The sequence below is a fragment of the Gobio gobio genome (genome assembly GCF_949357685.1).
Source record: "Gobio gobio genome assembly, chromosome: 24".
NCBI classification, from domain to species: Eukaryota; Metazoa; Chordata; class Actinopteri; order Cypriniformes; family Gobionidae; genus Gobio; species Gobio gobio.
This window is the reverse complement of record NC_137120.1, coordinates 32,934,441-33,006,529: the sequence shown is the minus strand read 5'-3', so window position 1 is coordinate 33,006,529 and position 72,089 is coordinate 32,934,441. Positions and strand designations below refer to the sequence as shown.

General features: G+C 39.5%; 2 protein-coding genes across 4 annotated transcripts in view; both read left to right on the top strand.

The window, feature by feature from the left end:
• The window catches only part of bsg (basigin), a 21,837-nt gene extending 4,759 nt beyond the window's left edge, over nucleotides 1–17,078 (top strand). Inside the window, exons 2-9 of one of the 3 annotated variants that reach the window (XM_079806992.1) lie at nucleotides 6,186–6,536; nucleotides 7,344–7,512; nucleotides 7,939–8,027; nucleotides 8,109–8,248; nucleotides 10,255–10,540; nucleotides 12,885–12,909; nucleotides 13,081–13,155; nucleotides 16,055–17,078. In XM_079806992.1, coding sequence (XP_079663118.1) covers nucleotides 6,186–6,536; nucleotides 7,344–7,512; nucleotides 7,939–8,027; nucleotides 8,109–8,248; nucleotides 10,255–10,540; nucleotides 12,885–12,909; nucleotides 13,081–13,141 — 1,121 coding nt within the window. In that variant the 3' untranslated portion in view covers nucleotides 13,142–13,155; nucleotides 16,055–17,078. Of the gene's footprint in view, nucleotides 1–6,185; nucleotides 6,537–7,343; nucleotides 7,513–7,938; nucleotides 8,028–8,108; nucleotides 8,249–10,254; nucleotides 10,541–12,884; nucleotides 12,910–13,080; nucleotides 13,156–16,054 lie in introns of those variants that run through there. The other 2 variants (XM_079806990.1, XM_079806991.1) reach the window with 2 other exon arrangements.
• Nucleotides 17,079–18,210: 1,132 nt separating this feature from the next.
• On the top strand, nucleotides 18,211–69,499 carry hcn2b (hyperpolarization activated cyclic nucleotide-gated potassium channel 2b). The gene is made up of 8 exons (XM_079806989.1): nucleotides 18,211–19,082; nucleotides 23,056–23,479; nucleotides 35,374–35,535; nucleotides 41,098–41,316; nucleotides 54,698–54,844; nucleotides 54,920–55,160; nucleotides 63,732–63,896; nucleotides 65,719–69,499. The coding sequence occupies exons 1-8, from the start codon at nucleotides 18,403–18,405 to the stop codon at nucleotides 66,597–66,599; spliced, it is 2,919 nt and encodes a 972-aa protein (XP_079663115.1). The 5' UTR covers nucleotides 18,211–18,402; the 3' UTR covers nucleotides 66,600–69,499.
• Nucleotides 69,500–72,089: the final 2,590 nt, after the last annotated feature.

Here is a 72,089-nt window from a genome sequence, read left to right as displayed (position 1 = left end):
GGTGATGACGGTGAAAACGACTGGTCATATTCAAACATACGGCAGCACTCGCATGCATTGAACAAAGTTTACAAAGAGAGAATTATTTGAAAAATATGAGGGGAAAAAGGACGTTTACACGGCAACCCTGCTCTCGTCAGTTTTTGTTTCTTTATTAGATTGTCATAGGTCACTCTGTTTAATTTTCAAGTGGTTAAACAAATTCGTGATGTTCCCTTGCGTTGCAGCCACTACCATGTAGCAAATCTTGCACGTAGCATGTTTCTGCTCGTCATCTGATTCCTCGAAGCCAAACTGTTCCCAGACAACGGAGTTGGTTTTGCCTTTTTTGCTCACCAAACGCTGCAGTAACTGCCCTCCTTCTGCCATCTTTACTCGCGCAGAGTTTTTAAATTCCAGCGGATGATATGCACACGAGACTCCCGATCTGAGAAAGTTTGTGGCTTCGGGAGGGGCGGATGAGCGCATGCGCGTTTCATTCAGAACGCAAGGCAAAATAATCGTTTTTTCTCGATTGTACTATTTTGGTGATCGTTGGGAGGCAAAATCGAAATCGAAATCGAAATTCGATTAATTGCACAGCCCTATTAAATAGCTTTATTTTATCCCTTGCTTGTAAACGAGGTAGACAGAAGTTGCTGCTTTTTCTCCAACAGAGGGTGAAATGTTTCATCATCTATGAGTGTTAAGTGACGTAATATCCCTTTGGACACGTGAAAGTGATGAGAGACTGAATGCACTGAGAAGACCTCGGGTTACTTTGTATTCTGTGAGAGATAAGACAGTAGAGGGACGTGTCTTATAAGACATGATTAATCTGTAAAATTTTGGGATCTCAATTCAAACACCCACACAATCTTATTCCAATTCGTCTGTCTATTAAACCTTTGACAATTCTATCGCAACATTCAAGTCTGTGTTGGTGCTGCTGCTGATCCAGAGAGTTATGTATGAACCGGCTTCACAAACAGGCTTTTCAACCTCATAGTATCATTATTTGCGTGGTACAATTATCATAGAAGTACTGGGATAACAGTTTATAGTTCAAGTATAAACACTGATGTCTACGGTAGCGATAAAAATAGTTATCACCTTTTGAAAACTATTACATCGTTTCCGACTGTTACAATATATTTGTTATTGAATCGCTTATTCAATAGAACGTAGTAATGTATGATGCTTCTGAAATAAAACTCAGAAAGATGTGATGAATTGTTTTTGTAAATATGACTCATCTTATACCTCATGTACAGTCTGTATAAGTGTATGATTGAACTTTTCCCCATGGTCTAGTGTTAAAACATGAAGAAAAACTCATAAATGCATTGCAATATCGAATCGCAATTCTTAAAAAATTGCAATACATAACGTATCGGCACCCAAGTATCGTGATGGTATCAAATCTGAAGATGGGTGTATCGTCCCAGCCTCAATATATTTAATTAGACCTACATAGAATAAGTAAGAAGCAATAAGATCCTGGTTGATGAGAGATGATCTTCCAGTGTTTTAGCTGTGTGCTCCTATTCTATGGCTCACTGTAAATCAAGAGCTGTCAATCTGAGCGATCGATCCAATCCTAGCACTCTCAAGCTGTAAAAGTGTCTGACTGGTCTCTACACATCATTCCTACCCACCATACCTGAGATACGTTTTCCATTGGTTGAACTTTTAAATGAAGTTGGAAAACACTGCGCCATGATCGTGATCGAGCATGTCATATCACTCTGGACATCGATTTATTGTCCTGTTGATTTTTCCCCACTCCTTCTCTAAATATATTTTTGCAATTGTTTATTAGTGTTGCGCATGGTTACAAAGCAGAACGTGCCGCAATAGCCTCAACCAGTTTATGCTTCTTGGTAATGCATGTTTTAGTTCAATTGTGTGTTCTCATGGTAATATAGGAGCAACATCTATTATGTTCGCTTCTATGATGAGCTTTTAGAGACCATCAGAATGAGTTGAGTCGATGGCAAATGGTGCATTTTACGCTATTTTTATTGAGCTTAATGTCCCTTGTACATTTTAGCAATTTTAAAAGCCTTGTTATTAAACAGTTATGACATGCTATGTAGTTTACTACCTTTTATAGGCAAGGATATCCCGCATTTATCAGCTTTCAATCATAGGCTTGAGCCAAGAAACTATGATGATGAAACAAGTAGGTCCTACGTTAGGTCAGCATTTCTTCTGCCAATTAATCCACATGTCGGCTTATGACAAGGTGTACATATTGACTTGTTTACTAGACCAGGTTAAGTTAATTATCTAGTAGTGGCAGACTTTGTACCAAGTGGTACTTTTGTACTTTACTGTTCTCCCTGTTTGGCGTTGTTTACAATTTAGCCTTGAAATATTTGGTCGCTATGTCGGTCTTAAATCTAAGCACTTATACAAATATATGCTTAAATCCCTTTTAGAGCTTGTTTATATGGGTAGTTATGAATTTTTGGCCACTCTGGTCCACTTAGTTAATGTTGGAGGTGACCTTTCATGATGGTCAAATGAATGAAGCCTATTCACCTTTCAAAGGGCACATGTTATTTCAGGCCCAAGGCATGTGTGGAGTCCCACTGCTCTGAATGTAATGTGGATTGTGGACATCTACCCTTTTTACCCCTCCCTGGCTAACTCACCAAAACATTCCTCCCTCAGCAATGGACAAAAAGGACCAGTAACTTACTCTTGTTTCAAAACCAAATACACTGAAAGCATGTGCTACACCGCAGGAAGCAACAACAGGTCTGAGGCTGATCTCGGTGTTCTTTTCATTGATGTGGAGGGTTGTTGTTCAAGCTTATACGCACGTACTTCCATGTCGTTCAGGGTGTGTATTGTTCCAAGGTGATCAGAAGAATTCCAGTTGAAATTCTCCATGGGGGATTAGCACAGGACAACCTTGTTTTTCTCTGGAGTGGTTCAGGGTTCAAAAGAAAAAAAGTTGTTTTTAGGGTTCATTCACACCGTTCATGTCAATTGTATTTATTCATAATCATATGTAATGGTCAACTACTAATAATAGAGAAGCAAGTGTTAGATTATTTACTTTCTTTGTTTAATAGTAATGAAGAGGGAGAATGTGAGCTCTGGCACTCTACGTGCTGTCACATTAAACGACCGACTTCTGATACATTGGCCAACAAGAAAAAATATCAGCTGTAGCAATATATCAGTCGACCACTAATCATATGACAAGTCTTAAAAGGTTAGTTCACCCAAAAATGAAAATGCCATTAATTACTCTCTTACCCTCATGACGTTCCTAACTCGCAAGACCTTTCGTTCGTCTTCGGAACATAAATGAATGAAATCCGAGAGGTTTCTGAACCATCCATATGCAGCAACGTAATTGCCGTAGAACCGGAAGCACTTTACTGTAATGTCAACAGCGTAGGAGACTGACACAGACAAGAAGAAATAGTTGAATACCGGTAGTTGTTATTTTTGTTTTGTTTTTGCGCCCAAAAAGTATTCTCGTTGCTTCCTAACATTTAAGGTTGAACCACTGGAGTCACATGGACTATTTTAACGATGTCTTTACTACCTTTTTGGGCCTTGAAACTTGCAATGACGTTGCTGCCAATGGATGGTACAGAAACCTCTCGGATTTAATAAAAAATATCTTAATTCGTGTCCTGAAGGTCTTATGGGTTTGGAACGACATGAGGGTGAGTAAATGACAGTTTTCATTTTGGATAAACTAACCCTTTTAAATAGCCTGGCGTGGCCATACTCAATTCTAGTCAGAATATGAGTCTGGTACCGCTCCATTGAGTTTTGATTATGGGGCGTGTTTCAACCGAGCCAGGAAAGACCTCAATTGGATAGACCCACAACCAATCAGAGCAACGGAGCGACGCGTAACGTTAGTTGTCAAATGTCAACAGAACTCAACTGCACTGTGTTGCCAAGTCTGTGTTTTTCTCCATGTCCGCGGGTTGAAGCGACCCCAATTATGTGATTATATAAACCCAGGAATGCGAATTTTAGCAGGCAACCTTGCCAAAATAACATATTTTGCCAACCAAACGCCATTTTTTTCCGGAGAACACCCCGGAAAGTTATTGTTTTGGGCTATAGTTTTGAGTAGCAATTGTGCGCGACATTGCAAAAACACTTGGAAACCCTGTCTGCACGCACGCTGGATTAAGTAACGTTACAAGAAAAAGATGCGTGTAAACGATCTTTGCCAGTAATAAAATTATTTAAGGATACACAGAGTACTTACCAACACGATCATCGTTTCTGAGAGAAATAGTGAAGGTGAATGCATATACGAACAAGTTCTCCGTTTAGGATAAGAGCAAATTCAACCCAAGAGCCTTCGATGACGTGGATGATTACGTTACTGTTGATCATCTGTCCATCATCGTCTAAAGCCCGCCCTGACAATTTCATTGGTCCGAACAGTTTCTGTTCGGGCATAATTACTCCTCTATGGAGCGAGTCCAGACCGAATTGCCCGAGCAAAAAAAATTGTGGGCGGGGCTAAATTCGGCTGGCATCCAGGCTACCTTTTAAAGGAATACTTGGCTCAAATTAAAATCGCCCTCATGTCATTCTAAACCTGTATGACTTGAAGATATTAGAGTTTTTTTTTTCTCCCATACATTAAAATTCAGATTGGTCCAATGTTGTTTGCAATGTCAAAAATCATTGCAACTTTGGTCATACAGGTTTGGAATGGCATAATGTTTAGGGTTGGGTATCGTTTGTATTTCTTACGCTACCGGTGCCAAACCGATACTTTTAAAGCGGTACCGGAACCTAAATGGTGCCTGAACCGATACTTAAAATAAAAAAAGAGCCACAAAACAAGGTGGATGACATTAAAGAGTGGCTTTTTATAGATTTTTTTATTTTAAATTGAACAATTTATTAAAAGTTTAAAGTATACTTAAATGTATAAATAAATACAAAACACAATTTACTTAACAAATTCACAGTAACACCTAAGCCACCTCACCCACCTACAATAGGCCTAATTTAATACTAAATAACAGTTACAGTACTACTAATAACAGCAAAGTAGTTGGTATTTTTTGTATGCTACAAACCAGCTTCAAGGTTCAGCTTTATTTTGCAGAAATATGACCATATTCTCTGGCTAAATATTTTAGAACGCATCACCTTATTGTTTCCATGGCATGCTTCTCACATGACACACAGCAGCTGCAATAGTGCTGTATGACAGCTCGGCTGTATCGGGTTAATTTAGTTTTTTTTTCTTTTTTATTCAAAATATTCACAAACTTGTTAACTATGTCACAAACTATCTGATATTCTGCTTTTCAAATATGTGAGTGAATGTGTTAGTTGATCTATAATGCGCAATCTGATCTGTCGGATTTACATCACATAAATTCATCCTCGTCTCATGAAAGTGAGCGCTGAACTGGGAGAAGAATAGAGTAAACTATATAGTTACTATATAATGTGTATCTGATATGAATAAAACATGTAACGTTAGTCAAATTATAACTGTCTGAAAGGATTGTTATTGCTGCTTCCATAGACATCAGTGTGTGTTTTTTTTTTCTTCTAGTACTTATGGGCATTAAAATGTCTGAAACCTAAAATAAACATGATGTGGTTGAAAACACTGAATAGTTGTGATGTGTGACGAGAGCTGAGCGTGTCTGTCTCTGGCTCGGCGCCAGCCAAAGCGCAAAAGCACGTTTGAATTTAAGTGGCACCAAAATCTGCATTCTGATTCGGTCCGGTTATATTGCTGGTTTCGGTACTCAACCCTAATAATGGTGGGTAAATGGTGACAGAATTTTCATTGTTGATCATCTGTCCCCCCCCCCCATCAGTCATAACCATTACTTCATACATTTATTTAATTTTTCTCATTTTGATTTTCACTGCATTTCTTGATATGCTAAGCTATGGATTTAATGCATGCTTCAACTCATTGTCCTTTGGTTTTTCTTTTTAAATGCTTCTAATGTTCTTCAGTTGGGTTTTGCTATCATGAAGTCTTGCATCATGATGCTCAATCCAATTTGTTTCTTATGTATGCCTTCTTATCTATGTCTTCCATTCTAACATTTTCTCTCTTTTCTCTTCTGCTGTTTCTTTTCTTTTTTTGCCTGCCTGTCTGCTAATCATTATTCATATCATCTCGATGAACTGTCCGCTCTAAACCCAAATCACTCATTCACACGTCAAATGTCCAGCGGGCTTCATAAAATCGCCCATGTCTCAGATGAAGCTCATAGAAGACAGTGCCGAGCTGGATTGCGAGGTCATAGGGAGCCCCATCCCTGAAGTTCAGTGGTGGTTCATTGAGGGCGAGGAGCCAGATGAAACCGTCACTCAGCTGTTTGACGGCGCAAGAGAGGATCGCGTACGCATGAACGCCACCTATATTCACCATGCCACCAGCACGCTCCTCCTCACCAACCTAATGCTCAATGACACGGGCGTTTACGAGTGCCGCGCCTCAAACGACCCTGACCGCAACGACCTCAGGACCCCGCCCAAAGTCAAGTGGATTCGCTCACAAGCGAACGTTATAGTATTTGAACGTGAGTTATGTTGTGGAAGCGAGGCGTCTCCACTAGTGTAGAGGAGGAAGTCCCGTAGAGTCAGACTCTCCCTTACCTTACCCTCCCTTGCCGCCCTCCCATACCATGTCACATGGCTTCTACTCTAGCACGTCTGTTTTTTTATTTTGTTTTATAGTAATATAATGCCTTCTGAGCATATCACTGCCTAGAGCTTGTGAGATGAAGTTGAACCTTTTAAAGAAATGCCATTGATCGGTTAACTTCAATACCGGTCTGAAGGTGTAAAACGCACTGATTGGCGCACATTTCTGAAAAAGGGCTCTGATTATGTCTCATTAATGTGGCTTGCTTTCAGTAAACTTCTAAAAGGCTCTTTAGATGTGTGGCTTAACCCTTAAGGTGGTTTTAGAGCACTTTAGCACACTGCATTGCATGCTTAGTGCCTTTCCTCAACAGGTTTTCATAAGCTCATGGTCTCCAAACCAGTTGCTGGTTGGTTGATTTGTTCCCTCTTCCCATCCGTTTGCAAACCGCTTACTCAATGTTTCCTAGTAGCTCACAGCTCAAATGTACCCTCACTTCTCCTTTGGTAGAGTCCAATGTGCCTTCCGGTGCACATTGTGGTGAACATCTTGAACGCAATGTTCCGATTTGTTGCGTCATGTCTAAAAATGTAATTTTTACATTGCCACAGTGAATCCAGAGGTTGGTATACTCGTTTTAAAGGATACTCAGCAGTGCATACTTTGTTTCCTGGCGGAAACAAAGTATGAAAGCTGGCGGAAAGTATACTTTTGTGTAACTTTTGCGTTTATGCTTCGACAGATCCAACCATCATGACCGATCCAACAGTGGTGAGCAACCTGACATCTGCAACTCTCAGCTGCAACCTTACCAACCCTTCTTCTCCCATCAAAGGCCACTATTGGACCAGGAATGGCAAGACCATTGATAAATCAGAATCAACCAGTAACAGCGCTTACACTGAATACCGGTATGTTCCTCATAATTGTGACTAAAGAAGAGCAAAATGTTGCCCTTTTGGTAGTAATCAGCTTTGCACATTTAGTGTTTAAATATCCATCCAAGTCCATTAAATATAGTGCAGCTTCTCTGTTTGCCTCGGTCTTCTCTGCTCAGTTAAGAGCCTCCAGCACTCCATACTCGCTGACCTTAATTCCCATTAGAGCTGCTGGGTTGGAAAAATATCCATGGGGATGCCTGAGCGGTGTACTGGAAGAGCTGTTTACTTTATAGTTTATATTTGCTTTATTGTACCGTCCTCCCCTCCACCTTTATTGCTATGGTGCTGTTGTTATATTGAGGGCTCCCCGTTGGCGTATAAAAAAGTGTGGGGGTGGTTACTTAATCTCTTGTTTTGATCTGTGTCTCTCATTGCTGGTTTTTCTCTCTTTTATAGCATTGAAAAGATTGATTACCACTATGCTGGAATATATGAATGTGTCTTCCGGTCAGAGCCTCAAGTTAATGCGACCATTGAAGTTAAAGGTAAGTGCATGTGACATTGCTGCAGCTGTATTTATTGTATTAATGTTTGTTCATCACCCATAATTATGCTCTTCCTGTTAGCTCCCCCACATGTAGTGGCCTACAAACACTCTGAAAATGCTAACGAGAAGGACAAGGCTGTCCTGATATGTGTGAGCCATGGATACCCCCTGCCTACTGACTGGACTTGGAACAAGCTCTCTGAAGATGACAGTGTGAAGGTAAAGGAAGGCTTTACTAAACCGTTGTGATAACATGAGATTGGTACCTGGCCATGCGGTTTGAAGGTTAGTTGAGGTTGCACAGTTGTTACTTGGCATTACGAACATGCAATTGATTAACCTAGCTGTAATATCTATCTTTTTATTGCATAACTAAAAGATCAACTTGAAGTTTGTACGCTTTTCCACAGATATTATGGCATTTACTATTGTTATTGTGATGCCAAATTTAAAAAAGCAGAGCAAGTACAGCAGCAGAGCAAGTACAGCAGCAGAGCAAGTACAGCAGCAGAGCAAGTACAGCAGCAGAGCAAGTACAGCAGCAGAGCAAGTACAGCAGCAGAGCAAGTACAGCAGCAGAGCAAGTACAGCAGCAGAGCAAGTACAGCAGCAGAGCAAGTACAGCAGCAGAGCAAGTACAGCAGCAGAGCAAGTACAGCAGCAGAGCAAGTACAGCAGCAGAGCAAGTACAGCAGCACAGTGAACAACATTGGTAGCATCTGCCCTTATTTTAAGATTTGGTCATTTTCTCATGTTCCGTTTATAGCAGCAGCAACAGCAGTGCAGAGCCAGAAGAAAAGAAACAGAACAGATTGAAATGACAACGTTACACACAATTTTATAAAGTTGCCCAACACTGTACTCGAACCCACAATCTCTGGGTCTAGCGCCTACAGTTTATCTTGTGCCACTGGGCAGACAAGCAACCCAACAGCTGCCAATGTTCCATAGTTAAAGTAAGAATGAACTCAAAATTAAGAATTTTTAAATAAATGCACAACAGAATATATCAGGCTACTGTTGTACAGTAGATTTAGCTACGTCTCTAAGTAGTAATACGTCTCTACTAATAATAATGCCTAGATGGTTGCTTATTTTTCACTTGTTTTGTTGTAAAGAGATTATTTTAATATTACTGTCAAATGCATGTCAGATGAACAAATACATACAGTGAACTACTGTATTTATTACAGTATTTTTATTGTTTTATTAAGGGATAAGTCTGAAGCACACCATAAAATAATTCTAGCAATTCATACAGAGATAGTAGTACAGCTGTATATACAGATACACACCCAGGTATCGGCTTAGTACTCGGTATCGGCCGATACCCTGAGCCCAGGTATTGGGAAGGGAAAAAGGGTATCGGAACATCTCTAAATCTATTGAATCCTTTTTTTTTTTACAACTTTTTTACCTCTTACCTGTTAGAATTAGTTTTCAGGCAGATGAAAAGATAATTAATAGTGTCTATAAATGAGCATGAAAAGTGTATATATATATATATATATATATATATATGCATACGTGTCCTCCACGCAATGTTCTGACATGGATTGTTTTAAAATACGGCGAATAAGCTCAATTTGCCAGATTTAACTAGCTTGTAGTCTCAATAGGGTGAATTCAGGGTGATTGGGACACTTTTTCCAAGTCATCTCAATGGCAAAAAGCGTCCCAATCACCCTTCATCAAATCATCAAATTGAGTAAAGAGCGTTTTGTACAGTTTAACAGATAGTCTGTTTCTATAAAGAACGAAGATGTATCGTACAGCTCCGGGTATCCACGTATGATTTTGTCCTCATTGTCACTACTAGAGCAAGCTCCTGATTGGTTAACATTGCGCATATCCGCCAGAGTTCAGATTGTTCTACTTGCCGGAATCACGCGCCACGGTCAATTCGTGCCGTGTCATTCACACGAATTGCATTTGCGCCACCTCATTCGCATGAATCGCGCCGCAGAATGTCTATTCGCGTCTTTGCATTGACTTAACATGTAAATCACTTGCGCAGAACACTTCATTCGCATCCAGTGTGAACGCACCCTTAGAGAGCCATATTTGGCCTGATCCTTGTCAGTGAAAACAGTGAGAACCCTGAAATTACTAGTATGTTGTGTTGCTCTTCAAATCACCGCATTTATCAAGAAAATAAAAACATGATTTTTGAACCAAATCCTGCAGCCTTAATAACGTGACCGTTTTGTGTCTTCAACACCCAGGGTGCCGGTCCCATTGTCAATGGCACTGATGAAAAGTATGAGATCAAGAACACCCCCAACAAGACCACGCTGTACATAAAAGATCTGAACATCGAAAATGACATGGGCACGTATGAGTGCCGCGGCACCAATGAAATGGGAACAGCCCAGGATGTGATTCAGCTGCGTGTGCGCAGCCAGCTGGCCGCCCTGTGGCCATTCCTCGGCATTGTCGCTGAGGTCATCATCCTTGTCACCATCATCTTCATCTACGAGAAGAAGAGAAAGCCCGACGAGATCACTGACGGTATGTGACAGAAACGTTTACGTCATCGTCATTTCACTTTCCATTTTTGTGAATGTACAAATGATCAGTGGATGTAATTTTACTTTTGTTCATGAATTCGTAATGGTGCAAGATCCTGTTTCAGTTTGATTTTTGTATGTTTATTGTATTTGGCTGTAGTGTGTGTGGCTGTGCCTTAGCTGAGTCTATTTTTATGATTTACGTTGTTTATTTCTCTGTTCGCTGCTGCTTTTACGTTGTGGTAAGTGCTCAACTGCATGTCAGACTGAAGTGGATTTGCTTAAACGAGTGGTTTTGGGAGGTTGAATGCTCTCCCTGATAGCCTGAAAAGTGCAACTCTTTCACTGGCATTTTGTCTTAAATTAAGATTCCTCAGACATAGTTTAAAGAAAAGCAACTTTATTGGTTCTCCCATAGCCAGTGAAAGCGTTTAGCGGAGTCTGACATGTTGCAGTTCAGAATGGGTTTTAAATGTCAAGGTATTATGCATAACTAAGATGACATTTCAGACGGATCATGTTATTTTGCCTTGCATGCTCTCTGCATCATCTTCTCATTGCATGATATTCTTCAGCCCTACGTTCTAGCAGCGACTTAAAGTCTCAATCGTTTCTGAGGCAGCACCCATATGGGATCAAGGGTGGCAAAATGGATAATCCCAACTTTATTACTTTGACAGTTTGTCGTTCTGAGTGTTTTCTGCATGAAAACCTGGTTAAATACCTCCTTTTTACACTGGTTCAGCGTTTTAAAAGAATGTTTGTTGGGTGTCAACTCGCATCTTATGTAAAGTTGCTTTCTGATTGTGTCTAATTGTCTGAAGCACAACCTTGCCAGTAGCTGTAATATTAGTTATATTTTTTTAATTTTTTTCAAAATGGTCACGTAGTGACTTAACTTTTTTTTGGGACCTTGGACCACAAAACCAGTCTAAAGTTGCACGGGTATATTTGTGGCAATAGTATGCCAAAAATCATTAGGATATTAAGTAAAGATCATGTTCCATGAAGATATTTTGTAAATGTCCTACTGTAACTATCAAAATTTATTAGTAATATGCCTTGCTAAGGACTAAATTTGGACAACTTTAAAGGCGATTTTCTCAATATTTAGATTATTTGCACCCTCAGATTCCAGATTTTTAAATGGTTGTATCTCGGACAAATATTGTCCTATCCTAACAAACCTTACATCAATGGAAAACATATTTCTTCATCTTTCATGATGTATGCATCTCAATTAAAAAAAATGGACCCTTATGACTGGGTCCAGTCACATTTAATATACATTATTTTATTAATAGATTATCTTTTAAAACGAGGTTTAATAGTGTCTTTAAATACCCACAAATTGCATAGTGTATATTATTAATATGTAAAATATAAAATCTATACTTTGTTGTATTTTGTTTTTATACAGTATTTTAGTGACTTTAAACCCCTTTAAATGTTTATTAAAATATACTATTTACTATATAAATTTTATCTTTCTAAAACATTCATAGTGATTTAATACATATAGTTAAATGGCCGTTAGAAGTTACAAATGTCTGTTTAAAAAAGAGAAAATGTAGTAATAAAGTAAATAATAGTTTTATATATCCATTTATAATATGAAGAGGGAAAATATTTATTTATTAGTGCTGTCAAATCGATTAATCGCATCCAAAAATAAGTTGTTTACTGTGTATAATTGTGTATATATAAATACAGACATGCATGTATATATTTAAGAAAAATTAGTTATTTATATACAAAATATTTATATATAATATAAAGTATATACATGCACATATTTAGGATAGTTTTATTTACTGTAGGACTGTCCAGTTGCATTTGTTAAAATTAATACTTTTGCGGTATATAGTGTCTGTTATCTGTTAAGTATCGCACATCCATACAGCCGTTGTTTTTCTCAACATCATGTGTAGGTGAGGTTGTGCTACAAACAAATGATACTTGATGGGAAATGTTTGTTCTTGGGTTGAAAACCACTAAACGGATCTCTTCAATCCAACATCAGACTGCATGGTCAATGTAAATGCATTATTCTGCATGAATCTTTATTAGTAGTGCTGTAAAAGATCCATAGCTGTGTTTCTTTGACATGTACAGATTTAGCAGTAGAAATGACCAAATTAAGAATATAAACAAGGTCTTCCAGTCCCTGAAATACATTACTCATTAGGCGCTCCGCTTTTAAAATGAAGGTTCGCACCGTTTTGACCCTGTCAAACTAGAGCTTAGACAAGCTACTGTAAGTGTACAAGTAGACTCTAGTCTTTTACATGCATCATCAGTTTTTGACTCTTCTTTTTCTTTCCATATCTTCCTGCTTCCTGTAGATGACGACTCAGGAGCTGCACCACTGTAAGTGTTTTGCAATATTTGTGATATTGAAGTGCAGATATCTGTGCAGTTTTTCTCGAAGGAACTTCAAGGCCATGTTGAAGTCTAGACAATAGCCGCTCGATGTGCTTCTAGCTCAGGACATTCATATGCACCTCAAAGAGGGATCTGACGTGCCGCCATGTTTTACAGGAAGAGCAACGCCGCTACCAACCACAAGGACAAAAACGTCCGGCAAAGAAACTCTAACTGAAAGGAGAAGAAAAGGTATTGTTTCTTTATAAATTCAATGAATGTAAACTATATAATAAAAATATTATTTATGACCAGGCCCACATGGAATCGGCACATGTAGTGCCCGTCATTTGAGAAGCATACTCAATCGAGTGATAATTTAAAATGTCTAAAATAAAATTGACCATGGAGGAGGAGTTAAGGAAACGTTACTTGTCTGCAAAAATGACTTATAGCTACCGTATTTTCCGGAGTATAAGTCACACTTTTTTTTCATAGTTTGGCTGGTCCTGCGACTTATAGTCAGGTGCGACGTGTATATCAAAATGAATTCATACTGACTGACAAGAGAACATTTACGTCTACAGCCACGAGAGGGCGCTCTATGCTGCTCCTGTAGCCTACCCCTGTAAAAATGAACTGAAAACTGTTAACTGAAATATTAACTTATAGACAACTGAGAGAGACTGAACACAAACAACATGCCCCCAAAAAGAAAATCCTATTCTGCAGATTACAAACTGCAGGTAGTAAAATATGCAGCCAAAAAAGGTAATCGAGCAGCAGAACGAAAGTTTGGAGTGAGTGAGAAACTTGTGAGGGACTGGCGAAAAGCAGAGGTTACTTTAACTGTAATGAAGAAAACATAGAAAGCTAATTGCGGACTGAAAGCAAGATGGCCAGAGCTGGAGGAACGAGTCCACAGATGGGTGCTTGAACAACACTCTGCAGGGAGAGGCTTGTTAACGGTGCAGTTACGTCTCCACACCCTGGTAGTTGCCATGGAGATAAATATAAATGACTTTGCAAGCGGGCCTTCTTGGTGTTACCGTTTCATGCAACGCAACCGCCTCTCTATGCGACTTGTAGTCCAGTGCGACTTATGTTTTTTTGATCTTCATGACGCATTTTTTGACTGATGCGGCTTATATTCCAGAGCGACTTAGGGTGCTTTCACATCTCTAGTTCTATTCATTTGGTCCGAACCAAGGGCAAACAATTATACATTGTAGCATTTTTCAGCTTTTTTGGTTCATTTTCACACCACACTGATTGCTTTGGTCCGAACCAGTTGAAATGAACCAAAATGCAGTCCCATGACAACATCCACATCACTCATTGGCCATGGCGTGTTTCCTTTTGGTTTTTTGGGGGGTTTTTTTAGGAGTGCAAAACTTACAACAGGGCAAACACAGAAAAAAAACAATAAAACAGCAGTAATAACAGCAATGAAAAATAAGCAGAAATGACAGACAATAATAGTAATAGTGGAAGTATTTCAATAGTAATGAAACGCTAATTTTTTGTCAATCTCATGTCAATCTTGAGTACCTATAGAGTAGTATCGCATCTTTCAAATCTCCGAAAAGTCTTTAGTTTTATATATTTATAAAAGAAAGATATGCTTTACCGAGTCTTTCCGAGAAAAGCCGAGCGGCTGGGGTCTATCGTTCAGGCGGAGCTAAAGAATGACGAGCGTGCAGCTATTGCGTTGAGCTATGCATGTTTACATAGAAAAACAATGGAATCGATGGCTAACAACACATAGACATTTGAAGCCGTTTTACTCACCGCCTCCATCTTTCAGCATTAGACGAGCTACAAATCCGGAGTTAAACTGTACCTTGTTTATAAACCATCGTCGCTGAAATTCAGGGAACAAACAAACACTTGCACAACTCCTGCTTCAGAAAAACAAACTCCATCCACTGTCCCATTAACGCTGGGTTCTGTGGGAAGCTGTGCAGGGTTGTCTTGCTTTGGTGACATTGTTGATTCCGTGAAGTCCTGTGACTGCAGCGCTGCCGGCCTGCTCTCTCGCTCTAGTCGCGCGCGCGCCCTTCCGGGAGAAGAGCCCGTACGGCCCGTACAAGGACATTCCGCCCCATCTGACGCCACACATACCCATACTTGAAAAAAACTTTCCAAAACTTATGAGAAACCAGAAGGAGTATTTTTGGCACAGAAATACTCCATCAAACGTCAACCTTTTTTTTTTTTTTTTTTTTTTTTTTTTTTTTACTTTACTTTGTTAAAGACTTGGATTCCCATCCTAAACATGGACAGTGTAAAAAGCTCAGTATGAAAGAAACAGCATTTCACCCCCCCTTTAATGATATGAAATTTGTTATTTAATGATTTGTGTACAATACAATTGATAAAGCAATATTTTCTATCTTTTAGTGGATTTACTATAAGAGATCTAGCTTTGTTTAAAAAAACAAGTTGGAATTTTATTGAAAAACCTTAAATAAAAGATTATTTATTTGTAATGTTTTCAGTTACAATATTCTTAGATCTTTTTAATCTTTTTAAAACCGTTCCACATAATTCAGCGCAGAAATCACAAAAAAAATCCACAGATTCCATGTGGCCCTGTTTATGACTTATTTTTTGTTTTTTTTATTTATTTACTGTTATAGTCTTGGTTCGAGAATTCAATGTATAATATAAATTGTATGTATTCTCTTATTTTCTGTATTCTCTTATTTTATGCATTTAATATAGAAAATTAAATAAAATATTATTTGTATTAATTATATTTAAGTATTAGTGGATATGCATTTAAAAATCAAAACAATAAAAATTTGTTCATTATATTAAAATTATTTTTTTTAATGTTTATCTATTATTGACTATTCATAAATGTAATAAACTAACATATTTTTTCATTTATTAATTATATTTTCTGTATTGTAAACATTTTGATTTATAGAAATGTAGAAAATATAGAGAATTTTAGTCTACATATTTAAAATAAATAAATAACGGTAATTTAGTTTATTACATTTATGAAAATACATCTGTAATGGAATATAAAAGATGCACATTATATATTGTAATTTAACATGCATTACTTTTTTTGTATACATGTTAGTTTCTGTAATATAAACTATAATTTTGTTGCTGAGTTGTCTCTTGTGTGTTTCAGGTGTCTTGATGACTACTGCTGAAGACATGCGGAGTATTGAGTTTGAGTAGCACATTATAGTGCACCCTGCGAGTTCTTAACCTTCTGCTTGAGTGTAAATGTCTTGAGATGATAATTGGTCTCCTTTTACTTTTATTTGTATCTGTAATGTACTGCCAGCAGATGTTTTTAAAGTGGTTTTGGGGGGAAATTGCATGATCGTGTTCTTGCTGTAGAAGTGTGTGTTAGTGAAAATCTCAATGTGGGAATAAACTTTATTTTCTTTTTTTCCCCCCCATCCTCCTGGTTTTCACTGTTCTTCACGAGTGTACGCACCGCAACTTTCTGAAACCTCTACTAAGTGTGTGATCAAATCACTGTTCAGCAGCATGATAGTTTATGTTCAGTGTGTACAGATTGCTGCAACTAATCTTTGGCAGCAGTCAAAGGACTCAATTTCCTTCCTGTAAGCCTTAATGTTCAACCACTTTATTGTACATGCTGTTTCTAATCATTGAAATAATATAAATTAACAACTTTAGTGTGCAGGACTCTTGTTGTTGCGTATTCCACGTGGATGGTCAAATGCCACTTTTTGTCTGGCTAACAATTTTCCCTTTTTTTTCAAGTTTTTTTTTTAGATGGTTTGCAATTTTGAATTTTAGGATTCTCCTGCCATTTTAACCTTTAAGGACCAAGTGCTAGTGCAGTGTGTCATATGCTCCTCGGATAATCCGTTATTAAATTGTTTCGCAAATTCTAACATGAAGGACAATGACATGGTTATATATATTTAGGTGGAGTTGGGATTTTAGTCAAGGCTTGTGGTGTTGCTTAAATTAAACTTTCCAATAGACCGCCATACTTGCATTGTAATACATTGTGAAGTATAGTGTCTGGATGTGTGCCATTTCCAAGTTGAGATGCGTAAAATGTAAGCCCTTGATGGAAGTGTGTAAATTATTTTGCCTTAGCTTCGTAGGAAATCTAATACACTGTCAATTGTACTGACTTGCACAATCTGAATAAAATGATTTGATTTTAACGTTGTCTGTCGAATATTGCTTTGTGTTTGTAAAGTGAATTACTTTAAACCCTTATTTTGTATTGAAGAAACACGGGCTGAATCCGAAATCGCCCCCTATACCCTCAAATAGGGCATTATTTGAAGGGACAGCCATTTGTGGTGGTGTCCAAAACCGTGGTGGACGTTGAGTGCACTCATTCAATCCCACATTGCACCGCGATAACGAGCTACACACGACGACTGTCCGAATTCACTCACTCGATTTCATTCACTTCAAGTGAACTATATTAGTAGACTAACGTAGGGAATAGTGAATGAGGGTTTAGGGGGCGATGTCGGATTCAGCCGTAATCTCCAATATCGGCGTGTTCGTTGAGCCACCAGAAGAGGGCGTCGTTTACTCATTTATTCGGTTCAGATGTAGGGAGCGGCTCTACGTGACAAAGCTCACAGCATTGTTATACTGAAAACAAGAAGCCACTACAGACTATAAATACAACAGTTTAAACCTTTAATGTGGTTTAACAATAGTCACCCATACTATTTATAATTAAGTCCATGTGAATATTCGCAAACTATCGCGAGAGCAATGTATTTTGGTCGTCCAGATATAAGAATTTGAATACATTTCTATGTAGAACAAATGTCAAATTCTGAATTAAAGGTGTCTTTGTGTGTGTGTGTGAGTGTGGCTTAGTGCCAAATGTCTAGGTGGTATAACTATAACGAAAAAGGCTCCATCATTAACTGTATCCTTGTTTAAAAGGCATGTTTTTTGGGGGTTGGGGGAATTTGAAATACTGGGGGGTAAGACGTTAGACCCTTATGAATGTATATACGGGCATTACATTAAAAAAGGACAACAAAAATTACACTTTTTTTTTTTTTTTGTTCAGGTCAAAGGGAATAACCTGTAAGAACACCTGATATTAATTATTCAAAATAATTTATTTGGTCACAAACCTGACATTTTAATCAAGGCATCCTTAAATATCATTTAAATCCATCCTTTAATATGCAGATGAATTATGCATAATCAAACATACTACTATGCTACTAACATTTGTATAGCTATTTAACACCGAGAACCGCGCAATTACGCGCATCTCGGTCCATTTCCCACTCATTTCTCCTTGACAGTTTAATTCATGACTCCATTCATTGTGTGAGACGGGGAACACACAGCTTGCGATGCGTTACCAGGTAAGGGAGTGAACGAGTCCAGCCATAGCAACGCTTCTCGTGTAGTTGTTTCTGGTAACATTGGGACGCGGAGTAAAGCTGTAGTAAAACTGCTTTCGCAATCTGCCTGCGTCAGGATTCATCTCAAAGCAACGCCGTCATGGACGAAGGGGAGGACGGCGATGAAGACCTCAAGGAAATCCTCGACTCTTCCTCCAAGATGAAGAACGTAACACCAGGAGGGGGAGCAACGAGCAGGCTCTCCAACAACAAGGACTTCGCGTCGGTCTCGTGTGGACGCAGCACGGAATCCGCCGCGCTCCTCAGTCACGGAGATGTTTCCAGGAGCGGGTTTGACGGCGAGGATGGCACTGGAATGAGATGCGTTATCAACGGAGACTGCCGAAGAGACGAGAGCTTGTCCTCAATCCTCTCCAAGCAGGAGAAGCAGACAGGTGGAGGCTTCCCAGCATCTGCATGTCACTCCAGCACCTCCAGCATGGACGGCTCGGTCACTCCTGCCCCGACCGCCGCTGCTCCCGCTGACAAGAAGGACTCCAGAGTTTCCTTCTCCAACGCGACCCCGGCGCACGGAGCGACCCCGAACCAGCCGGCCAATTCTGTGGGCTTTCCCAAGTCTGAGGATGGACAGATCACGGCAGAAGATGTGGAAACCAGGGACAATCAAACTTACATGCAGAGGCAGTTTAGCGCCATGCTACAGCCCGGGGTCAACAAATTCTCGCTGCGTATGTTTGGGAGCCAAAAGGCAGTGGAGAAGGAGCAGGAACGAGTCAAATCCGCTGGCAACTGGATTATTCATCCATACAGTGATTTCAGGTAGGGATGATGGAGTAACACCAATGGAGATGCAATACCTGGTTGCAAATGCACACGAATTCTATTAAAGGGCTGACTTTTCAGGTATAAAAAGGTGCGCTTCTGTAAAATATTGAATTTTGTTAGACAAAAAAGGTAAACATGTAAATCAGGGAATTTTTAAATATCCCACATTCAGTAAACCGCACAAAATCATGGTAACAGGGTTGACTATTTAAGGTTTATGTAACACTTAGTATACCGTTTCCCCCCTGAAAGTACACACACAAGTGCCACCTTGTCTAATAACGTCATCTTAAATAAAATGTTACATTTGTTAGAGGACGACCTTAAATAGTCAACCGTGTTACTGGGACTTTGTACAGTTCTGAATACTAAAAATATGTGAATGAATGATTAAAACCAGCATTAAATTCTCCTTCGAATACCTTGTAGTGTTATGACCCAGACCCCAATGGCTAAATGTCAACTCTGTTACTTTTTCTTAAAGTGACAGAGTTGACGTTTTAACGTTTCGTTTAGCCATTGTGCTCTAGGTCATAACACCACAAGGTGTGTTGATATTTATTAATTCACGGATATTTAGTGTTTGGTATCACAACACATGTTCACTGAACAAAGTCACAGTAACAGGGTTGACTATCAGACTATACACTCTAAAACAAAATGGTGCTATATGGCACTACAAGTGGTTCTTGGCTTGTAATCATAGGGGAACCACTTTGAGTGCTGTATAGCACCAATCTTGGAGTTTCAGTGGTTCTTCGGCTGAGATGCTATATATAGCACCGCTGCCATGTACAGAACATGTTAAGATATGGTGCCATATAGCACCAAATGTGGTTCCCCTATGATTAGGACCTTGAACCACTTTTATTGCCATATAGCACCATTTTCATCCACATCTTAAGATGACGTTATCAACAAACAAGGTGGAAAGTTATATGTCATTGTGACAGTTTTCTAAAAATGCACTTTAATATTTTATTAAACTAATTTAATTCTATGTCAACTCTGTTACCATCATTGCCCCTGTATCAGGCACCCTTTTCATGGAACAACCCACAGGCTTTAATATCAAACATGCCCAATTATAATTAGTAATAAGGATCAGGAACTCACATTCCCTTGATTTTTAGTCAACTGAGATGATTCATTGATTGCCCACTTGCACTAAAGCTGTCATGTTTCATGTCATCAGGTGTGTATAATTTACCAGAACATTTATGGAAATCCTGTTGCGTAAAAGCCGGATAAACTGCAAAAGGAAATGTAGTCAGGACACTTCCTTCCCCTCAGCCTCTCAGGATCAAGTTTGTAATGAAATACACTGGGAATACAACTTTCTTGTAGAGCCTTACCATTGATTTTTAGCTTAAAAAGCAGAGTGCAATTTATGCCACACCAAATGCAAACTTTAGCATCTGTATTTAAAAATGAATGCAAAATATGATAATTGCTCAAAACTGACCCTGGAGCAGATCAGAACTGTTCTTGTTTATTACTATAGCTCAACGTGTAATTTGTTTGTTGTTCTCCCAGGAAGCACTTTGAATGATTTAGTCTCCTCTGTGTCTTCGCTTAATTGTCTCCCAGGACACGGAGGCTCAAATACAGTGACAAACAGGTTGATTTGATATCAAGCGACCTCCAATAAGGGCTGTTATAAAGGATCGCTTCCTCAGTTTAGGCACTAGATAATGAAACTTAGATTGAGACCCATAATCAGTCTGGCCAATATTTTTCGTATCGTCATTAGCTGGGTCTCCAAAGAGAAACGCTCAATAACCGCTTAGTACACCACTGTGCATTCAACAGGAAATTCAACATTCATTTTGTGTTAGCAATAACATTTGACGTTATAGGCATTTATTATGAGGTGAGAAACACAGCACAAATAAAACAAGCACTAATAAAAAAATAGGCAGAAATAATTGGTTATCAGACTCGTAGTCATAAAAACAATAATATAAAAACAATAAAATAATAATAAATACATTGTCTAATTTTAAATATCCATTTCAATATTATATATATATATATATATATATATATATATATATATATATATATATATATATATATATATATATATATATATATATATATATATATATATATATAATACAATAATAATAATATATACATAATATAAAATAATAATATTATATATAATTATCTCATTTTAAATATCCATTTCAATATATATATAATATCCATTTCAATATTTAATATTTTTATATATAATAAAATAATAATATATACATAATATAATAATAATATTGTATATAATTATCAAATTTTTAAATATTTTAAATTTTATATATATATATATATATATATATATATATATATATATATATATATATATATATATATATATATATATATATATATATATATATATATATATATATATATATCCTTCATAAAAGTATCAGTCATAAAAGTAATTAAAGAATCATCAGAACAAAATACAAAATAATAATAACAAATAATAACTAATACTATTAATAAGATAAATCTATTTTCAGATACCCCGTCCAATGTATTAATGCAACATATATACATATATAATTAAAAAAATATCAGTCATAAAAAATAAAATATCAGTCATAAAAAATAAAAAAAATTATAAAAACAATAAAATAATAATAAAACACTGAAACTAATTTTCACTTTTCAGATACCCAGTTCAATGTTTTAATGGAATATTTAGATATAAAATAATAACATTAAATATTTATAAAAATACAAATAAAATCATATATATATATATATATATATATATATATATATATATATATATATATATATATATATATATATATATATATATATAATGTTTTATTTTTATTTATTTATTTATAAATAATTAATAGATTAAATCATCATAATTTTTTTTCATATATCCAGCCAGTACAATATTTTTATGGACTATTTTAGATAAATGATAAAGGCTAAGAAGTACTCTCTCATTTAGAAAAAGAAAACTGTTTTCCCCCAACCTCAGCATCATTACGCATTCTTTTACGCTTTCTGGTCATTGTGCCAATGACCGTTCATGCACATTTTTTTCTTTCTGTGCATGCATGGGAAAAACAAGAAAATATATAATGGATTTGTTCAAGCTAGTCTTCGTATTTATTCATAATCACACGTTGCAGTGCAGGCCAGTGATCTATTATTATTTGCACAGAGAAGACAAAACGGAGCACTGCATTTAAATGAGCTTTATGTGATGGAGCACATATTATTAGAACACAGCAGCTACAGCTGCAGAGTTTGCGTGAGAAAGCTCAGTTGCGATCGCTTCCGAAGTTTTGCTTTCAGTACCACAGACAGCCCTGCAGTCATATCGCCATAAATAATCAATAAATCATTGATACACCTTAAGAGAAGCTACTTAGATCTTAATTTCCCACTTAAATCTCAAAAAATCTGTAAGCCGTTTTGTCCCGTCTGTATCTCTTTCTCAACGTCCTTGTGATGACCTTGCATAGGTTGACTATTATTTATTGGTACAATATCTCACAATATTGATTTCATCCAACAGGCACTATATCACACGAAAGCTGTTTTATTACGCCTACATCGCCTCTCTCCTCTCGTGTGCGTGCAAGGCTGGGGTTATTTATAGGGTGTATCCCTGTCTCACCCGAAAACATGAGGACTGAATTTCATTTCTTTATTATAAGGGTGTGCCTCTTATACCAAATACATGAAAAATGTGACATATGGCAACACAATCTTTTAAATATATCCCCATATCCTCCGGTGCCCAAGCGAAATAATGAATTCATGCACACAACTATACCTTGAGGACCAATTTACAAATGCTCTCAGACGTTTTGTTGCAGACCTATTTTTATCGCCATTCATGCGTAACCTATAAATAAAACCAAGTGCATGCATTTAAGAATGTGCCCTGTAAATCACTAAAGGTAATTTAATTCCTTCATTCTCCACGTAGGTTCTACTGGGATTTCACAATGCTAATGTTCATGGTGGGCAATTTGATTATCATTCCTGTGGGGATCACCTTCTTCAAGGAGGAGACCACCACCCCTTGGATTATCTTCAACGTAGTGTCCGACACGTTCTTCCTCATGGACCTGGTGCTGAACTTCCGTACAGGCATTGTCTACGAAGAAAACACGGAGATAATCCTGGACCCTGAAAAGATCAAGATGAAGTACCTGAAGACGTGGTTTGTCGTGGACTTTGTTTCATCCATCCCGGTGGATTATATCTTTCTCATCGTAGAGAAAGGCATCGACTCTGAGGTTTACAAGACGGCCAGGGCATTGCGGATTGTGCGTTTCACCAAGATTCTCAGTTTACTGCGGCTACTCAGACTGTCCAGACTGATTCGTTACATCCATCAATGGGAAGAGGTAAGATGGGCTTCATTGGTCGACTCTATGTTGCTGTCTGGGATGGAAACATTCACCTTGATGAGCATCAAGAAATTGGTTTTATTCCACGTTGAACAGGTCACCTCATGGTTTCTTCCATTTGAGATCAAAAAATAAATGAATCAAGGCTAACTGTGAATAACGTTGGTAACTCAAAAAGCGCACACTCTCTTCTTTTGAATAAGAAATTACCTCACGATTATTAAAAAAATATATAGTGTGTATGCAGTCTGGAAGTACTACATTCGTCATTGTCATGTGACCTTCCATCATCAGTTGCGCCTCATGGGATAGCGTAGTGTCCATTAGATGCACACTTCTGAATCTCGCTAGTAATAGGTCCTTCGAGTACTTCAGGCCTACTGTTTTATGAATACCGTGAATTCAGACATAGGCCTACTACTCTTTTCACATACGTTTTTTTCGTCTACTATATAGCAGGGAAGTTCGCATATTTGGAAGCAGCCTCTGGCATTAGGTTAACATGCTAATAATGCTAATAATTAAGCTACAGGCCAGTTATGTTGCTAAAACACAAAGAAACTAGAAACACATATAAAGCTAAATGTTTAGTTGATCATTTTATATTAACCAATTTGTACAAAAAAACTATAAAGGATTAAGCTATCAGGCTAACCGTTAGCTTGCTAAATGAATGCTAACTACTGTAAAAACACCAATCATGATTGTTTATGGTTTGTATATCTGCAGTCCTAGTTTTGGCTTCCTTTTTGAATGACAAATATAGACTACACTTCTGAATCTCGCTAGTAATAGGTCATCCGGGTACTTTAGGCCTACTGTTTTATGAATACCGTGAATTCAGACATACTACTCTTTACACACACGTTTTTCGTCTATTATATAGTAGAGAAGTATGCATATTTGGAAGCAGCCTCTGGCATTAGGTTAGCATGCTAATAATGCTAATAACTAAGCTATCAGGCCAGTTGTAATGTTGCTAAAAAAAACACAAAGAAACTAAAAACACATATACGTAAAGCTAAATGTTTAGTTCATAATTTTATATTAAACAATGTGTTAAAAAAAACCTATAAATGATTAAGCTATCAGGCTAACCGTTAGCTTGCTAAATGCAGGATAACTACTGTAAAAACACCAATCCTGATTGATATTCAAAATGGTAAGCAAGCGTTGCTTTGTTAAATGTTTGTATATCTGCAGTCCTAGTTTCGGCTTCCCTTTTTGAATGATAAATATAGACTACACTTCTGAATCTCACTAGTAATAGCTCATCCGTGTACTTTAGGCCTGCTGTTTTATGAATACTGTGAATTCAGACATAGGCCTACTACTCTTTTCACATAGGCCTAAGTTTTTTCGTCTATTATATAGTTGGGAAGTAGGCTACGGATATTTGGAAGCAGCCTCCTGCATTAGGTTAGCATGCTAATAATGATAATAACTAAGCTATCACACCAGTTGTAATGTTGCTATAAACACAAAAACACATTTAAGCTAAATGTTTAGTTGAACAATTTATATTCACCATTTATATTTTGTTTAAAAAACAATAAATGACTAAGCTATCAGGCTAATCGTTAGCTTGCTAAATGCAGGCTAACTACTGTAAAAACACCAATCAGGATTGATATTCAAAATGGTAAGCAAGCGTTGTTTTGTTTATGGTTTGTATATCTGCAGTCCAAGTTTTGGCTTCCCTTTTTTGAACGACGAATATAGACTACACTTCTGAATCTCGCTAGTAATAGTAGACATGGGCGTCGGAAGCAAAATAAATGTGTTTGGGTCCTCCCCAGAGTAAATGCCATTTACATTAAGTGCGAATCTCCCGCCTTGTTTACTAAACGTCTGGTTGGGCCAGACAAAATTAAAGAAGACCAAATTATTTACAGTGGCAATAGTGTAGGGGTTTGGCTAATGCACTCGAGATTCGAATCCGCATTTGCCGAACTCATCACATATCAAATCGGAAAGGCATTTATTTTCAATAAAAATTACGAAAATATTTGAAAAGTAGAAATAAAGCGTCTAACTTGTGTTTAATGAAAAAGTGTTTATCGGTTAGGGGTGTGTGAACAGACATGCGCTGAATTAGAGACGGTAAAAGTGAGTGGGTCCAATATCATTGGTCTTAAAAAGTGGGTGGGTCCACCCATATACAGTGGTTCGGACGCCCATGATAGTAGGTCATCTGGGTACTTTTGGCCTACTGTGAATTCAGACATACTATTGTTTTCACATATGTTTTTTCACCTACTATAGTAGGGAAGTATGCATATTTGGATGCAGGAACTTTCGGTAATGGGACTTGGGCACTGAACATGCTGATTGGTTGAGTTCACGCTGCATTTTGATTGGTAGACTCCATGCAGCATTTTATTAAAACCACCATTTTTAAAAGTCTGTTGCGGTGCATGCAGTAAGAGTAGCCTGGCTCCGCCCTCCTACGTACTTCCGCTCAATTTTCATTTTCCTTCAGTACTCCGTCTGGGACTGCGGCATATTCTTAGGTTTTTTCCGAACAAATTTTTACCGGTCCAATCAGCGAACAGAGGGAGTGGCTGAGAACGATGACGTTGATGTCGTGAGCTAGTTTGAGTTGTAGTTCAGTAATGGCGACGGAGAAAGATGCGAGCGAAGCCATTCATTCCGTTGTGGCACCGCTGCCGAATATCCAGAAGTTAAAGCCGGAGCAAGAACAAAAAAGAGTTTTGTTTGTGGCCATGATGATGTGGCCCTTCTCCCCACAGGGTTCAGGAAAAGTTTGATTTTCCAGCTCGCTCCGTTAGTGGTGAAGGAGTTGGCTGAAGCCCTATTCGGACGGTAATTGTTTCTCTTGGGGTCGGAAGGTATTGTCATCATTTACAGGGGCTAGTCAGTGATTTTATTGCCGTCCACCCACCACCCACGTAAAAATCCCAGGCCGAATTACCTACTGTTTTAGACAAACACTAAGGTCGTGAGGTAATTTAATTGCTGTCCGAATCCACATCTCTGAGTTTTCAAGAATATATCACTTCAAAATTCACTGTTTATATCCATTTTGACCACTGCAGACCACCGTACGGTTGCGCTTCGCTGTAATTTGGATGCATTTCTAGACTTGCATTTCTTTAAATGCTGGCAAGTATTTACAAGAGCAATATATTTCATCACCACTCAAAAAATAAAAAGAAGAAAAGCACGTAAACATTTGAATTGTGCCGTTATTTACGGCAGCATTTATTCTTATCATACCAAGCATATGATATTTTATTTACAGTACACGGACCACGTGAGCAGCGCGTTCCCGATCACAAAACTCTCCCCTCCACTGTGAATAAATCACAATCTGAATGCACAAGTTTTAGGTTTTATCACTGAGGTGGCTGCACAATCTGCAGTTAGTTTTACGGACTTCCATGTGAGAAACAGAGGCGAACGGCGCATAACATACGTCACGACCAAGCGTTAGCGATTGGTTATGGCAGATCCAGAGTGGCTCTGGGCAGATCCAATAGTTTTAAACTTCAACAGAGTTCCCGCCTTCAAGGAAGTAAACGCTTGTCAATGGAGAGTGGCCAGACTCTCTGTACAAATGAAATGTACGAGAGTCTGGTAAGACCAGGCTACAGTAAGAGTTGTTTGCTATTCGAATCAACAATGAAGTTTAAAAAATACGACCGATGGACTGACTTCAGCTTATATGCGGAGGACGAAATCCAGTGGGAAATGGAAAGTCGTGCACAGTCTTATGTCACCAGACTTACCAGTACTTTAAACCGCGATGGAAACGCAGACAAAAAAAGGTCCTTGGACAAATTTTTCTGGGTAATTTTGGTGGAGACGGGGCTTGATATACTACTGATTTTCGGCAAATGTTGTTGCGCATCCAACTATTCTGTTAAAACAGAAATTGTGCACACGTTATATTAAGATTAGCTTGTTGGTATGCTATTCCAAAATTAGCCAAATGTTTGTTTACCTGGTGACGTCAATTCTCTTGTTTGTAATTGTGAGAGGCAGAATGTAATCAATGGAGCTTTTCCCTGATTTCCAATGCTGCCTTCTAGGTGTTTGTCGTGGGTGATCAATTAGACGCACAGGCTAATTCATGTAGCCTGGAGTAATTAACCATCATAAATGCTAATAATGGCAATCGACTGACCACAAAAGTAAAAACAGTTCAGTGCATAAACATTAAAACAATGGACGACATTTCAAAACACCACCCTTTGCGAACATTTCGTATGATTACATGGAGAGCCAGCTGTTCAGACTGACAGCAATGTGACGATTTGCCTGGGGTTGAGCTGACTGATGATTCAGTTATATGTGTTCTTTTCACCACCAAATGGGACAATTATGCTCCTGATTACATAGTGGTAATGTGAGCCAGACATGGCCCTCAATTACTGAATCAACCTTGCACAGCAGTGCCACATCCACTCCACACTGTTTAGCCCCCTTATAACTCTTGATTACTCAGGCATGAGTTAGACATCCTAAAAGATATGACCAAACCCATTTGTCTTACACCACTTTTCCTTAACCTGGATTACGTGTAGGTAATGCAAATGCCTTAAAACTATGTTCTTTTATCAGGGGAAGGTCATAAACCGCTAGCAAAACCCCCAACTGCACACTTGTTGCCCATTACTCTGATTTTGCACTGCATGTAAACACCTGCCACCCTTGGACTGCCGTTTGTAGCTAAAGCCTGATCAAAAAGCCTGTTGTGTTTTTGGCCATAACAATAAAAACGAACAAGAAAAGCATTTTAGCCAGGCTTTTCCAGGCAGCCTTCTGCTAACAAGAGTATAGGTAAAGCAAGTGTTGAACATTATGTTAAGTTTTTTAATCAAGGACAGTTGTTATCTTGCTAAAAAACACAAAGCAAAGGTTTTCCCTTGCGAACTGCAGGATAATTCAAAACAAAGAAAGCTAAAGCTGCGTCCGAAATCGCGTATATGTGAGTAGGTACTACATTTGAATTTAAACTTACTTTGCGACCGTTAAAAAGTATATTCTATACAGTATGAATGAGTGTAGTATGATTGTAATCCGGATGTGCTATAACCGCCATGTTGTCTAAAGCTACCAGGCTAATAGTTAGCTTGCGAACTGCAGGGTAATTAAAAACAAAGAAAGCTTAAGCTGCGTCCGAAATCGCATAATATGTGAGTAGGTACTACATTTGAATTTAAACTTTCTCTGCAACCGTTAAAAAAGTATGATCTATACAGTATGAATGAGTGTAGTATGATTGTAATCCGGACGTGCTACAACTGCCATGTTGTCGTTATCATGTGACCTACCAGCGTCAGTTGCGAATGTAGGTGAAGGGATGCAGTACGTCCGGATTACATTCATACTACACTCATTCAAACTATATAGAACATACTTTTTTAATGGTCTCCTGTGGCCTCATGGGATTGTAAAGTGTCCATCGTATGCGCACTTCAGAATCTCGCCGGAAGTAGTAGGTCATCCGGGTACATTTTGGCTACTGTTTTTCAAATACTATGTAATCGGACGTACTACTCTGTTGGCGGACTGTTTTTTAGGGAAGTATTCAGTTTCGGACGCAGCTTAATGTTTAGTTTACAAGATTACGTTGTGTATGGTGGGTTAGCATGCTAATAATGAACTCTATGCTAAGCTAACAGGGTAGTTGTAATGTTGCTAAAAATACAATTCAACCTAAATGTTTAGTTGATTTCGTTTATATTAACCATTTATAATTTTGTAATTGTAAATTTCATTGAGAATGGGCCGGCCCAATTTTTGCGGTGTGGGTTATTTTGGCCAATTGAGCATATTGAATCGGCACCCATCGGCGTCGCTGGTGATTGGCTGTTCAGCTTATACCCCTTTTCCACCAAGGCAGTGCTAGAGCTAATTCAGAGCCAGAGCTAGTCCCAGTTCATAGTTGGTTCGACTGAGGAGCCTTCTAAGAACCGTCATGCTGAGAGCCACAACAGAGCCATGTCTTACGTCACTGTATATGTCTCATCTTTCTCAGCAACGCTAGCGAGGCAGCGGCAGTGTTGCCAGGTCTGTGGTTTTGCCGTGGGCTGTTTTTTCATGTCCGCGGGATGAAGCGACCCCAATTATGTGATATTTAGCCCCGGGAATGCGAGTAGGCAACCTTTTAGTAGGCAACCATGCCAAAAAACACATATTTTACCCCCAAATATGATTTTTACTGGGGAATCCCCCCCCCTGGAACGCGATTGGGCTTGTTTTGAGAAGCAATTGGGCGGGTTTTGTTGTGAAAACCTGGCAACCCTGGGCAGCGGGAAACACACACACACCAGGCTTGTTCGAGACGCATCGGCGCTGCGCAGACCGTTCCACGTATGATATATATAAAAAAAACGCATGAGTGAATCAAAAGCATAAGGAGTCATATGCTCTCGCTGGACTCGTTATCATACGGCGATCGGTCTCTGCACAGCACCGCTGCGAACAAGCCTTCCATCAACAAAGCAAACGTTGCGTTACTATTGATTCACATGGCTTTACGATCCTACATCGGCATCAAAACACAACGAAAACACAGCGAATCCAACGCATTCATGCAGTTCGCCGTAATTTGTATAGACGGAGATTACAAATGAGCAGCAGCTGTTAGCTCCATTAGCTGCTATTTCAAAAATGGCGGATCTCAAGTTTGTGTTGGCCTTGTTGACCCCGCCCCCGGTGCCTGACGTAATCGGTTCTTACTTCTAGCCCTGTTCTAGCCCAGCAATGTTTTGGTGCTACTTAAGAACCACTTTTCCTGGCTCGGAGCTGGGGCTTTGGGTGTGGAAACACAAAGAACCGATTTGAAACTAGGCTCTGGCTCCGATCTAGCTCTAGCTCTGCTTTGGTGGAAAAGGGGTATTAGTGAATGAGTCTGCACGAGAATAAAGGCGAACGTGATAAAAGGCAGCAAAGATAGCACAGACAGAAGGCTGTTATAATTTTACGTCATCTTATGCCGAGTTCACACTGCCCGATTTTAGCCCCGATTTTGACTCGCCGACAGGTTTTGCGAATTCGCCGACAAATGCCCGAAATCATAGGCAAATTGGTGGTAGTGCACGTGACTGACAGTCACATGTGTGAATGATCAAAGACGCGATCAGAGAAACTCGCAGACGCCCGTGATATATTGGCATGCTAAATATCTGGACATGTTGGCGATTCAAACTTTCTAGATTCAAACTGTACTGCTGTGTAAAACGTGTTCTGACTGAAAAATACATCGGCGATGACCGACAGCCAATGGGAAAGCAAGATACAGGGCAGCGGGAGGTTCGGGGAGGAGTTATGGACCAGAAAATCAGTATTTTAATAGATATATTTACAATTCTATCAAACAGAAACAAAGCACAAACATTTGATGGACCAGCCGCACGAACAGCAGCACGGTGCAAAATGATTTATTTACCTCCAACTCTCTTTGCAGAACACAATCATTGCTCCTGTGTCTTCAACCATTTTCCCCTGCAATAATCTTTTTCTTCTTTTCGCTGCAAATCAGCGCATAGACAATTTGGATTGCAAGCTTTCTGCAGTCTATATTTTTAATAACAATTCCAGTCTTCCCTTGTCCCTTCTCGCATGTGTTTGGTTGTGAAACGTAGTTTGCAGAAGGGACAGAGCTGTCGCCGATTCTTCCTCTTGTACAGTCATGCAATGTGAAACCCCCTGTCGTCAAATTCCATAAACTGCATTTCATCGACTGGGCACTAGGGACAGGCTCCAGAAGGGAGCAGAATCTCATTGAGCCCCATGTTAAAATGCCCAACTTTACAGCAAAAAAACACAATTACAGCCTGGTACAAATTGTGGTTTTGGTCTATACGGCTAATTTTGCCCTTCATGACAACTGTGAGGGGGGTTAATTTTTTTTATAACTCATTAGTTTACATTATATAACGCATTAAAGTTCTGCATAATTAAGGGCGTGGCCACTTCGAGTGACAGGTGGATAGCCATTTATCTGCTGTCTGTTAGTCATCGTGTCACTTCAGCTCTGCCCACGTCCCGCCTTTTTGCCCATTTTCTATTACCCGGGAGTGACGCGCGATGACATGCTGCCAAGATGGCAACGGCCAGCTCGACCCTACTTTACGCTTCAAAACTGCTCATCAGAATCCTATGGGCGACGTCACGGACACTACGTCCATATTTTTTTACAGTCTATGGTCTGAACTCTGCATTACCTGAGCATTCCAGTTGTCAGTTGACTGTAGTCCTTGTGTGTTTAACCCTTAAATGCATGACTGTTTCGCCAAACATTCTTACATAATCGGGTCTTTAGCGACCCGGATCTATATCTAACATGGATAGATCTCTACCTGTCGGGATAATATATAAAACTCCAGATATTAGAGCAACAATTACAGAAGAATAAAATAAAACATATTTCGTTACCTTTTGGAGCTTGGAAGGGTTCAGTTTGAGCAGATGTTTTATACCATCACCACTGTCCTCGTCAGATCTCATTCCCCAGTACATTCAGCATCTGGCTCATATTCGCGATCTCACGCATATTCTCAAAACTCATTTTCAACGTCTTGAAAATAAACATTTTGATCACTGACAGCTTCCTTCACCAGATCCATCAACAAGTGACAGTGACACTCATATTTGATTGTGTTCAGTACTTGCTCTGCAGTAAATCGCTGAGCCATTTCAAGTTTTGCAGATTATAATAATTATGGCTTTGTTTTCAGTCTGCATAAGTATGGGTGAAACGTCACTTCATCATTGTGTATCAGATATTGCCACCTTGTGGAATAAAGGTGAATTGCAGTTATTTTCGTCATTATAGATTCATTTATTATTGTGCAGGAAAAAAAATACGTACAATCTTACACACCTCGGGTCGTTAGCGACCCCAAACAATTTTGACAACAAACTAGTGGAAAAACAGGCATTCAATTATAGTTTTATTATTTTTTTATTGTTATATTGTTTAAAATGGATTTATTGAGGAATACTAAGAAGGTTGATGTCTAACTTTTAAAAATGAATGAGGAGGAGGGTAGTGAATGACATCTCGAGTCACTTAAGACTTTCCCTCCCCCATTAGCCTGGCGTGGCCATACTCAATTCTAGTCAGAATATGAGTCTGGTACCGCTCCATTGAGCTTTGATTATGGGGCGTGTTTCAACCGAGCCAGGAAAGACCTCAATTGGATAGACCCACAACCAATCAGAGCAACGGAGCGACGCGTAACGTTAGTTGTCAAATGTCAACAGAACTCAACTGCACAGTGTTGCCAAGTCCGTGTTTTTCTCCATGTCCGCGGGTTGAAGCGACCCCAATTATGTAATTATATAAACCCAGGAATGCGAATTTTAGCAGGCAACCTTGCCAAAATAACATATTTTGCCAACCAAACGCCATTTTTTCCGAAAGAACCCCCCGGAAAGTTATTGTTTTGGGCTATAGTTTTGAGTAGCAATTGTGCGCAACATTGCAAAAACACTTGGAAACCCTGTCTGCACGCACGCTGGATTAAGTAACGTTACAAGAAAAAGATGAGTGTAAACGATCTTTGCCAGTAATAAAATAATTTAAAGATACACAGAGTACTTATCAACACGATCATCGTTTCTGAGAGAAATAGTGAAGGTGAATGCATATACGAACAAGTTCTCCGTTTAGGATAAGAGCAAATTCAACCCAAGAGCCTTCGATGACGTGGATGATTACGTTACTGTTGATCATCTGTCCATCATCGTCTAAAGCCCGCCCTGACAATTTCATTGGTCCGAACAGTTTCTGTCCTCTATGGAGCGAGTCCAGACCGAATTGCCAGAGCAAAAAATGTTGTGGGCAGGGCTAAATTCGGCTGGCATCCAGGCTACTCCCCCATCGAAACGACTTCTCTTCTCTCCCGGTCATGTGCTATGGCGCGAGGGCGGGGTTATCGCCCCCCTGTCTCGTTTCTGCACCGCCTCTCAGAAACCTGTCACTGACCGTAGCAATATGGTGGTTAGGTGCATTTTTCTCTGTGTACACAATACCTTCTCCAGGAAGGACTTGAGGCAAAAAGAGAGAAACATATGAGAAATAAAAGCTTTTTTTATGTAAAAATTAGTCAATATAGTCGGACAAACAGCTTGTCGTGACAGCTCGCACTTAGGCAGTGTGTGTGAACGTGCTTATGGCGCGCCCCCCTTATAAGGGAGAGCTGGGAAAAAGTTTTACAGAAATAAAGCCATAAAAGGCTTAAAATAAGTGAAATCTGTAGCATAAACCAGCGAAAAGTGAGGAAATATGCTCAGTAACATATGTAGAAAAGATTTAGAGAGAAAATACATATATTTAAGAGATAGATCGAGTTTTTCTCCACAACTGAGTGCAAACTGGCATTCAAATCTACCTCCATTTTGTTATCAACGCCCAACTTCCAACGATCCAATAAATTCCCGAAGGACGAAAACAAGCCTCGCCCTGCATTTTTTCTAATTTCAGAAGAAATTTTTCTAATTTTTTTCTAGTTTCACTCAGATATACGTCGAAATAAGGAAAAATAGACGATCTCAACTTCCGTTTCACGCCGACTTTAAGAGTCCGTTCAACAGTGCTCAAAATGCTAGAGGGAAATACTGATATTGACAAATGTTTTAAATATCAGTACAGACTTGGTCCTGAAGTCCTTTGTCCTTGTTTTTTTTACATTGGCTTGGTGTGTCAGTCAGCCGAAGTGCTTGCTATAATAGGCATAAATGAAATTCAATTGGAGACTAAAAACCATCACATAGTTTGTAAAATTAGCTTGAAAAATTGTTTTGGTCCAACAACCACATCATGGAGACTACTCAAAACTGATCATATTGTACATACACAAGCAAACAGGATTACACCGTGTTTTCACGTGGACATTAGTCAGCAGATGTTTGACAACATCCTTATGCAGGTGATTATGCATGCCAGAAGAAAAAGGAGTATTGATATTCGGTATGGATCATTAATTTCATCGATTTCAAATCGTGGTGCAATGAGACCTGTAAGTGCTTCCACAATGCTTTGAGATCGGTGACCCTGATCAAAGAGGCTTTCAAGAAACGCACGGCGATAGCGATATGCTAAACAAACAGCCTGAACCCCAACCATAGCTCCAAGCCTGATGCTTCTCTTCAAATATTAGTCTCCAGTCAGTTTTATGTTTTGCATTGTCTCGGTTTTAAGATGCTGCTGCTTCTCAAGCTAGAAAAAACAACCCATGCCGACTAAGAACTTTACAACATGAGCCAGGTTAGTGTCTCTGCCTTGTCTTCTTTTATCGCTGTTTTTGGCCCAGTTGCTATTTGGGGCACTTGGCTTTTCTCAGGTGTGACACGCCTTGTTTTATGGTGTGGGAAGAGAGTGTTGACACTGTCTCGCACAACCACACAAGGCATTATCCTGGGCCGGCTCCAGATCGCTTTCCAAAAGCTGTCCTCTTCACTTTGTAACCACAAACAAACTGCACACACGGCTGTCTCCTAGAGACGCATTCTCCACTCTTCCGCAGTCTTGCCAGGAAGAACTCAGTATCAGTTTGGCACATTACTTTCATCATTCACAGACATGTTCGTATCATTCTGACCCGACAGTCACCGATATTGAATCTAATCTGACAGGATGAAGTCTGTAGGATGTACCGTTACTCATTACATAAAGCTTTGACAAACCTGATCTCAATACAATATGTTCACAAATCTAGAGGTCACAAATAATCTACAAGTCAAAAGGGCTTTGAAACAGTAGCTTGTTTAGACAATCCCTCCAAAAATGAGGGATTTTGTTTCAGAGTCTGCCTTTGTTTCAGAGTCCTGATAATTTAATACCTTCTGGTTTGTCCTAGAGAGTCCTTCCCTTCTTCTACTCAATTGTAATGAGCTCTTATCTTGACTGACAGATCTTTCACATGACCTATGACCTGGCCAGTGCGGTGATGCGCATTATCAATCTGATCGGGATGATGCTGCTGCTGTGCCACTGGGATGGCTGTCTGCAGTTCCTGGTGCCGATGTTGCAGGACTTCCCTTCGGACTGTTGGGTGTCCCTTAACAAGATGGTGGTAAGTCTTACCTTCCAACTTACCTCTGTTTCCCGGCTTCTCAGTGATTTGTGTAGCCCAAAGATTGAGCACCATTTTCTACAGTTACACACAAATAAGAATGAGCCATTTGCTGAGTCTAGGAACTGGACAATTCCACACAATATGCAAATAACAAAGCCAACACCTCTTTTGATATCATCAGTGTTTGACAGTGTTAATCACACGGGCACATTGGGGAGCCGGCTCCATCACCTGCTCCTCTCACTTTCCCAAGTCTGCCAGGCACTTCGAGTCACCCCTCCTTCACTGCTCACCATCATCCATCTGTTCTCCCTGTTGTTTAGTCTAGTTTGAAGAAAAGACACTGTTTGGACATTTGCTACACTGATGTATACAGTAAGTGATCGTGAACTCTTGCTTGGTAAAGTGTGCACAGCGTCAGGCAACTTCAACCGCGAGTACGATTTATACTTGGGTTATCTAGGGATTCACATTTGGGCATAACACCACTCTGACAACCAAAGGCTGGCTTGTTTTAAACCTTAGTGTAAACGATTGGCGACAGTTTGTGAATAGTCATCAACCAACACTTTTCTTTCCAAACTGAATTTACCAATGGAAAGGTTGACAAATTTGCAGGGTTGAATCTAATAAATGCCTTTTATTTAGGGTTTCCCTGCCTGGTTATCCTTTTTGACACTCTTTATATGTCATGTGACATGGGGACAGGTTTCTCATTGGCTTTTGTTAGCACAATAGTTGAAGTCATTCTAGTCGTTGCCAGTGCTTAGCAATCAAGGTCAGCAGCTTTCGAAAAGGCAGATTGCTTGAAATGAAAGACGCAGCGTTAAACGATCCGTCTCATTATTTCAAGTGTCTGCCTGGTCTCTCAATAGGCCCTTCTTTTTGCAGTAATGAAGCCTGTGAGTCACGCTGAAGTGTCGCTTCAGCAAAGGTGCTATAAAACACTGGACAATTTACATCTGTTAGAATACAATAAAAGAGGCATTACTATTCAGGATCCTGAAAAAAGTGATGACATTCAGAATCCAACCCAAACAATACCACTTGTCGGGGCCTCCTTCCTGTTTGCAGATATCCAGGGTCAGATTCTCTCAATGGTGGTTGGAAAAATCCCCACCTGAGATCATTAATGTAAGCCTAAACTCATCAATATCACATCCAAATTGAATTAAAATTCCATGTTGATGTGCATAAACGAGTTACAGATGATTCAGCCACAATTCATCTGCCGCTGCATTTCCCGCCTCTGATAGATCAATGCACTGAAATACACCCTTTGATCCCTTTTGATCCAGCTGTGCCCTGTGATCCATGACCTAGCATCTTTAAATCCGTCTGTGCACGGTTAGAATCCCAAATAAAGCACGTGCGATTCACAGGTACATGCTCACGTGTGGGTTTTTCAAGAGTTTCGCTAATGAGCTCTGCAAGCTTGAGGAGCCATTCAAAGTTAAGATAAGCTCCCCCCAGACGTGCAGAGACACACACATATAGACTCAACGTGGCCTATCTTCATCTACACATTCACAGTGAAGGGCTCTTACCAAAGTCCTTTGAGCGCAGGTCAGTTCACTGGCGACTATCCTGCTAATGTGCCCATGAAGCTTTTTATTTTGAAGGTGGGTAAGTACAGCTCTGGGGAAAGACATCACTTTAAACTGAAAGTTGGGACTTCAATTCTCACAACCATATTCATCACTACAATTCTAAAAGTGGTTTCTCTTCACCACCATAAAAAAACGTTTGCTCTTTCACATGGAAACAAGCAATTCCACAGGAAACCCTTTGCATTGCAGCTAATTAGCTCCCTATATTTATTCAATTATAAACACCATTATAATACCTCAGCAAGCCATAATAGACAATAAATATTAGGATATTTTCTTCCCTCAGCAGAATGTAGACACAATCCTATGTTCATACTCCCATAGCCCCAGAGTAAAGACAAATTGCTATACTAGTTGAACTTGGCTAAATCAACTTAGCAGCTAAGTCTCTTCATCTCAGTGCCAGTGGGGGAGTGTAACGCTAGGTTAAATGTGCGCTAAGGGTATTAGTTTAGCAAACGCAACCAAAGCACAATTGCTCAACTGGATCTATCCAAATGTGTGCTAATCTTTCATTTAGCTCATTCCAAACCATGCTAGCAGCACTACAATTTATGTCTGCTAAAACAGATTAAGCAACATTAAACATTTCCTCTTTCTTTTCCCATAAATGCGGGGGAGCAGGAAATCATTTGTGAATGCCTGTTTATCCACAGAATGTAGAGCATGTGTTGGAGTGTTAAATGGCGGATGTTTCGAGGCTATGCGATAGCTCAGTGTGTACATTTGCACACAGCTCAGTGTGTACATTTGCACACACCTTACTGAGAAGTGCCACTGCCAAGCGACTCTTTGTGTTTACAGCTTATTGGTGTTCATTTAGCAGTACACATCCTGAGAAATCGGTCTAATAGTGGATTTCTAATGCTGCGTTCACACCAAACGCGAATAGAGCGTCAGGAGCGAGTGATTTCAATATTAAGTCAATGGAAAGGTGCGTTGACGCGCGTCTGGAGGTCCTGCGGCGCGTTAGACGTGATTCCGCCTCGTTCGCGTGAATGACGCGAATTTGACGCGAATTGAGCGTCTTGAGCGATACGCGCAAATGCTGCTTTTTGTGCATTCACGCGTTTGAAGCGAATTCGCGTCTGATGCCCAAGTTGAAAAATGTAAACTTTGGCGTCAATTAGCGCCACGTTAACCAATCAGGAGCCTGCTTGCTGCTGTCACGTGGTAAAGTGACATGATGAGAAACCCTGCATAATTTAAAAATACTACTATTGTGTCACAAAATGTAGTTTTAGGACTTTTTTTAGGTGAGAATGTAGTTGTTTAAAGCTCAAATCTGTGGTTTATTTATAAAGAGAGAGCCTATTTAAAAAAAAAATCTTTCATTTTTGGAGTTGTGAGATCCAGGCGATCACCGGGCGCTCGGCGCTCATTTACCCCGGCGAGAGCAGCCTTTCATCAGCTAGTCCTTCTGACATCTGCCGCTGGCTCGGATGTCCTGTAGTGGTTCGTCTTGTGTGGATCTAATGGCCGATCTTTGGTGTCATGAATCTATAATTTGTTGTCTGCCAAATTGTTTTGACTGAGGGCAAAGAGAAGTTTCATAACTTTATTTTTTAAGGATATTTAAATATACATGCAGTGAAGATAATGTAGGAGTTGCCTGGACCACATTTGTCTGGCTATTAATGTTTAATATACTGCATATTTTTAATGCAAATGAAAAGAGGCAGAGTGGTGTTTTATGACGTTTCTCCTGGAGCGCCTTAAACACGCGTCTATTTCGCTTCAAACACTCAATTTATACGCGCGTCCAATTCGCTGTGGACGCGCGAATGGATTCAAAATGTTCAAGCATCCAACTAGACGTGGTAGACACGATTTTGATGCTCTATTCGCATTTGGTGTGAACGCAGCATGATGGTGCATTCACACTGGACGTGAATGAAGCGTGAATGAGGCGGCGCGAATGACGCGTTTCATGCTAATGAGGCGGCGCGAATTGAGCGTTTGACGTGTGATTTTGACTTTGGCGGATATTCGCGCCACGTTAACCAATCAGAAGCTTGCTCTAGTAGTGACAAAAATGAGGACAAAACCATGTGGTTTATATTAATCATATATTAATATCTGGTTCAGACAAGTGTGCATATGATTATCACTTTAATAAAATTAAATGACATGAAACACAACCCAGTCTCTTTTTGTTAAATGCTAATTTATGTATGATCAATAATACATAAGTAAAAGGTAAAGCTATACATGAAACAAAGCAAACAATTTAGTCAAACATTCAAAGTCAGTGCTAGTAGGCTACAACGGTAACGTAAAGTTAAATAGCCTAAAAATAAAAAAGTAATGAAACTTCACTTTGCCCTCAGCCTAAACGATTTGCCAGGGAACAAATTATAGATTCATGAGACCAAAGATCGCCCGTTACATATACACAAGACGAATTATAGCTCGAGACACCACAGAGAAATCAGAGCCAGCGGCAAATGTCTGAAGGACTAGCCGAGGAAAGGCTTCTCTCGCCGGGGTTAACGTGCGCGGATCCGCTCCGAAAACGCCAGATAAAATGTTCAAATAGGCACTCTTTTTATAAATAAACCACAGATTTGAGCTTTAAACAACTACATTATCGCCTGAAAAAGTCTTAAAACTACGTTTTGTCACACATTAACAGTAGTATTTTTACAAAAAAGACGTCGTGTGAACACAGCCCATGTCAGCCATTTCTCAACGAGACGAACCGCCTGGCAGAAGCCCCTCCCATGACGCGAATTCGCATCTGTTGTGAAGTGGATGTCACGCACGAATGACGCGAGTAAACTCAAAATGTTCAAGCGTCCAACTACGAGCAAATAGAGCGATTTATTTGCGTACGGTGTGAACGCACCATTAGGTCTATCTAAGAATTAACATAAACAAATGAAGTGTGAATTATATACATTTTCCCCATAGGCTACAGTTCCCATGCATATGTCAAGAGGGACTTTAGCAGTTTAGTGTGTTCATTCAATGTTTAATTGTCGACGTGCACTCATTGAGATGTTCCAGTTAACCCAGGTTATGTCTGGAAGTCTTGGAAGACAGACATGTAAAGAAGATGGAAACCAGACATGAACTAAGCAAACAAATCTCTCAGACACACTGCATGCTTTCTACACTGCCAAGCCTTACTGTGACTCAAATAAATGGTTAGACTCGAGACAATGTCTTCCCGGGCTTAGCATCTGTATTTGATAGGATTGTTGGGGTTGCGGCAACACTTTGCTTCTGCTTTAGGACTATGCAGTCTGTAACACATTTATATTTCTTATATATCTATCTGCCAGTTGGTGATAGCAGTCAGGTGTGTCCTGGCCTCAACACAGGCTTCTTCCTTCCCGACCCTAGTAAGCCACTTCTCATCTCATCTCCACAAAGTAATTTCCCTGATTACCCATCACCCCCGTTTTCCATTTTCCCCTCTTCGTCATTCAAAGTCACCCGTGGCCTCTTTGACTTTGATTCAGGATCTTCATAGCCTTGTCTAAACCTGCTCGAAGTGAATGCAAATCAGGTTAACACATTTCACGGGGACCCATCAGGTCAATTCTGAAAAATCAGTAGCTTATGGAGAGAGATGAGGCACCTTAGCGTAGCAGCTGAGGTCTTATGCAGATACTTGCGAGGGGAGGAAAGACATTATAACAAGAGCCCAGCTGAACAGTAAACAATGCGGTCCCATTAACCACCTTTAAATAACAGACAGAGTGATGAAATAATGAATCCATCACAGGTCCATGGCACACGTAGTAGCTATCCAATGTACAGTACTTGGCAATCTGCCTTTTATCAAGGTTCTATAGAGGTGTACCCCTCATGAGCCAAGATTTTGACGCAAGGGTTAGTGTCCAGAGGATATCATGCTCAGGAGAGTGTATCTAGTGCTGATGAAGTAATCAAAGTCTCTCTTCTTTTTCTCTTTGTCACTTTCTCGCTTTCCAATTTGCAGAACGACTCCTGGAGTGAGCTGTACTCCTTTGCCTTGTTCAAGGCCATGAGCCATATGCTGTGCATCGGGTACGGACGCCAGGCCCCAGAGAGTATGTCTGATATCTGGTTGACCATGTTGAGTATGATCGTGGGAGCCACCTGCTACGCCATGTTCATTGGCCATGCCACCGCCCTCATACAGTCGTTGGACTCCTCTCGGCGCCAGTACCAGGAGAAGGTGGGTACAGTGCTCCAGACACACACACATACACACACACCTGCAGATGACCTTCTTATGTGTCACCGTTTGTTTGATCTTGCCAGATCAAAGTCGGTACCTATCGTCTGTTTGAGAGGATGAAACTGCTCAGGCCAACTATCCCTACGGCTGAGGATTCTGGGTATTCTCGGCAATCTGGTCTCCCTCTCATCTGATCAGTTGTCAGTCCCTCCCACGGCTGTAATTCGGTCTTCTTTGATTCCTAATCACGACATCTGGTGCTTGTTTACACAGGCAACTCTAGTTTGCATCCGGTGTCTTGACGTCACAAACAATTTGGTCACAAACTTCTTATCTCTGCACTATTTCCATTGAGCAGGCGACTTTCTGGAACCTCCTTTTTCTTGAAAATAGATAATCGTTTGCCATGTGCTTCAAAAGAAAATATTTTTTGTGAGATTCCATTTCAAAGATATTTGATGCCCACCCAGCATCGGCGCCATAAGGGGTCCCGGGGGGGCCTGGCCTGGCCACTGTGCCCCCTCACCTCTGCTTCATTAAACCCGAACTATCACTCCCTACCCCCAAACGCAATTTCTGCCGCTGCCCCACATGAAAAATCGAAATGCCTGCCAGCGAAGACACCAACCCTGTGCCCACCTTAGTAAAAAGGCTTGCATGCTCTTAAATTATTGGAGAATCCCTAGGGCCAGCAGTCAGTTTACATTAGATGTCTGACAGTGACAGTTTGAAACATCAAATTCAGTTTCAAACTGGCCAGGGGCCTCATTCATGAAACTTTCTGAAGATTTCATCCTAAAAGCTAGATTTTGCTTATACTATAAATATAAATTATATAAATCTAATTTTTCAGATTTATAAAACCCTGGGTACGCCAGAACCTGCGCAAAATTCTCTTTATAAAACCCAGTCAGCAGAAGATTGTGCGTACACGAATCTCGATCCAGTCTCCTCCCCTGAATAACCATATATGGAGCTTAGAACGCCTAGTTTTACTATGCATATCCTCATCTGCATATTCATCCACGTAATACCATGTTTAACGGTACAAGACATTAGAAAAATATGAGCTACGGATGTGCCGTTGCTAAAAATCATTCAGTAGCCTGTCCTTGCCTGGTTTGTGAATAAATCAATCAAAATGGTATAAATTACATTTCAGAGAAAGTTCTTCTCAATCTTTTCCACTGGCCAAATAGTATTTTTAAACAGATAGGCCTTATTGTGCATTATTGATAATTTTCTCAGGCCATGAGTCCTGCTATTATCATATGTCAAGCAATCCTCGCTGTAGTTAAAACTTTAAAACAGCATGCTAGAGGAAAAGTGTTCAAAAGCATCACATCCACTACAAATATTTCTATTTAAGTGCTTAACTCCATTAATGAAAATGGCGTGTTTAATATAAATGTGTATATCCGATGTAAAACAAAGTTTAAATACATTTTTTAATACATTTTCAAAACTGTGAACATGCACTGTTTATGATTATGAGTCAAAATGAGGATTTCAAGTGGTTTTCCTTCAGATCTTCAATCAGTCCCTCAGCTCACAATCGGTGTCGCCAAACTGCTCGGTCCCCAAAATGTCCATATGCATGGGTCAGAGTTTGCGTACAGGTGCACAAATTTTCCCGTCAAGTTTGTTTTTATAAATCACAACTTTTGTGTAGGAAGTGGTGTACGCCTCTTCCAGGGCTTGTTTTGTGTGTACGCAATGGTTATAAATGAGGCCCCAGAAGTCCTCAATCTTGCTCCTAGAGACCTACTTCTAGCGAAGTTTAATTCCAACCTGATTCAACACGCTTGTGATTTTCAAATTCTGAAGACATGAATTAGCTGGTTTGATAAGGGTTGGAGCAAAGCTCTGTAAGGCCCCGATCAGACAGAACACGTTTTTCAGGTTTGAAAACGCGAGGCGCACCACACTGCCTTTTTTGGTTGACATTTTTTAAATGGCGGTTCGGGCGGAGCTAAAGAATGACGAGCGCGCAGCTATTGCGTTGAGCTATGCATGTTTACATAGAAAAACAATGGAATCGATGGCTAACAACACATAGACATTTGAAGCAGTTTTACTCACCGCCTGCTACCAACACACGACCGTGAACCTTAATCGCTGGGATTGCTCCATCTTTCAGCATTAGACGAGCTATAAATCCGGAGTTGAACTGTACCTTGTTTATAAACCATCGTTGCCGAAATTCAGGGAACAAACAAACACTTGGAGCAACAAACTCCATCCACTGTCCCATTAACGCTGGGTTCTGTGGGAAGCTGTGCAGGGTTGTCTTGCTTTGGTGACATTGTTGATTCCGTGAAGTCCTGTGACTGCAGCGCTACCGGCCTGCTCTCTCGCTCTAGTCGCGCGCGCACCCTCCCGTACGGCCCGTACAAGGACATTCCGCCCCATCTGACGTCACACATACCCATACTCGAAAAAAACTTTCTGAAACTTATGAGAAACCGGAAGGAGTATTTTTGGCACAGAAATACTCCATCAAACGTCCAACCTTTTTTTTTTAAACTTTATCCATGTTTAGGATGGGAATCCAAGTCTTTAACAGTGTAAAAAGTAGGGGTGTAACGGTACACAAAACTGACGGTTCGGTACGTACCTCAGTTTTGAAATCACGGTTCGTTACGGACTCGGTACAGCAGTTTTACAAAATTGCTTTTTATTAATTTTTATTCAACAGTGGTTTAATGAAAAAAAATTGTGTCTGTCCTTAAATGAATTTAGTTAAAACTAAAAGTTTCTTAAAGATAATGCTGTAAACTATATAGGGAGCCCTTACTTACATATTGCTATTAAAGATTAACAACAGAGCCCAAACTATTCGCCTAAATTCAGTTGCTATTTATTTTTATATATAATAATCAACACTCATAAGCTTCATGTAAGGCAGTTTTTGCATTAACTTCTAAATCTAATTATTATTATTCGTTATTGAAATAATCATTTAGTGGCCGTAATTTTCATGACAGGTTTATTTAAACGGGCTATATGCAACTTTTTCCCCAAAATAAACGTAACAATAGCCTTTTTATTTTACCATTTATGACTCAAACATCTCCTGATGAGCATACTGACACCTTGTCCGCTCACAGTGGGTGCACCTATAAGCCTGTATCCTATTTTTCCTATTTTCTGCCGGGTAGGTTTTTCCCGCGCTGTCTGTGGATGTGACGTCACCACCGCTGCGAGAGCGAGCAGAAAATAAGAGCAGTTCTATTTTTTGGCCACAGGTGTCAGTCGCGAGTTTAAATTTCAGAAAAACGCATATAGCCCCTTTAAACATACATTAAATAAACAAGACATCACTAACAGGCTAAGTAGTTTATAATGAATATATATAGGCTAATATAATGAATAGATAGGCTAATATAGTGCATGTATTCAGTGAAAGAGTTGATTTCTCTAGTGAACTGACAGCTGTGGACACTGAATGACTTTTGAGGTAAACGTGATTCTACATGACATTGTTTACAAGCTGTTTTATTGTCTTTTCGCGGTCGGTTAAAACACAGATGGAGCGATTACACGACATATGATACATTTCAGTAAGTTGTAATGTATCCTAAACATACCTTAAGAGATATTAATTTATGTCTATTCTTTAGGAAGAGATGATCGCATTCACTCGCGCGCCGCGCGCTGCTGCTTGAAGTTGAACTGATATGGATCTATCAGTCACGTCACATTAAAGAGTGTTAAAATGGCATTTATCGTTTGAATTTCGTGATAAAATGGACTGAATACTCAATATGTTTGTGTGGGAACTCGGATTGAAGTGTGTTCCGCGCTTTAAACAAGCCAACTGTTAACTATTAAAGATTACATTCATAACCGTTCGGCACCGAACCGAAAGCCCTGTACCGAAACGGTTCAATACGAATACGTGTACCGTTACACCCCTAGTAAAAAGCTCAGTATGCATGAAACAGCATTTCACCCCCCCCCCCCCCCCTTTAATTTAGAAAATAGCAGTGCGCTGCAGTTTTTTTTAATGTTTCTAAGCAACCCCCGAATCAGCTGTGCTGTCAGTCTAATCAAGATTCCGTCACCACAACGGAAGGCCCACCTCTCCATTCATTCGATTGGACAATGGGAAAAAAACGCAATGACGTCGGGCGCTTTTCTGCTCAGATTTGATTTGTTTTCAACTTCAGGCGCTCAGAGCGCTCCTGCAAAAACGCATAAGCAGCATGCATAACGCTCATTGCCAACAGAAATCTATTCAAAAAAGACGTCTCTCGCTACAAAAACGTGTTCTGTCTGATCGGGGCCTAAGACAGTGGGTCTCCAGGAGCAGGATTGAAGACCTCTTAAATAGACTATACCAAACTGTCCTACCACTCATTCCGCCACATCCCACTCATTCTTTGGTTGCTCAAACAGATAGTCCTGCTCCAAACTCACAGCATTGTTTGAGACAGTAGTTGACCACAGTGCTTACACACTTTGGGAAGTCCCCCTACGAATGGCTTACTTCAGCTGGCTTACTCATAGTCGCCTCTGCACATCAAACTGGCATAGGGAATAGTATCTTAACATCAAGCACATTTAAAGGTATCAAAATGTATTTAAAGGATGCCTTCAATTCTTACTCTAAAAATAAGTATATTATGATAACATTTAAAGGAATGATGTAATGCAGAGAATCCCACAGGGACTTTCGGTGGAGCTCATCAAATCTCGCCTCAGGCGGCAGACTTTCCTGTTCATTAATCACTAACAGCAGAGCTGCTTGCCGTCAGATAACAGAGCCACTGAGGCAGCAGGGGACTAGAGAGTGCTAAAGATGCCAACAAAAGGCATTCTTTGCATGAGATAAAAGGCCCATAGATCATGACCACATGATCCAGAATAAACATGTAATGATGTTCCTAAATATATCCAAAATATACACTGATGATGTTTGTGCATACTCGAGATGAAGGGGATCTCAGCGGTGGAGAGGGAGAAGTGTATTGCTGTGATGGTGGTCCATGAGTGCTTGCATTTCTAAAATGGCAAAGATACATTTACAACATATTGACCCATAATATGCTTTCTAGCATACATACACTATATTGCCAAAAGCAACACCTGCCTTTACATGCACATGAACTTTAATGACATCCCATTCTTAATCCGTAGGGTTTAAAATGGAGTTGGCCCACCCTTTGCAGCTATAACAGCTTCAACTCTTCTGGGAAGGCTTTCCACAAGGTTTAGGAGTGTGTTTATGGGAATTTTTGACCATTCTTCTAGTCAAGAAGCTTCTAGAAGCTAATTCATCGCAAAGGCGTTCTATCGGGTTGAGGTCAGGACTCAAGTTCCTCCACACCAAACTCGCTCGTCCATGTCTTTACGGACCTTTGCTTTGTGCACTGGTGCGCAGTCATGTTGGAACAGGAAGGCCATCCCCGAACTGTTCCCAAAAAACTGGGAGCATGAAATTGTCCAAAATGTCTTGGTATGCTGAAGCATTAAGAGTTCCTTTCACTGGAACTATGTAAGGGGCCAAGCACAACCCCTGAAAAACAACCCTACACCATCACTCCAGAAAACACGTCTCCACTGCTCTAGAGTCCAGTGGCGGTGTGCTTTACACCACTGCATCCGACGCTTTGCATTCCACTTGGTGATGTAAGGCTTGGATGCAGCTGCTCGGCCATGGAAACCCATTCCATGAAGCTCTCGACGCACTGTTCTTGAGCTGATCTGAAAGCCACACAAAGTTTGGAGGTCTGTAGCAATTGACTCTGCAGAAAGTTGACGACTTCTGCGCACTGTGTGCCTCAGCATGCGCTGACCCCGCTCTGTGATTTTACCTGGCCTACCACTTCGTGGCTGAGTTGCTGTTGTTTCCAATTGCTTCCACTTTCTTATAATACCACTAACAGTTGACCGTGGAATATTTAGTAGTGAGGAAATTTCACGAATGATCACGGTACCATGCTTGAATTCACTGAGCTCCTGAGAGCGACCCATTCTTTCACAAATGAGCCTATACACCTGTGGCCATGGAAGTGATTGGAACACCTGAATTCAATAATTTAGAGGGGTGTCCCAATACTTTTGGCAATATAGTGTAAATGCATGCATACATGCATAGCATCCACTGCAAAAAGCATAGAGTGCTTTTTAAGTGTACTTTAAAATCTCTTCCGGAAAAAATATGCATCACGCCTCTGCAACCTGATGAACAAACAGCACAATGTCCCTCTGTAGATCCCTCGTCGTCCCTTCCATCTCCCCTGCTATGTGGAAACCAACGGATTGCCAGACATTGACAGATGAACGGGACATTAGCCATTACGTAACAAGCATTACATTGCTTAAATTTGACATGCTTAGGTCTAGCCTCTAACAAACGCTCATATAGAGTAGAATGACTCGGATCAGTTACTGCGCCCCAGGGAATTGTGGTTGTACGTACAGGCCTGCTGAGATGTACAGATCAAGCTTTATCAATCGACCATTGGGCACTGCAGTCTCTCCTTAGATTAGTACGGGACAATATTGATCACAACATTGTCTCCAACATGTACTATACAGAAGATAATATACTGACTGCATCATGTATGGAAACCTTTTGACAAGAGTATACATCAAGAATTACAACCTTATCATTGTAAGTGGTTGTGATCTTTGTTTAGGGTTGTGGACTGTAGAGGTCTCACATCACGTTGGGTATTACCTAATGGTAAACCATCATAATCCAAGTTGGCGTTGGATACCTATGGTCCGCTGATGGACTCGATGTCCATATGGGACGAAAGCTTGATATACGGTTCACAGGACTCAGGCTTTCATCCCCCCCTCCCTGGTGACTACGATGACCTTGATGCTTTGGCAGATGGTCATGGGAAATATATCATCCCTTTATGTCACTGGCTGAAGATGAACTGCATGTCCCATTAAAAAGAGAGAAAAAAACCCTGTGGACTGGCAGAAAATGTGATTGGATTTCATGCATTTAGCACATGCGCTAACATAGTTCATAATTAATATCTTGTTTCCCCATGTTTACTGGAGCGGTGTGATTTGTAAGCTAGCTTGGGTTGGAATCGATTACATTTTTACGGAAACAAAATGAACAGTTTGGAAATGAAAGTCCTGGTGCTGTATGGAGAAACACTGCTGAAAACAAGCAAGCAAGCAACAAAGACTGAGCTAATATTTAATAAGCCAAATCAGTTGAAATGTGCGAGTCAGATCAGAATATGTCCATTCAGGACTAAGATGATTAACTCAGTACATTACGCAACATTGCATCAATTCTTGATGACTTCTGTTAGGAAGCTTACTCAGGTTAATCGGATCATCTACCTGTAGGTCAACCAGATGTGTAGCTTATCTTATTTGCACTAAGCTAATGCTAGAACTGTCCTGTGACAGCCACACAGCTTCCATCCATCCATCCATCCATCCATCCATCCATCCATCCATCCATCCATCCATCCATCCATCCATCCATCCATCCATCCATCCATCCATCCATCCATCCATCCATCCATCCATCCATCCATCCATCCATCCATCCATCCATCCATCCATCCATCCATCCATCCATCCATCCATCCATCCATCCATCCATCCATCCATCCATCCATCCATCCATCCATCCATCTATCTATCTATCTATCTATCTATCTATCTATCTATCTATCTATCTATCTATCTATCTATCTATCTATCTATCTATCTATCTATCTATCTATCTATCTATCTATCAATCAATCAATCAATCAATCTAGTCTGAGACCATGTGTAATTGAAAGTTTCCTGAAGTGTGGTATCCATCTATGGTATCCATCCATCCATCTATCTCAGGTATCCATTCATCCGTCTGTCCGTTCGTATCTATCTATCTATCTATCTATCTATCTATCTATCTATCTATCTATCTATCTATCTATCTATCTATCTATCTATCTATCTATCTATCTATCTATCTATCTATCTATCTATCTATCTATCTATCTATCTATCTATCTATCTATCTATCTATCTATCTATCTATCTATCTATCTATCTATCTATCTATCTATCTATCTATCTATCTATCTATCTATCAATCTAGTCTGAGACCATGTGTAATTGAAAGTTTCCTGAAGTGTTTTCAGCACTAATACACAGACCTCGTCTCTATGTAATCGGAGGCTCAAACAGTGATTGCAACAAGGTTCAAGTAATCGTCCTCGCGTTTCAGCTTAACACCTTGTCTTACTTCAAAGCTGATTGAATGAACCGGAGAGAAGAAAATAGACTTCCTTGATCGAAAGGGACAAAGAGTAAATTACAGAGTTTGTCGAGCTTGACGTGACAAGCGGCACAGTTATTTTGAGGTGGCTAAATGTTGATGTGCTAGTAAACACGTTTGTGGTGCTTTCTTTAATCATGGTTTTGTCAGTGTTAAACAGACAGTCTCTGATTACATTCTCTTACTAAAGATTTGCAACACTATTGCATTTTAAACAAATTAATTCGAATTCTATTAAACGCTGCAAGCCTCCTATACATGTAAATTAGGCTCATTAAAGATGTGTTTTATTCACAAAACTCTGCGTTATTTGCCTGTTGCAATTAGTATTGTGCTAGAAAGAAAGGCAAAAAGGCGAAGAGGGCATGCTGTTGTTTCTTTCGGTTATGTGCGATTGTATAAATCCCTTATCCAATTGTAATTCATTAAGATTGAATTAGATTAGGATTTGGGCCGGATTACTGAAACAAAAGGTTTTCATGAAATGGGTTTATGATAGGGATTTCCACTCTGAGCTAATTAAAGTCAGTCAGTGCACTTCTCATGATTCCCCTCCCTCTGCCGAAGGGATGATGTGTAATAGTGTGCATGCTAACACACACATGCCATGTCTGTGGTATATAGCATATATCTGCTTCTGACTGGAAGTATAAGCTTTCTTTTGTTGCTACATGTCTTCGCTTCTTCTCAATCCCTCATTTCTTTGGTCTGGCAAAGCTACAAGCATTTAATAACCATGTTTGTCGGCACCATTTCGGGGTGGGTTCCTGATTTCTGGGTTCTTTGATTAGATGATGGTGTTTGCGAGGGCATTCCTATGGTATTTAGCATGCAAGGTGCGGGACATGTTATGTTTAATAAAGGGATAGTTCCCTCAAAAATGTATATTCTAATAATTTACTCAACCTCATGTTGTTCCAAATCTGTTTGACTTCACGCACGCACAAACACACACACATTATGAAGAACTGTTTTACTGTTTTCGTCCATACAGTGAAAGTCAATGGGGACCAAAAAACATTTAAAAGATTTTACAAATCTTTTGATTCCTGCAAATCCCTCCATACAATAGCACAATGGCCTGCACAACATACAGCACCTGTCACCAACAAGTGCAACAGACTGCACCCCTGTTAGTAGCTCAAGAATCGACCCAAGGCTTGTCAAGCCGAGCATATGTCACCGCGCACATACCAACAGTCATTATCCACATGCCTTTTCCAACCAACACCGTCCATCCAGCTCGGAGGTCACTAAGGAGCATCACCCTTCCCCCACGTCATTATCCTGGTGTGCACATGACCCAATATAGTTGAGTTATGTTGGAATATGAGGTGCGAGAGGCCACAGAAGACTGTCTCACATTTAACACGGCTTCAGAAATATTGTGACTGAAGGTTTAAATTTAGCACACACCTATACTGTAAATAGCCTCCCTCCTTGGTAATAAGTGACCTTAGCTTCATCTTCACCACCTTAACCCTCTGGTGCTCTTAGTTAAGGGGTTGCATTGGTTGTCTTCCAGGTCATAAGTGACCGGACACCTAAAAATTAAACTTCCTCCACCCCAGTAAAACCAATGCAATTTATTTTTCTTCAATAATATTTTTTCATTTTAATTTTGTATTTTGAGATGATTTGATGGCATTATTTTAATATTTATGCAATAATTATGGTCTATTTTTGCCATTGAAAAAAACTATACAAAACATTTTTTTATTTTTTATTATTGCAGTATTTCAGGTTAAAATAAAGACTAGGTAGCCTGGATGCCAGCCGAATTTAGCCCCGCCCACAAAATGTTTTGCTCGGGCAATTCGGTCTGGACTCGCTCCATAGAGGAGGAATTATGCCCGAACAGAAACTGTTTGGACCAATGAAATTGTCAGGGCGGGCTTTAGACGATGATGGACAGATGATCAACAGTAACGTAATCATCCACGTCATCGAAGGCTCTTGGGTTGAATTTGCTCTTATCCTAAACGGAGAACTTGTTCGTATATGCATTCACCTTCACTATTTCTCTCAGAAACGATGATCGTGTTGGTAAGTACTCTGTGTATCCTTAAATTATTTTATTACTGCCAAAGATCGTTTACACTCATGTTTTTCTTGTAACGTTACTTAATCATGCGTGCGTGCAGACAGGGTTTCCAAGTGTTTTTGCAATGTCGCGCACAATTGCTACTCAAAACGTTTGGTTGGCAAAATATGTTATTTTGGCAAGGTTGCCTGCTAAAATTCGCATTCCTGGGTTTATATAATCACATAATTGGGGTCGCTTCAACCCGCGGACATGGAGAAAAACACGGACTTGGTAACATTGCAGTTGAGTTCTGTTGACATTTGACAACTAAAGTTACGCGTCGCTCCGTTGCTCTGATTGGTTGTGGGTCTATCCAATTGAGGTCTTTCCTGGCTCGGTTGAAACACGCCCCATAATCAAAGCTCAACGGAGCGGTACCAGACTCAAATTCTGACTAGAATTGAGTATGGCCACGCCAGGCTAAAGACTAGGCCTTCCAAATATATTTTTTTGAAGGAAGATTAGCGCCCTCTTTTGGAATTATTTAAGAAATCATGCAACCATGGATGTAATCACTAGAGGTCTCTATAGAGAGGCTTGAGAATTCCCTAGTTCTCTTTTGAACACATTTAATGATTATTTTTTTTGATGGATTTGAATATATATTTAAAAAATCTCAAAGACTATTTAGAAGTTTTAGATTTTTTTTTGTTGTTGTTAGAAATATAGAATTTTTTTCTTTGAATTTGTGATTTTGCAGATTTACCATTTATTTCCTATCGTGTCATTTTTGCGCGAAGAGCACAAGTGGGAGTATTTTTTTACGACCACTTAGCATGCTCGAATCATGCCCTAAATGTTTTTGGTGTGTTTACATTCCTAATGCTAGAAAAGTCACTTTTTTCATAGGTGTGTGTGTGTGTGTGTATAAGTGTGCGTGTGTGAGAGTGGATGTGTCAATATCACACTCTTGATGTTTTAGAGTGGGTTGACTTTACTGCTCCTTTACTGCTGTTGACTTTTTTTCAGCATTGTGGCCGATTTGTAGATTGTACACACAAATATTCTGAGAATTTTTGTGAGTTTGCTGATTTCCCATTCATTTCCTATGGTCGGTCATTTATGACTGAAGACAATGAACCTTACTCTTTTTTACAACCAATTAGCATGCTTGAATCATGACCCCAATTTTTTTGTGAGTTTACATACCTAATGCTAGAAAAGTCACCAAGTTTCATATCATTCCGATGAAGCAGTGATTTTTAAAATTTCAAAACAGAAAATTTTCCGGTCAGAAATGACCGAAGAGCACCAGAGGGTTAACCTAAGTCAGTCTGTCTATCCATCCGTCCGCCAATCTATGATACCTTTGCAAAATATACTTAATCTACACTAAATACTCTTAGTATTGTCCAGTATCATATAGGTGGACATTCATCTCTATCAAATGCAGTGGATTATTAAATGGAGACAGTAAATCAAGCTTGTCATTGATGGGGATTGCCATCAGGATGTGTGTGTGTGTGTGTGTGTGTGTGTGTGTGTGTGTGTGTGTGTGTGTGTGTGTGTGAGAAAGATGCTGCAGTCATGTCATGAGCTGGTGTTATTAACACACTCTCTAACCTCTGCACTTTGACATTCAACATAGGTGGCATTTTCAAAATTGGACATTTCGTTGAAATACTGTGAATGTATTCATTGAAAAACCTGTGAAATATAGCCACCATGCTATATCACTGATTCTTGAGTACTAGGATAATCAGACCGTATTATAGACACATTTCTTCAGAATTTAATTTTAGCAACACATTGTGACTCAACACTTCGCTACACTTCAAGTGACTCAAATATTCAATGCAGATAAATAAATCAATTTTTGCAGACATTTTTGAAAGAAAGAAAATTACATCTCTTTTTTTTCCTAAGGAAATTAGAAAAAAATTGACTTTTTTTGTAAATAAATTGAATATAGATAATATTGACACTAAAATTTTTTATTTATTATTTTGAACTCAAGACCCATTCACTTCAAAAAGCGCACATTCCAAAAACTGTATTTTTAAGAGGGCATAAAATATTATGGTATGTATTCTCTTATTCGATAAAATATGATTGTTAAAATTGTTAGAAAAAAATATGAATATCATCAATGGACATGACATGTAAATTATAGATTTACATGTAAATTATAGATTATAGAACAACCCATATAATAAAAAAGTGGAATAAAATAACTGTTAAAAATATAATAATATAAAAGAACTTAACTGACTTTGTTGAATTTGTAGCAGGTAAAATATGGGAAAAGGACCTTCAAGATCAAGATGGACATTGAGCGTTTTCATAAATAACTGACGATGTTGACAAAAAAAAATAGGGACACAGCTATGAAACGTAAAACGAACCAAGCTAATGTTTCTTTAAAATGTTTTTCTTAAGTTTCAGATAGATTTTACTCTATATTAAATTAAATTTTTTTTAATCAAATGATATGGAAAATGTGATCATCACGTATTAGTTTCAAAGTAAAAATGAAGTTATTTAAAAACGAATGGCTAAGTCTGTTATAAGAATGAGTGATATGCTTTTGAAACATTCATTAAAGTATCATTCGCTGTTCAATATAATCTAATTTCTACACACCATATATATCGACGAAAGCATTTAACACAATGAATGTACTTCATATTCCTGTAACATAAACCAGAAAGCCATCACAGCACAGATGATGCTGTAGAGAGATGGTTAACTACATATGCTGCGCTATAAATAGAGTTTATCATCCGTTTCATCATACTCTTCCTGCTTTGAGAACATCACATTATCATATGCTCTTTAGTCTATCACAGCCACCATAAATAACTTCCTTTACGTTTCCTAAAATAGCAGAAGCGCCTATACAGGAAAGCAAGCCTGGAAGTTTACTTACTAACTTTCATCTGAATATAGTGATCCCTATCAGCATATCTCCACAAAAGAGGTCATGTGGGATTAAGATGGGCAACCCAAATGTTGGTGGTTGGGAATTTTGGGTCAGACGTGTGTCCTGAGATGTCAGCTAACATTCTTACCTGTGTCCATTTTCTATGTCTTATCAGTACAAGCAAGTTGAGCAGTACATGTCTTTCCACAAACTTCCGGCCGACTTCCGGCAGAAAATCCACGACTACTATGAGCACAGATACCAGGGCAAGATGTTCGATGAGGAAAGCATTTTGGAAGAACTGAACGAGCCATTACGAGAGGTACCATTTACCAACAGAAAACTGTACTCAATTGATAACTTGTCTTTAAACTCACATTGACTTCCGCACCTCCAGGAAATCGTCAACTTCAACTGCCGGAAGCTGGTGGCGTCCATGCCGCTCTTCGCCAATGCAGATCCCAACTTTGTGACAGCAATGTTAACCAAGCTCCGCTTCGAGGTCTTCCAGCCTGGAGATTACATCGTCCGAGAGGGAACTATCGGCAAGAAGATGTACTTCATTCAGCATGGCGTAGTCAGCATCCTGACCAAAGGGACTCTCGGCATGAAGCTCTCTGATGGCTCTTATTTTGGGGGTAAGGAACACACATAAAGACCATCTTATTAAATCGGAAACGTATGTATCAGTATGAAGATTATACTCAATATAGTACTTAGAGGGAAATGCTTTTCCAAGGCTAAACTGTTGTAAGGTTACATTTCCAAATTGTCATGTTGTGGCACCCTGTTAGCGCATACTAAAATATTACAATTTCAAGATTAAAGTCCCTATAGGAAAATGTACATTTTAGTTTCCAAATGCAGTACAACTAACGTTATCAAGAAAGAAAAAAACAAAACGTAGGAATATAAAATTTCCCCACAAGGATCATATTTGAAAATAACTTTTTACTATTACACTTACATAATTAATATATTATAATTAATATACTTTTACACTCCAAAAACTATCCATAATAGAAATTAAGTCAATCAAATCACTCATAATTTTAAGTTTTACTACTATACTTGAATATTATAATTAATTTACTGCACTTTTACATTCCCTAATTAAATAAATTAAGTCAATTAAATCACTTACAGTGAGGAAAATAAGTATTTGAACACCCTGCTATTTTGCAAGTTCTCCCACTTAGAAATAATGGAGGGGTCTGAAATTGTCATCTTAGGTGCATGTCCACTGTGAGAAACATAATCTAAAAATAAAAAATCCAGAAATCACAATGTATGATTTTTTAACTATTTATTTGTATGATACAGCTGCAAATAAGTATTTGAACACCTGAGAAAATCAATGTTAATATTTGGTACAGTAGCCTTTGTTTGCAATTACAGAGGTCAAAGGTTTCCTGTAGTTTTTCACCAGGTTTGCACACACTGCAGGAGGGATTTTGGCCCACTCCTCCACACAGATCTTCTCTAGATCAGTCAGGTTTTTGGCCTGTCGCTGAGAAACACAGAGTTTGAGCTCCCTCCAAAGATTCTCTATTGGGTTTAGGTCTGGAGACTGGCTAGGCCACGCCAGAACCGTGATATGCTTCTTACAGAGCAACTCCTTGGTTATCCTGGCTGTGTGCTTCGGGTCATTGTCATGCTGGAAGACCCAGCCTCGACCCATCTTCAATGCTCTAACTGAGGGAAGGAGGTTGTTCCCCAAAATCTCGCAATACATGGCCCTGGTCATCCTCTCCTTAATACAGTGCAGTCGCCCTGTCCCATGTGCAGAAAAACACCCCTAAAGCATGATGCTACCACCCCCATGCTTCACAGTAGGGATGGTGTTCTTGGGATGGTACTCATCATTCTTCTTCCTCCAAACACGGTTAGTGGAATTATGACCAAAAAGTTCTATTTTGGTCTCATCTGACCACATGACTTTCTCCCATGACTCCTCTGGATCATCCAAATGGTCATTGGCAAACTTAAGACGGGCCTGGACATGTGCTGGTTTAAGCAGGGGAACCTTCCGTGCCATGCATGATTTCAAACCATGACGTCTTAGTGTATTACCAACAGTAACCTTGGAAACGGTAGTCCCAGCTCTTTTCAGGTCATTGACCAGCTCCTCCCGTGTAGTTATGGGCTGATTTCTCACCTTTCTTAGGATCATTGAGACCCCACGAGGTGAGATCTTGCATGGAGCCCCAGTCCGAGGGAGATTGACAGTCATGTTTAGCTTCTTCCCTTTTCTAATGATTGCTCCAACAGTGGACCTTTTTTCACCAAGCTGCTTGGCAATTTCCCCGTAGCCCTTTCCAGCCTTGTGGAGGTGTACAATTTTGTCTCTAGTGTCTTTGGACAGCTCTTTGGTCTTGGCTATGTTAGTAGTTGGATTCATACTGATTGTATGGGGTGGACAGGTGTCTTTATGCAGCTAACGACCTCAAACAGGTGCATCTAATTTAGGATAATAAATGGAGTGGAGGTGGACATTTTAAAGGCAGACTAACAGGTCTTTGAGGGTCAGAATTCTAGCTGATAGACAGGTGTTCAAATACTTATTTGCAGCTGTATCATACAAATAAATAGTTAAAAAATCATACATTGTGATTTCTGGATTTTTTTAAAAATTATGTCTCTCACAGTGGACATGCACCTACGATGACAATTTCAGACCCCTCCATGATTTCTAAGTGGGAGAACTTACAAAATAGCAGGGTGATCAAATACTTATTTTCCTCACTGTATTATATTAAAATAATTATATCAAACTCAATCATACTGTAATAAATTGCAAATTACTTCGAGCCAAGGCTAAATTGTTTTTAGCTATTTAGGGCTGCCAAACGATTAATCGTGATTAATCGCATCCAAAATAAAAGTTTATATTTGCATAATATATGTATGTGTACTGTGTATAATTATGTATATTTGAATACACACACATGCATGTATATATTTACAAAATATTTGCATGTATTTACTGTATATATATTTATATTATATATAACATTTCCCTTAAATATATACATGCATGTGTGTGTGTGTATTTACATACTAATGCTGGGCAATCGATTAATCGCAATTAATCGCATCCAAAATAAAAGTTTTTATTTACATAATATATGCGTGTGTACTGTGTATAATTACAATGTCTATATAAATACACACTCCATGTATTTATGAAAAATTTGCATGTATATACTGTATATATATATATTAGTGCTGTCAGTTAAACGCGTTATTAACGACGTTAACGCAAACCTATTTTAACGGCGTCAATTTTTTTATCGCGAGATTAACGTTCTTTTTGGTCTAACAAACTTTGTAGTTTTTTCACATGCTGTTGCAACAACTAGTAACGTTAGAAAAACTACAACACCACTCCGGATGTAGCTAGACCGGAAACAAAACATCAGGCACGCTGCGGCTGCCCGCAGTTTGGGCCATTAAAAGAGTAGACGTGGATGGCAAGCGTGAGACGCCGAAATGAGAAACGTATTATGCCATGGTTTAACTCAGGGGTCTTCAACTAAAAGTGCTTGTCTTGAGCGCTGCTTTCTGCTCTGATGGTGCTTTCACACCAGACGCGAATGAAGCGTTTTGCGCGAGTGATTTAAGTCAATGCAAAGACGCAAATAGACATTCTGCGGCGCGGATTAAGCGGCGTGCATGTCGCGTCATTCGCGTCCGGTGTGAACGCACCATCAGTCTCTTCTTCACTGCATGCTTGACCGCGCGTCTGGGTCTGAACGTAGTAACTGAGCATTGCAACGTTAACTGTTTCATTACGTCAAAAGGCTTCGCGGTCCGGATTCGGACCGGAGTCCACTAGTTGGCGACCCCTGGTTTAACTGCACTATAGGCGGAGTCCTAGTTTACCTTGCATGTGCACTTTGTAATTTTATTTTGTATCACCCTGTTTTGATCCCTTAGAAAGGGCTGTTGAAGGGGCTGTTTGTGCAACAAAGTATTTGTTTCACCCTTTTATTGATGGGCAGTGTTACATTGTGTGAGATTATTTGCTCCAAGTGAGAATGTTGGTGTGAAATCGAACACTAAAGTATGCCAATGTTGTTTTCAATAAAACAAACATTTGAACAAAGCAAGCCGATCCACTTTTCTATGTTGATAAGATCATTAAAATAAGAAAAAATAATGGGACAAAAAGAAATCAAGGGACATTTAGAATAAATAAAAATGTGCGATTAATTGTGATTAATTGTGAGTTAACTATGACATTAATGCGATTAATCGCGATTAAATATTTTAATCGTTTGACAGCACTAATATATATTTATATAATGTATCTTAAATATAAAAACATTTTTCTTAAATATATATATGCATGTGTGTGTATTCATATATACATAATAAATATACAGTACACACACATATAATATGTAAACACAAACTTTTATTTTGGATGCGATTAATCATGATTAATCGATTTTTTTTTTTTTTTTTTAACCTTTATTTATCCAGGTAAACTGTTTGAGAACCACTTCTCATTTACAAACATGACCTGGCCATCGATTGCCCAGCACCTAATATAAACATAATCATACACAGTACACACACATGCATAATATGCAAACACAGACTTTTATTTGGGATGTGATTAATCCTGATTAATCGACTTGACAGCACTATTAATTATACACAGCACACACACACATATATATATTTTGTAAACACAAAAAAACGAAAAGTGTTTTACAGCACTACTATTAACGTGTATTAATATGAAAGTTCAAAATTATGCACAAAAAAAAAATGCTAAAAACACTCATTGGTTCAATAGTCAAAGAATTTAAAAAAAAGAATTTGCAAGTGAAAAAATAAAAGCATGCTAAAAATGTTTAGTGTCGTACATTATTGCACCTGATCATTGCTCCATCTGAGGCCCTAACAGCTCACTTGCACTGCCATACAGTGATAAACACCACTGACATTTGAACACGACTCCTTAGTTTCTCCCTCCAGCAAGCTTTGTCCCATTTAAGATGCTGCCTTCTTCGAGGGGCTTGCGTTGGTGATCCAGAAAAAAGCAGTGTTTTTCCCCCCAGAGTCTTTAGGGCAAGGTCTGGGAGGGGCAAGGAGCAGGGTTCACTGAGGCTGTGAATATACCAGGAGCCAGGGGCACTGAAGAAGGGCTGCAGAAAAAGAACAAATGTGGTTAATTAATAACACCAAATTAGTGGAGCAGAACAGAAATGGCAGAGCGATTTGTAACGTCAACTTCAGAGATTCCCTGGCCAAAAACAATTACAGTGTACCTTTTACAAAGCATGAATGAGAGGGGCTTATTCATGATGCCAGACTGATTTGTCATGGTTCTCTATACTGATCACAGCATTTCTGCTTGCATGATTCACATAATAAAAATCCCACTCCGTTAAAGAAATGAGATTATTCAAAGCTGTAAAATAAAACAAAGATTATATTTGAATAGTATGAAAAAGTATATTTCAATAGAAAATACTATTTCCGTTTTTCTAGTTCCAAATTTCACGTTCAATTCAATGTGTTACTTGAGGTGTGTGTAATTGTTTCTGAAATGTCTAAACCAAATTTTTATCTGTCCAGTATTTAAATGCATTTTTCACATGTTAAGACTTAAAATATACAATATATGTTAAGATAAGGATATTTTGAATAATGTTTTTGTCCATGCAATGAAAGTCAATGGGGTCCAAAAACAACATTTGGACCCCATTGACGTCCATTGTATGGACCATATTGAATAAATATAACATTACAATTTTTTTGGCAATAACACTACATTACCAATGGAAGAACAACTGTAAAACAGTTGTTCATGGCTTGTTAGGTTACCATGAAAATAGCGTGGACATTTGATTTAGTTAATAGCATATAAACCATTGTATATTCTACATTCTGTATTCTATTTAAGCAACTATAAGGCTTTTAAAATTGCATTTGGCTACATTCAAGAGTGACACATGGATACATTAAACATGTGTAATTGGTATACTTTTTAGCAGCTTATAGTAATGAGATTTATCATTAATCTTCTGAGCTGAGCTTTAATTATCTCAAATCTGAACGTCTGCATATACATGCTCGATTCAAAGTTATTTTGTGAATACCTTCAATAGCAAGAACTTTTGAGTTAATCTCTATAAATTTTCCATGAAAAACATTACGGAGATTTGTGATATTGCATGTTCTTTATGTAATAACTTTATATGAGAGCTAAATTGAATGGTACAATTTGACATTTGTGGTAAAAGAAGATGAGACAGGTCAGTATTGCAGTTCAAGAATTTGCAGTGCGTAAGTTCTGGTTCAGTAGTATCTGTCCTTTTTTCCTACTTATTAGTGTCCATCATTCTCAGCTGCCCTTGTTACTCGGAAAATTATTCATCAAAAATATTTAATCATCAAATCTGGCTGTAAAAGAAGTACAGTTATTGGCCAAATCAGCTCTAGAATTTGAAAGAATATTACATGCAGTATTTAACAAGAGGCTGCATGTGCCAAATTTACAAAGGCTTGTCAAGAAGGGACGTGGCCAAAAAACTTCAAAGACCAAATGAGCTGCACTAGAAACAGCCAGGGCACTATGGGAAATTTTTTCCCAGTAAAAATATCAACATCCTTAAAAATATCAATTTAATGAGAGACATAAATATATTTTGTTAAGATTATTAAACCGATGATACTTAAAAAAGCAATTGCAAATACAAGAAACAAAGATAAGAAAAATAAAGTATATATTTTTCAAAACCACATTATGTTATGCAATTTAGTTTCAAGTACATTTATTAATTTTTTTTACTGAAAAAATACAAAACTCATTGAGAAATTGATCTTTGTAGTGAAGTGAAGTGAAGTGTGGCCAAGTATGGTGACCCATACTTCGAATTTGTGCTCTGCATTTAACCCATCCAAGTGTGCACACACCGTGAACACACACCCAGAGGGTGGAAGAGAGCGCTAGTTATTCACTCCCCCCACCGAAAATTCCTACCGGACCTGAGATTCGAACCCGCAACCTTTGGGTTACAAGTCCGACTCTCTAACCATTAGGTCACGACTGCCCCGTTAGCATCTCCAACCATTTGGCCATGACTAGTCCTGTCTGTATATGTGAAAAAAAAAAAGTTTTGTAAAAGCAACTTTTCCCCTCGAGTTGAGTTTTACCGTTTTCGATTCCATTCAGCAATCTCTGGGTCTGGCGGTAGCACTTTTAGCATAGCTTAGCATAGATCATTGAATCTGATTAGACCGTTAGCATCATGATATTACGCAGTGCCTGAAAATAGTCCCCGTGCTGTTCCCTGTGCAAGCAGGTTGTCACGTTGGTTATGTTGATGGAAGTTAGCCTATTTTCAGGCGTTGCCTGCCCGTAATATCATTGCGCCTGCTGTACCCATGGTACGGCAGCAAAGTTCCTTGATTATTACGCAGGAATGAGAGTATAGTTGCTAGCCATATCGGTCTAGAAAATCGCAACTTTTCCATTTTCCTTAGTACACGATGTAACTACAGAAAAGTCAAGTTTTAAATAGGAAAAATATTGAAACTCTTTGGTCCTTTTTGAGCGAGATGCTAACGGTCTAATCAGATTCAATTATCTATGCTAAGCTATGCCGAAAGTGCTACCGGCAGACCCAGAGATCGGCTGAATGGATTTGAAAATGGTAAAACTCAACTGTTTAACTCCATTTTCAAAAAATAGAGGAGTGTTCCTTTAATGCTGTTGTAAAAGTTAAGGTTATAGTTCTGAAATAAATGTAACTAAATATTCAATATTATCAATTGAACAACAGTTTTTTAATAAATTAAACAGAAGGTTAAGTCTCTATCTCAAAGGCCCTTATTAAGAATCAGATGTTACCCCGAATTAAAGCTTTATTGATTTTTTTTTTTATGACTGGCAACTACCACTTGAATCCTCTATTGGAGTTTTATCCACTCTACAGGGATGAGTGGCACAGCAACTTCAATTAGAGTGAGCTGTGCCAACATTCACTTTGAACTGTGGCCACATTTTCAACTGGCTATATCCCAGCATCCTTTTGACTGTCTGTGTGTAGAGAGAGCCCCTTCAGTCAGTGACAGGATCTTACCGCTGTATAATGCTGAGTTTGACCTTCCTCTCAGAGAGAAGAGGTGTAGTTAGGAGACAAAGCAAACCGCCAGGTCCTCTACAGTTACCTTTTCAGGTTTCAACTCCAGTTGTGGTGAAATTTCAATGTGTTCTTTCAAGAATGAAGAGAAAAGAGATTGAAAAACTTAATTAACAAGACTATTATGTTGAAGTCTATGTTCTGTGGATATTTAGACCACCTGTTTCGAACACTGGTGTAAGGCAAAACCCATTTAAACCAGCCTAACATGGTCAAGGTGGTCTCCCAGCCAGACAGTCTCTTTTGATGGTTTTAGAGGATCTCTTGTCCACTAGTCAGACTAAGAGAGCATCTGACCGACCAGCTAAACACCAACTAAACCAGTCTTATCTGAACTTGGTCTACTAGCATGGCGAAGTTGGTGTTCAGCTTGTCACCCAGCTGACCAGTGACAGAAACCACTCTAAAGCCGACATGGCTAGGAAACCAGAGAAGGTGAGCAAACCAACTTAGGCACAGACAGCTTTTGGTGGTTCCTTAGTGAATCTGCCAGCTTGACAAGTACTAAAAACCTAGTCTAAAACCAACTAAGACCAGCTTTAGGCTGGTTTAAGCAGAGGCTTTTCTTACATCAGGTACAGCCAGCGCAGAACCTGATTTCACCAATTGCAACATGTTGATCATCATCATCTTGATCATCAAGATCATCATCTTTGTTGATCCTGGAGCAACTTCCAATCAACCAATTAGATTTGAGGGACAAATTTAGAGTTTATGTCAAGTTTAGGCTTACAACCAGGGTTAGGTGCTTCTATATCAATGTTATTCCCGTATCATTTCCCTCTGATTTGGTAGGGTTAGGTTTAGGGGAAGTTATGGTTAGGACTACAATTTTCAGACAGGAATGTTATTCCAGGATCAACAAAATATGTTGACCCGGGAACGCGTCTAACTCGGCAAAATCAGGACGTGCTACAGGTAGATGGGCTCCCTTAGCTGGTCTCCCAGTTTGACAAGTACTAAAAGACTCATCTAAAACCAATTAAGAACGACTAAGATACAGAAGATTCAGGAACCACAACCATGATATGTCCTGTTCATTCTCAGAGATCTGCCTGTTGACCCGTGGAAGACGAACTGCCAGCGTGCGGGCGGACACCTACTGCCGACTGTACTCGCTCTCCGTGGACAACTTCAATGAAGTACTGGAAGAGTACCCCATGATGAGGAGAGCATTCGAGACAGTAGCCATCGACCGTCTTGATCGAATAGGTAAGTTGCCTAGAAAGTAAAATTGGTTGCATAAATACAATATAATAAAGAACCATGGTAATACTACAGTACATTATTTGTGAAGGTGTGTTTACCTGTGTTAGAGGCATTACTGGACCACAGCCCAGAAATTCCATTTGTTTGGACACCCATTGGTCACATCTGTGGGTAGATTCTTGTCAGCTCCAAAATTTGTTTGTCTTCAACACGATTATTTTGCCACCCTTGGCTTGTGTCCTCAGCACATAAACACGTAATTTGCCAAGAGAGGCAGGCCACCTGCCCTCCTCACCCTTCTCAGCATCCTCTTCCCTTATCTCCCAAGGTTAGCGTGCTCCTGATGTCACTCCCTGTCACATGACCACCTCAGTTGTTTACACACGGGCCATGCAACCACCCCACTCGCTGCTGTTGCCATGGCAGCCAGATTCCATAAATGATCAGTTCAGACCACAGACACTTTGCAGAAGAACATCCGCCACCACAATTTCACAATGCTGGCTGTTAAATTTATGAACGTCAAAAATGACTCAGTTGTTTATTTACTATGGGAAAAGAGAGATTCAGTCATGACACCAATTTGTAGGCCTAACCGGAAGGCTAATTCACCATGGGCTCCCTCTGTAATTTCCGAAGTGTTTTTTGATTTATGAGTGAAATAAGGTTTGTGGTTGACATATCATTGCATTATGTTTCATTGCGAATTATGCAAATTTCCCACAACATAGAAACACTAATAATGCTAAAGATACTAATTCTACTTTGAGTTTTAGACCACAAACTGAACAGCTCTTTTCAAAGAGACATCTAAAACAAAGTGTACATGATGAATGCCATAAATCTATGCTGCACATCGTGAGTAGCTGTGGATTTGGAAGACAGCTTGGTGAAATTGCATGCTTAAACCACGAGTGATAGATCCAAGTGTTATTTGTATGTGCTACTGGAGACGGAGGTGAGAGAAATTGAAGGTGATGTTGGGCCCTGCCAGCAGGAGCTTTCCAAAGGCTGTCATTTTAGCTGCAAATTGTCTTGCTAGCAGCAGGGTGCAGGTGATAGGCACGCGCCATGTCGCGAGTTAGTGTTAGCGGTGCAGTGACTCAGCACAACTACACCATTGCCAGACATTAAAGCTTCCCTCTCTCTGGAAATCTCAGCTGGGCTCTGGGGCTTGCTGTTCACAGGCTACTGGATAACCCATCAGTTTGAAAAAGCAACAGGAATCCACTAAGTAAAGTGCAAATATCCATCTAAACACGTTGTCAACACAGTCAAAACAAAAGACAAAACTAGAGGATGCAACTGGGAAAATGGCCCTAGGGGAAGCACCCTGGTGGTTAGTTCCTATAAATAAGTTCCAAGAACTACTCGGTGCGAAAGCTCTTATAGTGATCTTGAGACATGTTCTTAAAACTTAGACTTTACAATTTTTACCTTGACACCGCATTATCCTGCAAGTCAACAATCGACTAGTTCAGGGGTGTCCAATCCTCCTCCTGGAGGGCCACTTTTCTTCCCTTTTCCCCATTGTGCAAGTCTATTTCAATTACTCTTAAGCATCATATAATCACTACATCTGGAAAACAAAGAATAAATGTAGCATGCCGTTTCAGATTAAGCCTATGTTACTGTGTGTATGATGATTACTAAAGGCATAGAGTGTAATGGAGTAGAGTCTAATGGGTTCACTGTAATAATGAATGAATAAAACATTTAGGTAGTTGATACCATCATTAGACATCCATAACAGCTGTATTGTTTGCTAGTTACAAACGTATCTGTGTAGACAAAGCTATAACTGACCATAATCTGTACCTTTCAGGCAAGAAGAACTCCATCCTGATGCACAAAGTACAGCACGATCTTAACACTGGTGTCTTCAACAACCGTGAGAACGAGATGATCCAGGAGATTGTGAAGTACGATCGGGAAATGGTTAAACTAGTTAAACAAGGAGACATGCAGAGGCCCAGGGCCATGTCCATGACTCCTTCAACTCATGGGAGCATGTTTGGACCTTCTAGTCAACCCTCTACAAGTTCAGCCATTGCTAGCCTCCAGCAGGCTGTTGCCATGAGCTTCTGTCCCCAGATGGGCAACACTCTTGTGGGTTCTGGGGCTGTCCAGTCACCCCGCATGGTGCGACGCTTCCAGGTGGTCCAGAGCCAGACGCCCCCAGGCTCCCAGTACTCCACCTTAGCCCTTGCCTCTGCCCTTGCAGGCACACCTGTCCATAGCCCTCTGGCAACTACCGGTCGAACATTCCAGTATGGTTCCAGCCCCCCGGGTGCACCCTCAGGCTCCCAGTTATCACTTGTACAGCAACACGTCCCGAGTCCCACACATCGACCACTGGTTCCCAGGAGCGCTTTAAGCCAGGATGCCCGTGCCCTATCTGCCTCCCAGCCATCCTTACCCCATGACATGGTGCAGCCAGTTGGCCCAAGCCCTACCCAGTCCACCAGAGTCTCTTCCACTTCCATCGGTCCCCCTCAGATCCTCCCAGGCCCTGCTGTTATTAGAGGAACTATCCCGCCAAGAATGGCACTACCCCACCAAATGTCTGTAGGTGCATTTTTTCCCGCCTCCCTTCCCCAGATGAGACCCAGTTCAGATTCAGGACCGCCCAAGAAGGATTCAATAACTAGTCTACCAGAAACTGAACAACATCACATCAGATCTAGATTATCATCAAATTTGTGACCACGATAGTGTTGCCTGGGTCAGGAACGTGTGGACTCTCCTTCACAAAGAACGCTTCCCGACCCCTTGTTACACCTTTTGGATTTCATTCTCAGAATGTATGTGGTGCGACTGGTCACAGGGGCAAACAAAGCCTCGAGACTTGATAGCATTAAATGAACATGTCTGTATCATTCTTTCCACGATTGGGACATTTCCATTGTACCTATGATATAAACACCAATGTAGCTTCCACCCTCACAATTTGCCTCTTTGAAATGGTTTTCTTTATTGTAGCTGCTCACAAAGATGTACCTACTCCCTTTTATATACTGTAGTACACATAATGCAAACTGATCGTGTCTGAATACCGGGACTTAGCAGTTTGCTTCTGATCACAATGTAGGAGCTTACTCCCTCTTCTCAACGTGAACCGGCTAGACATTAGATATTTAACCTATAATACGCAATATTAGAATTGTTATAGAAAAATAAAGGTGTATTCGAAGGCACAAGAGTCACAAACCAGTTTCAAAACGAGATGTATTCTTACTGGAACTTCCGTCCATGTCTTTGTCTTATTCCTTCAGACCAAAGGAAGATGTTAACATAAGATGACATGTAAAGATGTGTCAAATGAAATGAAAGGATCAAAACAAATATAATTTCATTGCCTTGATTTCGAACGTTGTGTGTTTGTGTGACCATATGTGCGTTTGTTTCTTAGCTATCCCACAACAGGGCACATTTAATCATCTTGATTTGAATCAACAGTTTTCCCAATTAAGGTTCATGGGAGTGAATACCACATACATTGAGCTAATTATGCTGCTAAACTATGAAGTTTAGTGACCAGGAGACTAATTTGCCCTTATCTGGTGCATTCAAATTAATTTAAGTCTTAATTGCAAAGGACTTAAGTAGCTTTCTTCAAAAAGGTCAGCTTTTCATTATCAATGAACTATTTATTTATAAAACTGTGGCTCTGTCCTGTTTATAAAAATCCTTCTCCCTCACAAATAAAGCAGAGAGTGCGTGAACATGTCTTAATGTTCGAAGCTCGAGCAGTTTTGAGGGGGATCGCACATCTTAGAGGGCAAGTGAGGTTATGCGAGTAAGTACATTGGTGGTGATTACACCCTCCTCTGCAATGTGACGAGATCTATCAAGCGACGATGAGTCTCTCCACTATCTGTTGTTTTGGAACACTAAATAACTCACTCGCCATGGCTACCTAATGAGGTCTGATGTCCTCTCGGTTTCTGAATCCTTGAAAACCTATTTATATTCTGCTGTTAGTTACTATTTCACAGCTTTAAAGAGACTATAAGCTCTGTTGTAGCGGCTCCGATTTGTTCTTGGCATCCTGGAGACGAAGCCAAGCGTGAATTGCTCATTTATGATTTCTAACAAAGAATAAATGGGCAGATGGTTTAAAATAGCATCAGACTGTTCATATGCAGGGTATAAATTTCTTTTTTTATGACTTTGAACAAAATCATAATGTCTTTTAAATGATTCCCTGCAGACTCCGCTGTGCACGAGCCAGTGTAGTCACATGAGCCGATTAAAACAAATCTTATAGCCGTTTTAATGATGCACATGTCCTCGGTTTTATGTTGCACCAAAAACAGATGTTGATTTTATCCAATATATGCCAAGTGTTATATTTTTGCCAAAATTCTAAGTAATATTTGAAGCAATAAAGTTTACAGTTTGTCCCTGAGAAAGGAATTTTTGTCTCAGTTGTAGCTATCATTAACAATATAGGCTCCACAAAGTACCATACGTTTTTACTATGCATTATGGTAGAGGAATTTTTTTTAGAATTAAACTTTTTTTTCTGTTGTTGTTTTTGTTGTTCAAAAGCATAGGTATAGGTTTGATTGATCATAGTTTATCCATAGCACCTGTGGGCATTTTTCATGACTATGTTGATTAAAAAGCCATGTTTTTTTAGCAGCGGCTCTGCTGTTTTGTTCGAATAAACTTACAGAACATCTTGCGATGAAGGTACTTAACAAAAATGCTTCATTAATTAGGATGTTACAAGACCCTTGGGTTGTTTTGCAACTTTGCATGAAATAAAGTTGGATAATGATGGGCACATGGTCAAATATACTTACCATTTAATTCATTACATCAGTTCATTTTAATCCAACAAATCTGAAATTCAATTGGTTACCATTTCATTTGCTAAAGGTCCTATATTATAGCTTTCCTGTAGCTCAAACAGTAGTGCATGGTGCTAGCAACGCCAAGGTCATGGGTTCCATTCCCAGGGAAAGCAAGAACTGACAAAAATGTAAAAATGTGTACCTTGAATGCAATGTAAGTCACTTTGGATAAAAGCGTCTGAAAAATAGAGCTTAGATCGGGCTCAAAAAATAATCAAGCCCGCCCTACCCAAGCCCGGCCCAGCCCGACACATTAACTGTAATTATGAGCCCGATGTAAACCCGACCATTTACAATACCATTTTTTAATACGCGTGTTCTGACGAGAACGAGCCTGTAATGAGCGAAGCGGACAAGTGTCGCGCTCAGCTCAATAATCCACTCTATGCAGGCGCGCTCCACTCACGAACCCTCACCGGTAAAACGACGTTCGCTCAAATCCCGCTCAGACATGACATTTATCTGTACTTTAGCCTACTATACTTGTTGTAGCCATTAAACAATGTATTGTGTTTCATATTTATGTTTAAATATTATAATGTTATTTTTAAATTTCATCTGATTATGAAAAGTGCAAAAATGCGAGTGGGTCAGAAATGATTTTGGTGGTTATTATATTTTGTTTAATATTAAGTTTTGTTTTGTAGAAAACCTTTCTTTAAAGTGAATTTCGTTTTGTATAAATTGTATCTTAATTTTTTCCAGCCAATTGCCTGGAATTAATAAATAAGAAGCAAATAGACTATAGCAGACAATAATCGTGACATGGAGGCAGGAGCGATCACTTTCATTGCACATGAACTGGAGCGTGTCTCATAAATAAACTGAAACTCAGCAGCTACTTGCCTCACAGACATGAGAAATATGTGTATAGAAAGCTTGAAATGTCCACTTTTAAACGAAACAATTCAAAACAAAAAGAAATAGGCTGGTTAAGCAATGTACACTGTTCACGCGAGCAGCTCATGACTGGTGTCTCAGAACGGTCCTGCACGCTCCATCACTGCATGTGCTATGAGTTTAACATGCATTTTTAGACTAATCCTGACTTGTGCAACTTTGTACACATTTGTTTCTTAGTTGTAGTATTAGTTCTTACTTTGCTAAAAATATATATATTATTTCTGATTATAGCATAGCTTTCTGCCCATCCAATTAGGCTAATAAAGTAATGATTAAAAAAACACAAATGCTTGATCAAGGGCCCGGCCCGAGGATAGTGCCGGGAAATATCGTCCCGACCCGGCCCGCGGGGTCAATGTAAATGAAGTAGACCAGAGACAGCACTGTAAAAAAAAGTTCCTGCCTTAATTTAAGTACAACCAACTTGGATTTTTAAAAAGTAATATCAACTTAAATTAAAGCTGCGAGCAGCGATGACGGGCCCAAGCCGGTGGCACCGCCACGCCGGTGGCATCAGCTTAACTGTGCACGGCAGGCAATATGCATTTAAACAGGATCATTTTTTTAAATCGCTCGAATATGTCACATTTACTGCAGCAGCTGGTGCCACTATCACCACAAGCCACACCCATGATGTAATTTAAATCTAGATAAATTTTAATGTCATAGGATAAAATAAATAAAAGTTATATTTTCCTGCTCAAAATTTTGTAAGTCCAGAAGGCCAGTATTTAATTCAAGGTGTTTGTAGTTCTTTTTTACTTATTCACACTAAAGTGATAGTTTTTTGTGATAGTCTATGATACGAAAGGGGTAAATTATCATTCAGAGAGAGAAAGGCACACACACAAACTCACAGGGTGAGAGAGACACCCCCCCACACACACACACACACCACACACACACGTGCGCGCACACAATCAAACACACACACACCCAGGGTGAGCCTGAGAGTGAGGGGGGAGGGGAAGGACTGAGAGAGAGGCAATCTGCACATTGAAGGCCTGTTCACACCGGGACGATTTTCGCACGCGTTTATCGCCGACGTTTAACGCCTCGGGACTAAACAATGGGCGCCAATGTGAGTGTTCACACCGACGCGCAAAACGCCAGGCGTAAAAGCGTCATTTTTAAAAAAACGCCTCGGGTTCGTTTTTTTATTTTGACGCGGCGCGTAAAAAACTGTCCGACCAATGAGATCGGCGCTTTTGTTCACGTGCCTGGAGCTGCTGAAGTGACAGTAAAACACGACTTGGTGGCGCTCAAGCACAAAACGGTCTTGCCGAGCACACATTGATACGACGAAGAAGTAGTAAGTAGACAAAGAAGAAGATGAACTGCTAATGCTGCTTGCCAGTTAGCAAAAAGTGTGTGAATGGTTTTGTCCATATACATAATATGTCTATGGTTTTGGCAAGCACGTAAATACTGTCTCTCTTCTCCTTCTGTGTGACAAGCGAGTGTCAGAGGCTTAAAGTGCCACAGCACCACCTTGTGTACCGGGAGCGCATCGACTGAATGTGCACGTTCACTCGGCGCAGCGCCAGTGAAAATCGCTTGGGTGTGAACACTCAAGACGCGCCGAAAAACGGCACGAAAAACACTGGCGATAAGCGCGCGCGATATTCGTCCCGGTGTGTACAGGCCTTGAACCAGGTTCACAAGATTTTAACAACAAAAATAAATAAAATCTAAATGGTGGGAGAAAGTTTTTTTTAGTTCACTCTCTGAAAAAAATATGTTGAATATATTTGAAATCAATATGTGTGGTCCAATATAAAAAATAAATAGAGAAAGTCACACACACACACACACACACACACACACACACACACACAGAGAGAGAGTGATAGAGAGGGGGAAGGGGAAAGACAGGCGGAGGGCATTCCATAGACTTAATGGTTTTTATACTGTACAAACTGTAAATTCTATCCCCCTACACTACCCCTAAGCCTACATATCGCACACACACACACACACACACACACACACTACCCCTAAACCTACCATCACAGAAAACATTCTGCATTTTTACATTTTTATTAAAACATTGTTTAGTATGCTTTTAAAGCTATTTTGATTTACGGGGACACATGAAATGTCTTCATAAACCATGATTATGTTGTAATAAACACCCCTCCAACACACCCATTTCTGAGGCTTTGCCCATTTCCACTGACTGACATCTCTGATGTGTGTGTTGAGTTTCAAGCAATTTCAAGCATGCTAAGAGCCTCAAAAACAGCCAAAAGATGATTAAACTTTGACACACTGCCATGGCAACAGTATGTAAAATATCAGGAATCCATTCGGATGTCTACATCTGCCATGTTTTGTCATTATACTGATGAAGTTTGAAGTAAATCGGGTGAAAACAAGACAGTGATTTAGCATTTTTGAAAGTGACACACTTCCTGCTGCCAGTTAGTTG

What these genes read in the sequence shown, in the direction of transcription:
- hcn2b (XM_079806989.1), top strand. Translation starts at nt 18,403, where the DNA reads ATGGACGAAGGGGAGGACGGCGATGAAGACCTCAAGGAAATCCTCGAC. An exon ending in GGCGCCAGTACCAGGAGAAG is followed by an intron (nt 41,317 to 54,697) that starts GTGGGTACAGTG and finishes ATGTCTTATCAG; the next exon opens with TACAAGCAAGTTGAGCAGTA. An exon ending in TGATGGCTCTTATTTTGGGG is followed by an intron (nt 55,161 to 63,731) that starts GTAAGGAACACA and finishes GTTCATTCTCAG; the next exon opens with AGATCTGCCTGTTGACCCGT.